Raw genomic sequence first — 72089 nt, 5'->3', positions numbered from 1 at the left:
CAATTATCTGCTGATATTCAAACCTTTTTTGAGGGCTTAAGTTCTGTTTTGGAGAAACCCCTAATCTTTACTGATGGCGTAGCAATGGCTCATTTTTAGTGTGATATCCACAAATATCTCCAAGATATTGTCAACCACACCTTGGATAGCCACACCTGAATAAAAATCACTAAGTTGGGTAAGATAGTAGATCTTCTCTATTTAGTATCTATGTAATTTTTATCATTATCACTATTACTGTGGTATTTTTAACAGTGCTTACAGAGCACTCCAATGAGTTTCAGTTGTAAAAACTGAATAAAATATCTTTTATAAAGATATGATAAAAATCTTTTAGATAAATATCTTTTAGAATATCTGATACATACATTAAACAGACTCTCAAAGGATCACTTGCACTTGACTTGCCGTTAATCATCGATTTACTCAAGTGGGCACCAGTCATGTCTTCATTTGTCCCTGTTGCGTGCTAGTGTAGCCCAATGGTATCTGTTTGTTCTAGGAACGCAAAGAGCCTCAAACCAATTGTTCAGGGTCTTGACGAAGAAGTCAAAACATCTGGTGGGCGGCCATGTCTTCATTTGATATCCAGTGGAATCCAGTCAGTAACGGCTCTAGTCCAATGGTCATCTCCAAATCTCATTACGCGTCCAGCCCATCTGATTTTCGACACCTTGGCAAACTAGACAGCGTCCCTGATTCTTGAGCATTGATGGAGCTGTTTCAATTCCTCTTTGGGAGACCTGAAGAGCATTCTCATCCTGTTTTTGTAGGGCCCAGGTCTCTGAGGCGTATTTTAATGCAGGAAGAACAGTGGAGTCGAAGAGATGTGCCTGGAACCGGAGGTTCATCATCCTTTTAGCTATTTCTTCGACGCTCTTGAAGATGTTCCAAGCCGCGCTCTTCCTCCTGTGCAACTCAGGTGCCAGGTCATTCATCATGTTGACTTCTCGACCTAGGTACACATAACTGTTGCATTCGGAGATGTTTGTCCCGTTGAGAGTGAATGGAATGTCAGGAACGAGACCACTTCTCATAAACATTGTCTTCGTGAGATTCAGCTGTAGTCCGACCTTTCAACACTCATGGTCAAAGTCGGCCAGTTTTTGTGCCGCTTGGCTAATATTTGGTGTTGTTAGAACAATGTCATCAGCAAAGAAGGGGTAGTGTAGTTGCCGACCGTCTATCTTCACTCCCATTCCTTCCCATTCCAGTCATTGCATGAGTTCTCGAGGGTGGCACTGAATAGTTTCGGTGAAATGGTCTCACCCTGCTGAACCCCTCTTTTGACATGGATGATCACTTCTTTGTAGAATGGTGAGATCGTGGTAGTGAATCTGTAATAGAGTTCACAGAGGATCCTGATATATTGAGTTTGAATGCCCTGATTGGCTAGGGTTTCAATGTCTGCTTCTGTCTCAACAGAATTAAAGGCTTTCTTTAAATCAATGAACATTAGACAGAGTGGCCTCTTGAACTCCTGAGAAACCTCAATGAGCTTTGTTATCGTGTGGATATGGTCGATGGTGCTGAATACTTTAGAGAACCTGGCTTTCTTGCTGGTTGTCCTTCATCTAGTGTTCTGCCAATCCTATTCAGGATGACTTGAGTGAATAGCTTTTAGATGACAGACAACAGGCAGATCGGGCGATAGTTGTCAATGTCGTGGATGTCTCCCTTCTTGTATAGTAGTACAGTCCTGCTGGTTTTCTATTAGTACGGAACCTTCCATTCAGACAGGTAGAGAGTGAAGAGATGAGCCAGCGTATTGATGAGTACTAATGGCAGGTTGTTTAGGTGTTCAGGTTTGACCTTGTCTGGGCCAGGTGGTGTTCGCTTCTTTTTTTTAAAATATATTTATTTTTTTAATTTTTATTAGTGAGACACCATGAAGTACAGTTGTAGACTTACAAATTTTGTGCTTGGGTTTCAATTATACAATGATGTAATACCCATTCCCCACCACTACAGATTACAGTATTTCTCCCATAACCCATCCCCCTAATCCCAACCTGCCTCTGTGCCAGGGCATTCCCCTTTGTTCTCTCTCTCCTTTTGGGCGTTGTGGTTTGCAAAAGAGGTATTGAGTGGCAATCATGTTTGGTCTATAGTCTACTTTCTGCATGCTTCTCCCATCCTAGGAGGATCCTCCCAACATCCTTTATTTGGTGTTCCCTTATCTATCTGAGCTGCCTTTTCCCCTAGCATGTGTGACTGGCCTCCAAGCCATGGAGCAAAATTCCTGGTACTAATCTCGGCCATTTTTGAGTGTTTGTTTCCTATTTTGTTACTTTATGTTCCTCAGATGAATGCAATCTTTCTATGTCTATGCCTCTCTTTCTGATTCATTTAGCTTAATATGATACTTTCCATGTAGTACAACTTGTATGTAAATTTCATGACTTCATCTTTTCTAACAGCTGCATAGTACTCCATTGCGTAAATGTACCAAAGTTTCTTTAACCAGTCATCTGTTCTCAGGCACACAAGTTTTTTCCAAAATTAGAAATTGAGCTCCCATTTGACCCTTCAATACCACTCCTCGGAAAATATCCCAGACAGGAATAAAAGTATAGTCAAAGTGACACCTATACTTGTTTGTTCATTGCAGCTGTTCGTTTCTTTACCGACAAAATGGCATGTCGGATTTCAGAACGGAGAATGTTGGAAACGACATATCCGTCCTGCAGAATTTGGTATGTGGGCAGGTGGACGTGACTATCAAAGAGATCTGAGTAGAAGTCATGAATAGTCTTCCCCATTGCCCTTCTGGAAGATGTGATATATCCATCAGGATGTCAGAGGGCAGTCATCTTGGTCTTGCAGTTGGCGAAGGACAGGTAGGCATTGGGAATGCTTTTCCCGGCTTCTGCCACATCTAACAGCACTTCTGTTCTTCTCTATTTGAGGTCTTCCTTGATTGCATCTCTGCACTGCTTTGCTACCTCGGATGTTCCCTTGAGGTTGCCTGAGGCATGTGCATTCTACTTCACACAGTGGAGAGAAAGGCCTGCAAAGTTTAAGAAGAGAACTCCCAGAATGATCACCAAATGGGAGCTCTTTGGCACTATTGCTGCAACATGGGAAGATGCTGTCGTTGACAACATTGAGGAGGAATGCAATCGACTGGTTCAACACCTCCATGATTGTGAGAGGAATGCCAAGAAAGAGATAGCTGCAAAAAAAAAAAAGTTTGTCTTCTGAAGGGATAACATGTTAAATTATTTTGCTAGTGTTAAAAAAAAATATCTCACCAGAAAATATAAATTCAACTCTCAATTCATTCTATTAATCTTCAAATAAACTCACAATCTCCCAGAACGATCACGATCATGATCACGACCATCCTTTTGTTTGTTGATTGCCTCGAGCAGGCCCTAGTAATGTCTCCTTCGTCCTAGCCCTGAGATTTTTTAAAAAGTGCCATATTCAAGGCTCTTTCAGGGTTAGGAGAATGAGACCCATCATTGTTACTGGTATTTGGCACATTGGGTACGCCACGGGAAGTTTGCCAGACTCTGCCAAGTGGACAGGTTACATTTGCTAGCCTGCCGGTTTGTCCAAAGTAGGAATGAGATAATAAGATTTCGCTTCCGGGAGCTGGGTTTTAAAGTCTCTGAGTCTTGGCCATTGATGGAATTACATGGCGCCAGGGGGCCAGTTGGTGGGTGTGACCCCTGCCTACTGGAATTTGGAGGATCTGGGTGGAGGATGCTCAGCCCCAATCAGAGCAGGCTTAGAGATCTCAGTCCCAGGACCCGCATGTCTTTGTTCCTCTGCCGGTACCTTCATGCTCTCCTAGAACAAAATTCAATATTTGCAAGTGCAAATTTTAAATTCAAGTTTATTATGAAGCATAAAATAAAAATTACAGTGTGTGTTAATTCTTTACAGTGTTTTCTTTCCTCCCTGGAGAAGCCCAACTTCTACCTTAAATGGATTTGCTTTTTTCCTTTAATTTTTTTTACATAAAATATGCTGACATGTATAAAAATATTTAAAAAGTTTGAAAAAACATAAAATGAAACAACAAGAAAACCATTTGTATAAGAAAACTGTAGGGGATAGAAACATAATACTGCACATAGGACATTTAACCTTGCATGTGGCTGACACCCCATATATATCCCTAAGCCCCACAAGGAGTGGTACCTGAGCTGAATCATGAGTAATCCATAAGAACAGTAGATGGGGACAAAAAAATAAATATATATAAAACTGTAGAGGGCAGGGATATTAGAATTATCAAAGACTTAAAATAGTTATTCAAAATGTGCTCAATTAATAAAAAAAGTAAATCAAAACTTTACAAAAGTTAAAATAATAAATATCATGGGACTGGAGTGATAGCACAGTGGGTAGAGCATTGCCTTGCATGTGGTCTGACCCGGGTTCGATTTCCAGCAACCCATATGGTTTCCCGAGCACATCTCAAGGAGTAATTCCTGAGTGCATGAGCCAGGAGTAAACCCTGTATATCGCCAGGTGTGATCCAAAAAAGAAAAAATAAAAATAATAACTGTAGGATGACATTTTTTCGTCCTTTCTCCCTTGCCACAAGGAGCTTAGGTTTATCAGATTACAACCATCACAGTGCTCCAGAGTCACTCCCATGACTTCATTTATCTGTAACTACTTCTCTATGCTCTATGCCAACCAGTTAATCAGCTTTTCCCCTAATCAGACCCTGTTAATTTGTAAGGTCGATTCTTCTAGGACACTGAAATTGTATTGTAAGTTAATATTGCCTTTCTCCTCTCCTTATGTTTTTATGAATAGTTTATTTTAAAACAATGTCCTTTTTGTATAGATAAAGAAAGGCAGTTAATATTATGCTTTTGAAACTTAGAATTTAATTCACTTAATCACTTAATCCCCGTTATTCATCAATTTACTCGAGCGGGTGCCAGTAACGTCTCCATTCATCCCGGTTGCGTGCTAGCGTAGCCCAATGGTATCTGTTCGTTCTAGGAACATGCAGAGCCTCAAACCGATCATTCAGGGTCTTGACGAAGAAGTCTGACCATCTTGTAGGTGGGCGTCCACGTGATCTTTTGATGTCCCGTGGAATCCAATCAGTAATGGCTCTAGTCCAGCGGTTGTCTGTAAACCTCATTACGTGTCCAGCCCATCTGATTTTTGAGGTTTTGACAATGAGACAGCGTCCCTGATTCTTGAGCGTTGACGAAGATCAGGACTCCGGATTCTATCTCTCATTTAAGTGAATCATGATATTCCAAGCATAGCTCTTTCGATTCCTCTTTGAGAGACCCGAATAGCGTTCTCATCCTGTTTTCGTAGGGTCCAGGTCTCTGAGGCATAAGTTAATGCAGGAAGAACAGTGGAATCAAAGAGATGTGCTTGTAGCTGGAGGTTCTTTGTCTTTTTAGTTATTTCTTCAACGCTCTTGAAGGCATTCCAAGCCACTCTCTTCCTCCTGCGCAACTCAGGTGCCAGGTCATTTATCATGTTGATTTCTCGACCTAGGTATATATAACTGTTGCATTCGGAGATGGTGGTTCCATTGAGAGCGAATGGAGCGTCAGGAACAAGGCTGTTTCTCATAAACATTGTCTTCGTAAGATTCAGCCATAGTCCGACCTTTCCACATTCACGGTCAAAGTCGTTCAGCATTTGTGCCACTTGGCTAATGTTTGGTGTTATTAGAATGATGTCATCAGCAAAGCGGAGATGGTGTAGTTGCCGACCATCTATCTTCACTCCCATGCTTTCCCATTCCAGTCGTCACATGATGTTCTCGAGGGTGGCACTGAAGAGTTTTGGTGAAATGGTATCACCCTGCAGAACCCCTCTCTTGATATGGATGATTACTTCTTTGTAGAATGGTGAGATCTTGGTATGAATCCGCAATAGAGCTCACGAAGGATCCTGATGTATTGCGTTTGTACACCCTGATTGGCTAGGGCTTCCATAACCACTTCCGTCTCAACAGAATCAAAGGCCTTCTTTAAATCAATGAACGTTAGACAGAGTGGCATCTTGAACTCCCGAGAAACCTCAATGAGCTTAGTAATCATGTGGATATGGTCGATGGTACTGAATCCTTTTTAGAATCCGGCTTGTTCACATGGTTGTCCTTCATCTAGTGTTCTGCTAATCCTATTCTGGATGACTCTAGTGAACAGTTTGTAGACGACAGACAATAGGCAGATTGGGCGATAGTTGCCAATGTTGTGGATGTTTCCCTTCTTGTATAGTAGTACAGTCCTGCTAGTTTTCCATTGGGATGGAACCTTGCATTCAGACAGGTAGTGTGTGAAGAGCTGAGCCAATGTATTGATGAGTACTGATGGTAAGTTCTTCAGGTGTTCCGGTCTGATCTTGTCTGGGCCAGGTGTTCTTTGTTTCTTTACTGACGAGATGGCATGTTGGATTTTGGAAGGGAGAACATTGGGAACGACATATCCATCATGTGGTATGTGGTATGTGGGCAAGTGGACGTGGCTATTAAAGAGATCTGAGTAGAAGTCATGAATAATCTTCTCCATTGCCCTTCTGGAAGATGTGATAGATCCATTATGATGTCGGAGGGCAGTCATCTTTGTTTTGTAGTTGGTGAAGGACAGGCGGGCATTATGAATGCTTTTCCCAGCTTCTGCCGCATCTACCAGTACTGCTGCTCTCCTGTTTTTGAGGTCATCCTTGATGGCTTCTCTGCACTGTTTTGCCAGTTCGGATGTTCACTTGTGGTTGCCTGAGGCATGTGCCAAGCCACGTTGGCGAATAAGTTCAAGAGTGTTCGAAGAAAGGCGGTTTTTTGTGGTTATCTCTCTCTTGGCATTCCTCGCACAATCATGGAGGAATGATTTAATTGGCTTTGAATATTATTCACTCCCGGGCATCTGCTTTCTCGACTTAAGCCTCAGTTGCCCTTGGTTCCTAACACCCTAAAAGCAGGGTCCCAATGAGAGACTGAATGGACCCAGGGCAAGCAGTGAGCTACCCTGGCATCAACATGGGCCAGGCCAAAGTGCCATGATTCTTGGCTATAAATTAAGAGCTTGATAATAGACAAATGTTCTCATGATACAAAAGTAATGACGAGTCTAGGACCCTGCTAGGGAAAGGAAAGACTTCCTAGCCTGAGCACTGTAGTCTGAGATCAAGATAGCCCTAGGAGAGCAATTCTATATTCTTAATGTATTTCTTACTGTATCCATACAAAATGATTTATATTATCTATGCTTATATGTTTGTTGGATAAGGAGAACAGAAACACACCCATGGGATTCCTTTCTAGGGTGGGCCGACCTGCTAATGAGAATCTGTCCTAGAAGCGACTTTCCGAGGGAAAGAACTTTACCCCTATTGATTGTGACCACACCTATGTTTAATTGTTATCCCAACCCCTCATGCTGGGGGATATAACTAGACTGTAAGAGTGAGATGGGGGTTCCAGACTCCAGAGCAAGAGGAGAAGGGGATCGAGATCCTGACTCCAGAAGGAGAAGGAGAAAGGGGGATCCAGATTCAGATTCCAGAGCCAGACGGAGGATGAAGGGGGATCAAGGAGAATGAAGTAGCATGGGGGAGGAATAAGCAGGAGGAGAATTAGAGGAGAATGGAGATGGGAATGGAATCAACTGCAACTAAAACCAACCAGACTGCCCTCGTTTTCTTCCTTTGCCTCCCCATCGCCATCGAACTCCCCGGGGTGGGGGAACTAGCTGAGACTAGAACACAAGCAGGGAGAGATAGACCACTGCTGTCTTTTTGAGTTTACACGAAAAAATAAGTATCAGTGTAAAGAGTAAATATAAAAGACCCAAATAGAACCTGTGAATTTAATATTAAAGTACGTGAATTTACGATCCAATTAATGGACCTAAATTGATTTAAATACTTCCAGACAGATGAGAAAAAGCTGAAAAAATAAACCAAGATTTGTAACTGTGGGACAGATCACCGGATCTAACACGAGGATCTAATAGACTCAGAGTATGAAAAATAAGAATCACAGGAACAATAGGAGCAATTTCAATGAGTCAGGAAAAAAAGGAACAGGGTTAGAGTTTATTCTAGTGGGCTGAGTACTGCCAAAGCAGTCCCTTTATCTTCTGAATGCAACTTGGGATGTCCCCCATCCTCCTCACTCTCTCTGCCCCGAACACATACAGAGAAGCGCACACACACACACACACACACACACACACACACACACACACAACACACACACACATGATAAACAGATTTAGCAAGAAGATTAAAATTTCACAAGGTATGTCAAAAATAACAAGATAAAAGGAAAAGAAATTCCACAAATGCTATGCAATAATTAGCCTAAACACTGACACTATGAAAGCCATAAGCACAATTATTATTGAATATGTTAGAAAAAACACGAGTTAGTATGTTCAGGAGAACAATAACAATGCAGTGCTTGGCTATTCACCAGTTAGAATAGAAGCAAAAATAAATTCAATTAATGTTATCAGGACAAGTATGGGACACTTAGGGAAATGGTACTCCAGAGCACTGTCACTATATGACTCTCATCTTGTTGATCTTCAATTTACTCGAGTGAGTGCCAGCAATGTCTCTATTTCTCCCAGCCCTGAGATTTTAGCAGCGTCTTCTTACTCATCATTTCTCAAGATTAGAGGCTCTTTCAGGGTCAGGGGAATGAGACCTGAGGTCCTTACTGTATTTGGCACATCAAATATGCCATGGGGATCTTGCCAGGCTCTTCCCATGTGGGCAGGATACTCTCAATAGCTTGCCGGGCTCTCCGAGAGGCAAAAATGGGTAGGAATTGTCTTATAATGTGTTGTGCAGCTGCAAAGCTCTGTTCTGGGTCCTGTTGAGTCTAGAGTCCAAGATCACAAAGTTCCTGGTTTCTGTGGGACTTATTCTTGTGTGAGCTTGGCCTGAGCATCCGGAAAGTGGCCTGGAGTGTGGCAGTGGTTGGGCAGTAGAAGTAGGCTGCAGGAGCAGACCTTGGACTTGTGACCTTGGACTCTGGACTCAACAGGACCTGGAACAGAGATCCTCTGCCTGCTTCCCCCAGTATCCAGTGACACAGGGATCACACCCATAAGTCACACTATCAGGTCAGATAATCTCCTCATTGATCACCCTCCTCCAGAACCCCAGGATAACTCAAGAGAAATAAGAACATGTTATACTTTGATTGGTGGTGCATTTGTCAAAGCTCATTAAAACTCTATACATTCAACCTAGTACTTTTACTATAAATAAGTTGTACTTAGAGAATTAAAAAAATAACAAGAATATATTAAACTCACAGGCACACAGCAAGTCTTTAAATAAAGTTATATCATTCAATGACAATAGAAAATTCAGTGAAATGTCTTATAGCATTCATGAGGAAAAAACCATCTAGAATCCCAATGATATTGAACAATGATATTCAATGAACTGCTTTTTTTTACCGTTTTTCTTCATGTCACATTGTCTAAGAACCTATGGATAGTATTAATGAGGGTTTATGTATGAGAATCACGTCAGTTATAAATACAGAGAGAATGCATTGTCAGATTTCAATTTCTGTTTGAGTCTGGTCCAAAACTATATTCATATTGATCCATAACAAAAGAAAATTTTTTAGTTAAGAATAATGAAAAAATAGGAATAGAGCATTTTCTTTGCACATGATTGACCAGTGTTTGATCCCTCGTACTGCATGTGGACCCTCGTGTGATGCCACTAGATCTTTGAAGGTGAGTGTGATGAGATTTACATACTTAGAGAGGACTGAATTTGCAAATCTAGATTTCCCAAATGTGGTAGTCAAAAAAAACCAATTGTAAGCTAATAAAATAAAATTTTAAAATGAATAAAGAATAGATAAATAGACAAAATACTGCCATCCTTAGAGGAAAAAAATACAAACAGGAAAAATATTAGCTGTGGGCAAATTCTTTAAATTTTATGTTCTTCTCCTATAAAATGGCAATAGATTGCATTTATTGTTAGAACCCTACAGATATAAAACTGGTAGGCTTTAAAATCAATGTAGATTTATGTGTAGTATTTAAAAATAAAATAAAAAAGTTTGATGTTTAAAAATATTCTTTTTTTAGTTACTACTATGTTCAAAAAATACTTCTATATCTTTTCAAAGAGCTATTTCCTAGAAAAAAAATATTCTTTATTTGTTTGATTGTTAGCCACACCCTGCTGTGTTCAGGGCTTCCTCAAGGCTCTCTGCTCAGAGATTACTCTTTCTGGTGTTCTTGGGATGTGTGCTGGGGATCAAACTAGATAATGACACACGTTTTAAGGTGTATCAAAAATGTGTGTGAAACAAATGTTTATCTTAATATTAGTCAAATAATTGAGAAATAGATTTTGCATGGTGAAAGAATATTCTATGCTTATAAAATGATTATTTTTATCACATAAATGTGGCAACTATTTTGAAATATAAAACTTTTGAGAATAATTTTTTAAACTATTCCTTTAATAATGCTTTCTAAGCTACCAAGAGTATCTCGCCCACACTGCAAAGCCTGGCAAGCTACCCGTGACGCATTTGATATGCCAAACACAGTAACAACAAGTCTCACAATGAGGACGTTACTGGGCCCACTCGAGCAAATCGATGAACAACGAGAGGACAGTGCTACAATGCTTTTGACTCTTGGCAAAAATACTTCCAGGCTTAATGAGTAAAATATCAGAAATCCAAAATCGGTGGCTGCTATTGCGGCCATGCAACATCATTTGTTTCTTGTCGAAAACAAATTATTTCACAATGCCTTTTCAGCAAGTCTGATTTTGGGGTGTATACTCTAAATAATAATGGCGCATCTTTTGTCGAAACAATGAACTAATCAGAGTAGATAGAGTGTTAATTAGAATTCATCTGCCTCACAGGCATTGGGAGGGGGGATATATTGGGGTTCTTGGTGGTGAAAAATAAGTACTGGTGAAGGGAAATGTGTTTGATGATTGCATGACTGAGACTTAAACCTGAAAGCTTTGTAACTTTTCCCACAGTGAATCAATTAAAAAAAAAGAATGTTTGAAAAAATACTACTTACTATTTGCAAACCTGGCTAAGTAATAGTTTTTTTTTGGGGGGGGGGGCATAGTAGCAGTGTTCAGCTTTCATTACTGTCTGTTCTCAAGGATCATCCTAGTTGGGTTCAAGGGACCATATGGGGTGCCAGGGTTTGAACCCAGGTTGGCTACATGCAAGACAAGTATCTTACCTGTTGTGCTATCTCTCCAGACCCTAGTCTTATAGTTTCATTAAAAAAAAACTCATTTCGTTAAATTAAATGTAGTAAAGAACAATAATGTGTTAATTGCAAATTAGACATCTCAACTTGTAATGTGCTCTGAGATGATATTAACATGGTTTTGAGTTATAGTATACTGTCATAATGTAACTTTATTATAACTGTAAGAGATTATTGTAAGTAGTTACAGTAATAATATGCCATAAATCAGTTGACAAAGAATGATAGCAATTAATTCAATTAGCAGTTATGAAGCCTTTAATTGATTTTATGCAAAATTCTTGATAACATATATATTATTGCTAATGGTTATGACCCAAATGGCTATAATCCTTAATTACTAATGTTATATTAAAATATGATTATTAAGTAATATATTAATAGAAACCAGAAGTCAGTTTGAAGAAAGTAATTTTATTACACTGCACTGATTTGATCTTTGCAGAAATCTTGATCAAGAAACTGAAAAAGTAAAAATGAAATGATTTATCAAAGAATAGAAATTGTTGAAATACATCACAAATAGACTGCTATTGCCAATTGTACTGACATTAAGTGCAGCTTCTTCTGTTTGTTTTCTTTATAAAGGGCTACCATTAACTCCACAGCCTTCGTTCAATTCTATCCACGTCTTCTCCCTTGAAAAAGTCCAGAACATAGGATCTGAAAAATGTAGTTTGTAGTCTTCTGATTCATTGTTAGAAAGAATAGTACAGTAAAACAGGTGTGGCACTTTTCAGTACCATAGAGAGAATAATAATGGCTTCTTTTTGGGGAAAATTAATTAAAAATTGAGTGCTTGAAATTTTAGCCTATCCTCAAAATGTTTATGTAATAACCAAAATAGACTTCCATAAATTACAGATGTCTTAAACCAGACAATGCTATTAACTATGTTATCTATTTTACTAGCACAATAAACACATACAGAAAAAAATAATCTACAATTTTTTCTTATCTCTTTGATCTTTTATTCTCTTTGCTAAAGTCGGGATACAAAATGATTCAGTTAAGAATGAGAAAGTTACATTGAAAGAAACTGGATAACAGTAGCTACTGGCATACGCTAAGCTTTCATCATGGGAAAAGAATAGCAGTGAAAGTGCTTTTGATGTGCATTTCCTTCTCTTTCACAATAATCCCCAAAGGATTGGCAATTAGTTAATACGTGATCCTAATCCATTAACTATTGAAAAGGACAATAGGGATTTGGAATAACAACTCTACATATTCTACTTAGAAAACATCACATTGCATTACCCCAATGCCAATGCAGAAGAGCAGAATCCAAGGTCATTCTCTTTGTTCTTTTTTACTACACTTGATCTTAGGTACACAATTGTGCTCTTCTACATATTAATACTTAGGGGATGACACTGAATTATAGATGAGCAGGAATCGTTTTCTTTCACCCTGTTATTTACTTGTACTCAATCTCCTTTACAAAGTCTTTGGATCTTTCATTCCAACTTTATTTTATTTACTATAAACAACATTATGTTTCAAAGAAACAGGGTTATTTTGTGTTTTATTTAGCAGTGATTTTCACACAGAGAAAATGTAATTAATTAATTTAATTTGTATTATAAAATATTAGGCATAGCTAGCTTTGATTAAGTCTTACCCCTTAACTCTATGCTCCAGAGGGATCACTCACTCCTGCCAAAGCTCAGTGACTGCATGTGATACTGTGGATTTAAGTCATGTTAACTGAGGGCATATGTCCTATCATTGTGCAATCTCCCCAATATCTTAAAATTACTGTTCTGTATATATTTTTTTCTTTCAGTTCTAAAAAGAAAACATATATTTTCCAAGCTACTTTTTTTAAATGTTCAAATGGAGTTTGCTTAAGTTTTTATTTGATTCAAACAAATAGGAAAACTTTGATCACCATTTTCAAAGTTCCTTGAGGAGCTAAAACTTTTTTCTTTCTTTCTTTTCATTCTGTTGCATTAGACTTTTTCTTGAGTCAACTTCAGATGTTAAGAACAACAAAAAGCTCTGGTTTCTGGAAAAACAAAATTGAAAATGGCCATCTGTTCAACCTGCTGTTATCGGAGCAGTCTCTTAGTTGTGCATCTATAGAATATTTTCAGAACTGCAGGGGAAAAAGTGACTAATAGAAAAATGTGTCTGTTCGTGTAACCCATGACAATTTAAAAATAAATAAAACCAAAATAAAAATAATTGCCAATTAGAAGAAATTTTAGTTGAAGAAACTTTTACAGAAGTTTATATTCTTTATCTTCAAGTGAATATTTCAAAATTTGCTTTTAATATCAAGCCAGCATCTGTAATATTCTCCCCAATGCTATTCACCCTTCCAAAATGAGAAACCCCTTAGAACTTATGAATAAATTCAGAAACACAAAGCTTTCATGATAGAGCTAGATTTCAAAAAGTTAACTTTTGAAATTTGTGACTGGTGAAATATATTTTTATGCAGTCTCTTCTTAATACTATTTTATAATTCTAGTGCATAATTAAAAAAAACGAACCCTATCTTCTTTAACACAAAAATTTTTCAATTTTTTTTACAAATTTTATACACAAAAAGATTATAAATTTAAATAAAAGGATGATTATTGTGTTGTTAAATTAATAAGTTAAGCAAAAAATTATGTTAATTAAATATAACTGTAAGTCAAAATAAAATTATAACATTGGTTAGAAAAACATGCAGACTTATATCATTTATCACCCAAGTGTTATATATATATACATATATATAATTATTGCTGTGTACATACCATGTTATTTTTGACAATGTGATTATCAAGAATCATCTTTTAAACTCTTTTTGTTATGGTAATTTAATGCAATAATTTATTAGAAAACCTGTATAATTAGCATCTGTAGAATATTTTTCAAATATCAATGTAATTTATTATCCAAAGTAGAAAAATGATCTAAAAGGGATGTGGATAAAATAAAGTAGTAACTCAGATTGACAATTCCACAATAAAATTTTAGTATTGGTATTGACACAACTTTCTCTTACATGTGTGGATTCTAAAATTATAATATATACAAAAATATTAGGTATTTATAAATAAACTTAGGGAAGGAGGTAAAATGTCCGCATAATAGAATTATAAAATATTAAATAGAAAACAAAAATGTGAAATGTTTTTGCTCATGAACTGGAAGAAATCCTGGTTAATGTGGTTTTTATTCCTAAAAAATATGTAGACTCAGTGAAATTCCCTCTCAAAATTTTAATAAAATCATTTTAAAAAATGAATTCAAGATATGTGTAGAATTATGTCGACTCCAAATAGTAAAAGCAGCATCTGAGGAAAAAACAGAGTAGAGGTAGGTGCCTACAAATTCTACTGAAAAGAGATAGCAAACACAATGGGAGAATAGGGCGTTTGCCTTGCACATGGCCAACACTGGGTTTGATTCCTCCGTCCTTCTTGGAGGTCCCGGCAAGCTAAGCGGAGCCTTGCTAGCTCCCCGTGGCGTATCCGATATACCAAAAAGAGCCTCACAATGGAGACATTACTGGTGACCACTCGAGCAAATCAATGAACAATGGGACGACTGTGCTACAGTGAATAAAAATAGGCCAACAAAACAATAGACTAAGTTTGAGAGCCCAAAACCGAACCCACACATACATGGGCCAGCAAATTTGAGTTAAGAACCAATCGAAAATTAAAAACTTAGTATAAATGATGGAGAGAGTAATAGACAGTTTCTTGAAAAACTGAAATTAGGTGAAACACATACCATATGCAAAAAAACCTCAAAATATACTTAAGATTTGCATGTAGTGTCCAGGGCTATAGAATCCATAAACAAAATATCCAGGTGATACACTTAGTGATTGCTTTTACAGAGATACCTTTGGACTCTTTTCCCAAACGGAGAGCAAACAAAAGCAAAAATCAACAGTGGGATCGCCTTAAACTGAAAAGCTTCTGCACAGTTAAATAAAATTTGTTTTAAATAAAATTGGATATTTTTACATAATACTACTGGAAAGGAATCAATATCTAATGTATAAAGAACTATTAAACTGCATAATAGCAACACTTCCCTCATAACACAATAAAAATAGGAAGGGAATTAAATAAATATTTCTCAAGAAGGCATACAGATGGCTGACACATAACAATATGCTCATTACCATGTATTATCAAAAAATGTAATTCAAAATTACAGTGTGTCCTTGCACTTCTAACAGTGGCCTTTATTTAATTTATTTTAGTTATTATTATGATTTTTAGGCAGAGGGAGGTTTTTGTTTTGTAGATTTTCCTTTTGACATATTTTTTTCTTTTCAGTATTTTGTCTAGAAAAGAAGACTGGAAAGCATAAAAGTCCCTCTGTTTTTTGTTTGTTTGTTTGTTTGTTTTAGGAGAGGGGATGTTGGAGCCACACTCAATAGTATTCAGGTGCCTTTCCTGGGTCTGTGCTCAGAAGTGACCATATGTGGTGCCAAGGATTTGGATAAGGCCACTGGTATGTAAAGCAAATGCCTTGCCTCTCTCGACACTTTCTCTCAGGCATTGCAAGTCCCATTTCCCCTTTACTTATTTAAACAGTGAGATTTTCAAAGTTGCTCATGATGATTTATTACAAGCATTCAATATTCTAACTCCCATCTCAATACTGCTGTCACCTTCTCTTCACCGTTGTCTCCAAGTTCCCAATCACCCCTCATGCCTGTTCCCATTTTATTTTATACTGCTCATTACCACTAACTGGCTGATGGGATGATCAAAAAATACTTCAGGAAAAGAAAATTTGTGAAAATTGTTGTATCTCACCGTAGGAACATTTAGTCCTTTTCTTAGTGTTTACTAAGCTGCTGTTGCCAGTTAAGCCTTCTGTGTTAATGTTTTTGTTAGTCCAGGTCAGTTTGCTTCTAGATTATATTCCCATACAATCTGGTGTGCTCCTATTGAGATGTTAGGACTGTCGAGTTTGGAGATGTTTGAGAAAATCTGTAGATTTAACTGTGAAGGCCAGGCCTGGTGGTAGCTGTTGAACTGTGAAAGCAGATGCTGGGGCTTTGGTTGGGTGGAACATGCCCCCCCCCCCCACCACCCTTCTGAGGATGCCCTAGAGGTTTCAGCCAGGACTGGGTGTTGGGTACTTTTTTATGGCTATTTTATCCCTTTCAAGTTTTGTTTATGGTTCTTGGCACAGGTATGGTAGATGAGATTACATGGAGGTCATGGTGGAATATGGGTGTATCTGTCAGGGTTTACAGAAGCATGAGGATGAGGATAGCCTTTATCAGAAAGTTTAAAAACTAAAACTTTGGAAGCAACTGTAGAGAAAACCAATTCAGGCCAAACTGTTGAGTATGATGGTTACTCATAAAATTGGAAACTGATATGCCTTAATTCTAGGTATCCATGATTCTAGATACCTATCCAAAGTCTATTAATTTAGAAAGATCCATGACCCTTTATTTTGACTTTATTATTATTTGCAGTAAATGACAAAAAAACAACTCCTAAAAGTCCATGAGTATACAACTTCATAAAGAAGCTATGAAATGCATACAACACTATTTGGCATAAAAAGGTATAATTTGGCTATCAGTGACAATCCAGGTGGAACTAGAAAAGATAAAGAAAAATAACTGGGTAATATACTTACAGTAAAAGCAAAAGAATAGATAAAACAAAATCTAACATCAGTAGCAAAGCCGAAATTTAAGAGATAGGATTATGGGGGATGTTTGTTGGTATATAAGCAAAACAAGTGATGCAAAATTATTTCTTTGAAGAGATGCTTAGCTACTGAAAGATATTTATTTATGGTCTCATAAACTAATTTATTTTAACAAAAGTACTTGTAAATGTATGGATATTGGGATTCTACTATTTCATAACTTCTTGTAGTGCTAGATGATCTATTTGCTTCTTCATTTCATTCTTCTCTCTCATTTCCAGAAAAGAAAAAAAATCATGATGCAATTTCTAATTTTCTATACTGATACTTCATTGCTTTATTAGCATTTTTTGGATTCTTTCATTTTTCCCAAAATAATTTGAGAGAGAAAAAAGTCATTAGCTGGTTAAATATGAAATTCTCTTCGATTGTAATTTTAACATAAAAGTTTATACATTGCACAAAATTTCTGAAGAACTAGTCAAATTAATGTGGTGGGTACCTTGAATGGTACCTCAGTCCTTAGTCATAAAATTTTGTAATTTAAAAAATAAAACTCGTGTCTTCTCTTGCATTATATGTATTATATTAATCTTGTATTATATGCTAATGAATAAGATCAGAAAATATTTTTAAGGACAGATTGCAGTTTTCAGAAGGAAATTGTTTAAGGGTAGTTTACATAGATCTGTACCTAACATCCTCAAAATGTGATGTGGAATGTAGAACAGATGACACAGATGATTTTGGTAGTAGAAGTTGAATCTGTGAGACGTGCTTTGATCTAAGATGTAGAGATAAAACTAAGGGCTGGAGAAATAGAATAGCAGGTTTGGCACTAGCTTTGCACAATACCAGCTTAGGTTGTATCCTCAGCATCCTCTATGGTCCCCTGAGCCCGTAAGAAGTTATCCTCTGAAAGAGTCAGGAGTGAGCTGTGAGCACAGACAGGTGTGGCCAAAAGCTACAAACAACAGCAAAACAAACAACAACAACAAAAGAAACCTTAAAGGACTGCTAACAGTTTTCATGGCTAGTCAAATATCTCTCAGACTTCATTTTTAATTACTGTATGTAATGCAGACGATTGCTAACTTCCATGGAGTTTCTATTTAAATCTTTTACTGAAACTCTATGTTACTTTCTATAGCAAGTACATCATATTATTATCTCACCAGTATTACATAAGCGTTCGACACTATTTTCTACCTTTAATAGTGATTGTCCAAATACTTATTAAGTAATATTGTGCCGTTTGTTTCCATTTCTCATTTCTAGAGTTATCCAGTTGTATATCTTCTTAGAAGAAAGATTATTTCACTCCTTCTATTGTTATTTTATGTTTTAGTTTTGGGTTCATACCTGGCATTTTACAAGACTTAATCTTGGCTCTTTGTTTAGGGATCACTTCTAACAGGAATTTAAAACCACATTAGTTTTTCTTCAACTGACATATTCTATTTAAATGACACTCGAGTCTCCTCTATGTTAAATCAAAGGGCAAAATTTCATCTTTTCTCATATCCAAATAGTATTTTATTGTATATAATATATATATATACCTAAACTTCATCTATTCCTACATAACTGAACAATTGCATTGCTTCCTAATCTTGACTATTGTTATTAGAAGTGCATATATCTTTCTGGATTCATAATTTAGTCATGAAAGAAATATATACCTAGAAAATAAATAGATCATATGATAATTTCATTTTTTATTCTTTTTTTGGGGGGGGAATATTAAAGTTTTGCATGAAGGCTGGAACAATTAGCATATGAGGATTTTGTTCTCAGTCATGCTGAAGTAGAATTTGTTTTTTCTACACATTTATGTCAAAAGATTTTTGTCGCATTTTTATAGATCATACACACAGGTATAATATCACATTACCTTTATTTCCATTTTTTTGATAAGTACTAGTGATCATGGTAATAAATTAGCATTTTTTGTGTGCCTCTTGACTCTCCATAAGTCTTTTTTAATGGAGTATCTGTTCTTTACATGCAGTATTTTTATGATGTGAATTTCTACATAGTGCCCAGACCCTGAGTTCACTCTTTCCAAAGTGCTGATTTGGTTGTGTGCTCTGTCATCTATGAATTATAGTGACTTTAAGGAATTCCTTTTTATTATCTTTGTTGCCTAATCTATAAACACTCTGCCTGAGATGCCATCAGGTTCAATTGTTAGCTTCCAGTAAGTAACTTGCTGGTTGATTGCTTCATTACTTTTGACAAATTCCTTGGGGCATTGATTATTCTACAATAATTCATTTAAATAAGGCTCCTTTATAGGTGACATTTTGCTGATGAGATCTCAATTTTAATGGCCTTACCTCGCTCCTGAATAAAATCTCTGACCCATTTATATAGAGTTTATAATGGTAACAGTGGCCTGCTTTCCATGGTGAGATCGCTGTATATCAACAGGATTCAAGGTGGGGAAGGCATCTCTCTTCTTGCTTTACTTCTTTTAACATGTAACCTCCATCCAGTAAACAAGGTGAGGCAAAGACAATTGAGACCAATTATTCTTGGTCTTCGATTTAGGGAATAGAACCTTTCTAAGTCATAAATTATGTTTTCAAACTAACCCTTGCCCTTTTATCTACTCTTTCCTGAAATTTAGACTTTGTATCAAAGAGATTCTGAGAATTGAGAAACAATGGAAATCTTTCCTTGAAAAATGCTGTAACACTGAACAGAATCAGAGGGGGAAAGGAGATACAACTGCTGGAATATACTTCTATGAGTGGAGTGAAATTGTGTAGCCTAGCTACAGCAACCCTCAATTACTATTATAAGAGATACTCATAAAAACCTTAGTTGCTCGTCTTATTTCAAGACAAATTATTTTTATAATGTTTCTTGAATAAATATCAAGTACAAATTTATATTATGCATTTACTAAGATCAATATTAATCATGTAAAATAAAATAAAATAAAATACAAGAAGGGAGACATCCACGACATTGGCAACTATCGCCCAATCTGCCTATTGTCTGTCATGCTGAATAGGATCAGCAGAACACTAGATGAAGGACAATCATGTGAACAAGCCGGATTCCGAAAAGGATTCAGTACCATCGACCATATCCACATGATTCCTAAGATCATTGAGGTTTCTCGGGAGTTCAAGATGCCACTCTGTCTAATGTTCATTGATTTAAAGAAGGCCTTTGATTCTGTTGAGACGGAAGTGGTTATGGAAGCCCTAGCCAATCAGGGCGTACAAACGCAATACATCAGGATCCTTCGTGAGCTCTATTGCGGATTCATACCAAGATCTCACTATTCTACAAAGAAGTAATCATCCATATCAAGAGAGGGGTTTGGCAGGGTGATACCATTTCACCAAAACTCTTCAGTGCCACCCTCGAGAACATCACGTGACGACTGGAATGGGAAAGCATGGGAGTGAAGATAGATGGTCGGCAACTACACCACCTCTGCTTTGCTGATGACATCATTCTAATAACATCAAACATTAGCCAAGTGGCACAAATGCTGAACGACTTTGACCGTGAATGTGGAAATGTCGGACTACGGCTGAATCTTACGAAGACAATGTTTATGAGAAACAGCCTTGTTCCTGACGCTCCATTCGCTCTCAATGGAACCACCATCTCCGAATGCAACAGTTATATATACCTAGGTCGAGAAATCAACATGATAAATGACCTGGCACCTGAGTTGCGCAGGAGGAAGAGAGCAGCTTGGAATGCCTTCAAGAGCGTTGAAGAAATAACTAAAAGGACAAAGAACCTCCAGCTACAAGCACATCTCTTTGATTCCACTGTTCTTCCTGCATTAACATATGCCTCAGAGACCTGGACCCTACGAAAATAGGATGAGAACACTATTCGGGTCTCTCAAAGAGGAATCAAAAGAGTTATGCTTAGAATATCACGATTCACTCAAATGAGAGATAGAATCCAGAGTTCTGATCTTCGTCAATGCTCAAGAATCAGGAACGCTGTCTCATTTGCCAAGACATCAAAAATCAGATGGCTGGACACGTAATGAGGTTTACAGACAACCGCTGGACTAGAGCCATTACTGATTGGATTCCACGGGACATCAAAAGATCACGTGGACGCCCACCTACAAGATGGTCAGACTTCTTCGTCAAGACCCTGAATGATCGATTTGAGGCTCTGCATGTTCCTAGAACGAACAGATACCATTGGGCTACGCTAGCATGCAACCAGGATGAATGGAGACGTTACTGGCACCCGCTCAAGTAAATCGATGAATAACGGGGATTAAGTGATTAAGTGATTAAGTGAAAATAACTGTAAAATGCTCTTTAGAACTTACCAGGTAGAAGAGTTTCCAGAAAATTTCTGATTTATTAGTACATGTTAATACAATAATTCTGTGAGGTAACAGCTATTACTGTTCCTTGTGATAAAATGGACTGAACTTGTTGGAGAACATTGTGTTGTCCTTCCTCCTCCTGCAGGGAGCTTAGGATTATTGAGTTATTCTCATAACAGTGCCTCTGAGGCACACCCAATTCCACTAAGCACTAATAGTCCTATATTGCTTTCCTCTTTCCTTTATGTCTTGTGCATGGTTTAGCAGTGTTCTTTTTGTATAGACACAGGATGACAGTTGATTCTATGCTTTTGTAACATAGGAGTTAACTGACTCCAAATAATACTTACTCCAGGCATCCATCATATTCACCTGACTTAAGTCTCAGGTGCCTTACTTCGTAACACCTCCAAAAGGAAGGTCTCAATGAAAGGACTGGATGAACCCAGAGCAAGCTGTATGCTACCCTGGCATCAAAAGGGGACAAGCTAAGCACCATAAGTATAGTAAGTTAAGAGCGTGATCATGGAACAAACTCTGGCATGATCCAAATACTAGTAACTGATTAAGGACCCCGCTGGGGTTAGGAAAGATTAACCTGGCCTGAAGAATGTGGTCTGGAATGTATAATGAGATATCCCCAGAAGGAGCCAATCTTTAAGCTTAATATACCTCATAATGTGTTCATACACAGTGACCAGAAATATTATAAGAAGTGAATTCTTTATGATTGTTTAAATAGATTACTACCTGAGGAAGAAGAAAGCAATAGATGGAATTTGCTCTTGAACTGATCTCCTAGTAATCTAGAGTGCTAAATACTCAGATAAGATTTTGTTCTTGAGTTAAATTCCTAGAACTTCGCCTGAAGGAGTGGCTTTACCTCTCTTTGTTGTAATGACAATGTTCACCCCCACCTATGTGTACCCCAACCCTTCATGATTTCTACATAACTATGCTTAAGGGAAGAGTGACAATTAGAATGAAGAAAAAGACTAGACGAGAACTAGGAGGACTATAAAGAGACAAGGATGATGAAACTATGGTGACTGAGACTATGACCAAAACTACGACTACAGTTGCACTGTAAGGGAGAGATGGGACAACGCTGGGAAGGAGAGAAATAAACTGTCTACCAACCAGCCTGGGTCCCAGGCCCTGTTTCTCCATTCTTCTGGTCCTTCATACGTCTATTACTGTGTGCAAGCAAGGGGAGCAGTTTTCAGCCACCGAATGCTCAAGTTCCATGCGTGCCCACTCACCTCCACAATTGTTCTTGAAACTCAGAGAAACAGCATGGTTTTGAGTTACTTTATCATGGCCTCTAAAAGCTTCATTAGAACAAGAATTTTCCTTATGCTTTCTGTCCTCAAAACATATGATAGTGACTATCACCACGTAATATCTGTGATAATACATGCTTAATGAACATTAACTCTATTATGTAGTATCCTAGGTGCTCTATTGATATAAATAATTTAGATATCCTAGTCTCCTAAAAACTGGATGTTTTTACCTTCACATAGACATAACAAGGACTATTTAAAAGCTTATAATATGGTTAGTACATGGTTGGCAATTTTATTAAGCAAGCTAATGAACTTTAGCTCTGGTTTATTAAGATGTTTTGTGGTAGATAGAACCATGCTTTAGTTTTGAATATTTTATATAGAAAAAGACAGAAATAAACAAATGAATTGTGCTAGGTTTAGGGAATTATAGTCTGGAGTCTTGTAAGGATCCTTTAAGAATAAATATAAAACGTTTAATATGATACACATAAAGTGGAGTGTTGGGTAAAATTAAATGACTTTTTTCACCCCCCAAAAATAATATTATTAAAAGAACCATGATTGCATCTCAAAAACAATTGTGGCAGCCAGTGTCATTCATACAAAAAGTAGATCACTGTTAATATACCTGAGGGGAGCTCTGATAGAAGTTTGGACTAAGGTAAAATAAAAACAGAATCAAGAGAAATAAACTGATTCAGGATAGAGCACCAATACGTTCTAGTGAAATTTCTATTTGTAGGTGTGGAGAATGAACAAGAACAAAGTGTGAAGACTGTAATATTAAAAACATGGCTGCTTTTGTAAGTTTTTGTTTTATTTTGTTTTCTCCTGAAAATAAAAGCAATAGGTCTGCTAGTTTGAAGGAAAGATAAAAAATTATATGAAGAATGTTGCACACACTAGTCATCATAGAAATTAATTTCTTCTCATGGTCTCACATAAGATTTTTTAATGTAGTGCTATTTGAAAGAAAACAAAACAAATATTTCTTCTTAAAGTCTTAAAGGAAATTTTAACTTATGTAATAGGAAAAAGCAATTTCATAGGTTGCCTCACAAAATGTATCATAAAGAAGATTTATGTCGCTTTAATATTTTACATTATACTTTGGATGTCTTTGTTTTATAAACAAAATGTCTTATGACAACAAAAACATTTGTTATTTATTTGTTTTTTCATTTCATGATTTCTGTTGTACTATGGCTGATAAAAGAGCTATGACATATTCTATTTGGCCACATTTTTGACAATTCCAAGATTCATACTTTACAAATCACGTCATCAAAATATACTTATTTTCATTTAGATACAAAATATTTTCATTTAGGTATAAAATTATTTCTTATACTTGATATATCACATCTATTTGAGTTTAGAGATTCAGTAATCATTATAAGTAATAATTATTTCATTAAATTATACTAAATGTATAATCTATATCTATAGTGAGATGATTATGCTGTATCAAAGGTTAATTTTATAAACCTAGACCTATTTGATTACCTATTACTGCCATGCTTTTAATTCTCATACCTTTAATCTCTTTTCATCACATATATCACCAAGAATTATTTATATACAAGAACATCTCAGTAAATAAATAAATGGTACTTCTAGGGATACATTTTTAATAAGTTGAAATGTAAAAAAAAAGTTTATAGATAAATACACACACACACACATGTACATACACACACATATATTCCCTATCTGGAATAAATCTAATCTACTGGAGTCTGGAAATTATCTAAGAAGCATGTTGTTCTGGATATGGAGAAAGAGTACAGCAGGAAGGTGCTTATCTTGCAAACAGCTAATCCAAATTCTAGTCCTAACACTACATATGGTCCACAGAACACTGCTAGATATCATCTCTAAGCATAGAAATAGAAGTTAGCCCTGAACACCACAGGGTGAGACCCAACCTCCCCTAAAAAAAAAGTATATTGTAAATGTTGAATGACTTATACGGTAACTGAGAATATATAAAATACTTTAATTCATACAAGTAAGCAAATTAGCAGGAATGTGATACTGAACTTGGAATTCTAAAATAATGTTAACTCATATCATGTCATATTTTCCTGAATCCACTCTTATCCCTTGCATTCCCTGAATTCACTTGTTTTCCTAGACTCTTTTTCAAATGAAGTGGGTCCTGGAGGGAGAAGATTCAGCACACAGATCTATGCAATAACATAGGAAAAGAACATTAATCACTAATCAATGGAGATAAAGGTTAGGGGCTCATTGCCTCCTTTCAAATACCAATTCTGAGAATCAATTTCGATAATCCTTGCATTGTCTCAGGAAGGATTGACCCTTTATTTTTCAATGCCCCAGAAAATATACTTAATCTACAACTAATATCAATTTTGCATTATTCCCTTTCATGGATATGTTGTTCCACATGACTATCTTCCATGCACATACGTGTAATTCCTCTTCTTGGGGTTTGATTTGGGGGGAAGTCCAAGGTAAAACTATCAATTTTAGGAGATTATATATTCCAATCAGTAAATAATTTATAATTTAAAAAAGTGTGAAATGTCAAAGATGGAACAAACTGTGTGGGCCAAGCTCTGGACTTTGTGTTTAAAGAAGTGTCTTGGGGTGAGTGCAGATGGGGAAACCACCCCTCAGGTTGTTAAGCAAGTACAAACCCCGGAAATGTACAATGTTCTCCAATACTCTGGTAGCTTGTCTTAGCATCTACTTATAACCAATAGGCTGCAAATATTTCATAAAAATGGTCTCCAATTTGGTTTTGCAAAATATAAACTAGAAAATTTTGCAAGTTTCATTTAAAGTCTTTTTGATATCAGGGCCCTTTTGATGTCTCATTTCATTGTTTCAACCCATTTTGAGGGGGCCTTCCAGCAGCCCTTTGAGCTATTTTCCCAGAACTGTCTCATTTCCCAAATGAATTCTTTCCTGGAATTCATTCAGTAAAGGTAAATAAGGTAAAAGAGTGGCAATATTATATAAAAAATAACTTCCCAAACAATACAAGTAATGACATCTTCCTAATTACCTCACTGGGAGTATTATAAAGTGCCCCCAAAAAGATCTCTTATCCATACTTTAGTTTCCAAAAGTTGAAGCTATTAGAAAAAACTTAACTTGTTGCGAACTCCATATATATACAATACTTTTAAAAAGTAAATAACCATGATATTAACAAGCAAGCAGAACCCTTATGTATATCAGAATTAAACCTACAACTTCTTTGCTACAAGGAACAAACAGAACACGGCAAGAAAGTTGTTATTATGTTCCTAGGAGAGACAGTTGTAAATCTTACATTGTAGTGTTTACTCCGGACCATGCCCGGGATCAAACTGAAGGCATAGGAGGCAAATGCCTAAACTATTGTATGATCTATCTAGCCCAAGAGCTATGAATCTTTGTCGCTGGGTCAGTCTATAGCAAACTTAAGTATAAGTGGCATTCGAGTGAATATAGGAAGATATATAAACAGAAATTTGTATGTTTCCATGAATATAAAAGCAGAAGTAAGTATATCATGTCCACAGTGTGACAGAATATAGAAATTCTCAAAAAAAAAAAAAAAAAAGAAGGGAGATTCTAAGCACACAATAATGTTTGACAACAGATATCCACAATAGTGGCTTGCCTAGGGCAGACATATGGCAGATTTTTTTAAAGATACAGGGGAGACGACTTGAAAATTCAAATAGTGCCCTTGGATAGGTAATATGTCTGGAAAATATAATGAAGCTCTAGAAAAAAATGGGGTATATCTTAATGGATGAGTTGAGAACTTGTTCATCCTCTGCCACCCAGGAGGATTAGAACTGGAAAGCATTCAAATCAATTCTAGAAAAAATGCAAATAGGATTATTTTTGCCCCATCACCTTGTGTTCATAGAATCAAAGCTAGTGGAACTTAAGCAAGTGAAGTGTGATTATTCACTTCTGCCAAGTAAATAGTTTTCTATAATACTCTACCTTGCTAGAGAAAGTAAAGGTAAACTAATTTTAATGAAATAGAACTTGTGTTGCAGAAATAAAGAGTAATATTAATATCTCATTAAATTATAATAAAATGTTTTTAAAATAGTCTTTCTTATTTTATTCTGTACACTAACCCCAAGTTAGAAAATTAAATCCACTTGATATATTATGCAGCTATATTTTTTGGAAAAAAAATATTTTGTTAGAGATTGGTTAAATCATCTCTGCTATTTTATACATATATCATACTATTTTATACAATTTTATAAATCATTTCTAAATAAAAAATTACTAATGCATAGTTTATAGTAAAAATTAAGGAAAGTAGAAAAGAGAGGATAAATTTACTAAAATGGGTTGGTGAACTTATTGTGATACATAGAGATACTTATATTTAATAATGCATAAATGGAACTGTATTCTGCTCTAAGAAAGTGCTACTTAAATAATATATATCTTATTAATTGAGCAGAGAATTTTATAAACAAATAATATAAATTATGATAAATCAAAAATATATTTCCAACGAATGTTTCAAATAGTAGATTTTGATAAAGAATTATTAAACTGGAAATGAGATAAAAATGCTTATAGATATAAATAAATTTACTAACTCTCAATTCTGTCCGTTTAAAAATCATTAAATTATAATGCTTTTAATTAAATGAATGAGACTGACTCCAGCAAGCAAATAGTAATCATTTATGTGAGAACGTTACTATTTGCTGACAACTTATGATTCAAAATAATTTAATAACATTCAATAAAACATTACCAAGAGAAAATTATATCATTTAATAATGAATATAGATAAATAAAGAACCAAGAAGTCATCAAGTCAGAATTATAAAGACCTATTTCTGCATAATTGAGAAATCACTCACCAACTAAAGAAAAAGTAGAGAGCATATTTTTTCTTATAGTAAAACAAATATACTGACCACTATAGTTTATGAAGTAGAAGTGTGAATATGTGGCCACTATGAAGAAGACAAAGATATTAAATAGACATTTTAAATTCATTGCAATGTGAATTCAAAGTATAAAATTGTTTTACTGCTTCCAGAGAGAAGTTTACCACCACTTGCTTACACTGATGGATCTGTTTCAGAGTTCATGAAATATTTGGAATGCAGTTCAACATAGCACATAATGCAAAAAGTTAGAAGGCATGACTTGTCATAACAGAATAACAATTTATGACAAAAATTGTGAGTTTGCTTTGTGATATTTTATCAGAATTTATGTTTGAAAAATGACCTGCGGAGGTAGATGAAGTCTTTTATCCATCAAATAACAGGTGCATTGTACTTGCTTGTAGTAGCACAGTTGTTTGCTGGAAACAAGATATTAAATATGCAAACTGCAAGAACAAAAGTAAATCTATCAGAGAGAAAAATGTGACATCATAATTACCACATTTTTGAAACTTAAAAACATAATAATGGCTATAACCAGTGATGGTCACAGGAGCCCCAGAACCACTCAAAGGACATTCAAATTCTACCCAAACTTCACTCACGGTCTAGTAAAAGTGTGTGTTCTCCACCACTTAGTCTATCTTTTTTGTTGCAGATCTTATTTATTTATTTTTCAGAAAGGCTGAGAACAAGAAATAATAGCCCCCAAATTGGGTAAAATTGCAGTTGACCTAGTGTAAAAAACTATGCACGCAGAAGGTCGTGTGTTCGCGGGCTCTCTGGACGACTGATGGCCAAGGGCAGACAAAGGAAGAGACGAGGGCCAGGCCGGTTGATCTTAGTGGCAGTTTATTACAAGGAAGTTTATCACATAGAAGAACCTTATGTTATGAAGGGCCTAGGTTCTCTCAAGCACACATTCCCCTTGCTAGTCTCTCAGTAGTCCATCTTTCAGCCCTGCTCTCTCCTCCTCAGCTCCCTTCTAGTCTGGCTGACACTCCACCCAGTCAGGTAGCCAAATCAACATAAGAAAGCCCTTCCTGAATGCTCAAGGGCAAGATACCTCTTAAGGTGTTTTTCTCTTTTCCTCAGTCCAATAAACTATCAACTATTTCTGAGGTTATGCAGGAAGGACAGAACAGTGTTATCCTACATCTCCCCCTTTTTCTTTTTACAAAAAACACAAAATTTGAAACAGGAAAAATTACTAGCTATTTTTGTGTGGACACAGTAAGAGATAACATTGAGACTTGTAGGGCAGCTCTCCTGGGAACATCTTGCCATAGACTCAGAGTACAGTGCTCAGGTCAGATTAATCATTCCTAGCCCTAGCAGGGTCCAAATCTAGTTATTACTTTTTGGATCATGACAGCATTTGTCCATGACCAAGCTCTTAACTTATAGTTAAGCATTATGGCACTTTGGCCAGGCCCATCTCGATGCCAGGGTAGCACATAGCTTACAGCTTGCCCTGGGTCCATCCAGTCCCTTGTCGGGACCCTGCCTTTAGGGGTGCTAGGAAGTGAGGGCAACTGAGGCTTAAGTTGAGAAAGCAGATACCCAGGAATGAAATATCACTGAGAGTCACATTACAAAAGCATGTCTTCTTGTGTCCATACAAAAAGAACACTGATCTGAATAAACTATGCAAAGGACTTAGGGAAAAGAGAAAAACAATAATTTACAAGTCAACAGAACACAAAGTTACAAATAAACACAGAGAAATGGGAGCACTCTGATGGGAGCAACCCAATAAATCTAAAATACCTGAGTTTGCAGGAAGATTCCCCCCCCCCTTTTTTTTTTACAAAAAACACAAAATTTAAAACAGAGAAACAATTCCAAATACAAGACAGTCTCCTTAGTTGTAGTAAGATTTCAGTCCAACCCTGGACCCAGAGTAGTGCTTGTAGTAAGCGTCCAATTGTCCTGCACTGTACAGGGGTGATGAAAGTCACCAATGATGAGAGTCATTTAGTCCCATTCTGAAGAAACAAAGTGTCTGGATCAAAACTGAAGAGTTGTTCCTGTAACAGCATCAGGAGTGGTTGCAGCAATGAATCCAAGGGTAGCAGCTATGAGGAGTCCGATAAATTTCAGGAAGCACTGGATCAGCCGGGGAGCACTGGAACAGGAGCATCACAACTTCTGGCAGGAGTACTTCAGTAGGGGAATGCAGCCATTCTCCCGTCAGGTTCATCAGCAGTCATAGATGTACAACCTAGCTTATGTTTGAGAAAAACACTTTTTTAAAGTTATCAGAGGCTTTAACCATCAGTGTTTGGCCTCCGTGCCTATGAGTAGAGAGAAAGACAGAGGGAAGTTCCAATACAAATGGATATCCTAGAGAGAAATAAAAAGGTGTTCCTGTTTAAAAGCCATTCCTTTCTCCTTCAGGAATCTGTGAATTCCAAGAAAAGGGTAAAAGTAAAGTATCGTTAATTCAAAATATGGAAGCCGGGCGTTGTCTAATCCTCAACCTGTAAAGAGAAAGGCATAAAAAATGCCTTAATGTGAACTCATGATGTGTTAAAGGAGCTAGAGGCCTTGCTGGAGGTCCTCTGATGCAGGTTCCTCTTCTTTCCTTTGTGAATTCTAGCTGAAATCAGTTTGGAGATAGTTTGGGGCTGGAATTTGAAGGGTTGTGAGTCTCTGCTGGTCTGAGCTCCAACTCAGGAAGATGAATTCGACTTCTGATGAGACGTAATGGGATCCAAAGTTTCTCAGTGGGGTTATCATCTGTTGAAACAAAAGCATAGCCTTTTCCTCGAATGAGGAGTTTCCCTGCTACATTCAGTTGAGAAAATACCTCCTTTTTCGTTTTTTATTAAGCATGCCATATGTCCACTGAATATGGAGAGGTGGTGTGCTTAAAGCCGCAGCATTCTCTTAAAAGTCAAACTGTTTCTCCCCAAAAGTAGTGCCTACAGTGCCTTGTGGGATTGGTCCCTTTATACCAGAATTTAATTGTAGTAAAACTGGGTAGGGGTTATAGTAACCATATCAGGGTAGGGAATATCCAGGGCTGCGCTTCCTGCCATTATTGGCTGCAGGGATTATACTGATTGGAGCTCTGAAACTCCACACTGGGGAGAGGGGCTGCAGCTGGGAACATCCCCTGATATTGCGGGACCTGGGGCTGGTGCCCTTGCAGGTTTCCCGAATTGGGGTCAACAGCTGCATCAAAATTGAAGCGACAATCTCTGACCCAATGATTTCCTCTCTTACACCTGGGACAGGGCCCGGGAGGTGCATGTCTGGCTCTGCAGTCTCTGGCCCAGTAGTTTCCCCTTCTTATTCCCGGGAAAGGGCCCTGGAGGCGCTCTCACAGTAGTATGTTTGGGAGGTGCCCTGCAGTCCTTACGAAAGTGGCCTGGTTTTCCACAATTAAAACATCTTTTCTGAGCTTGCCTCTGTACAGTATAGGCCTCAAAAGCCTTCATCTGCACCTTATATTTAACAGAACCAACATTTCTGCATGCTTTCAAATACCCCATTATATCTTCCTTCTCTTTGATAGGGCTCAGAATGGCCTGGCAATCTTCATTAGCATTTTCAAAGGCCAATTGTTTAGTCAACAGCTCCTGAGCTTCCTTACACTTAACCTGCATTTCAATAGCTTCCATCAACCTCCCTATGAAATCTGCATAGGGTTCTGAGGCCCTCTGGACAATCTTAGTAAAACTTCCCTTAAATTCTGCATCTGTATCAATCTTCTCCCATGCACGCAGGGCTATGTCACGGATATGAGCAAAAACAGCACGAGGCAAGGTGACTTGCCTTTTTGGGTCGTGCCATTTCCCTTCACCTATTAACATCTCATAAGTCAGCTTAATATCTGAAAATTTCCGTCCAGCATGGCCTAGGCTCTGAAGCTTTGCCTTGGCCTCATCACTGAACCACATCCTCCACTGTAGGTACTGAGAAGGGTTTAAGCACGTTTTAGCAACCATGCAAAAATCTTGAGGTACCCAGTAAGCCTTTTTACTCCAGTCTGTAAGATACTCCCTACAGTACGGAGATGTAGGCCCGTATGAGGTACAGGCCTTTTTGAAACGACCGAGAGAATCCATTCTTAACCTGCGATAAGATGGAAGCTGCTTCTTCTCAGCCTGTACTGGGTGATTGGGAGCATGTCCCGAGCGGTCTGGAGGCCGCTTTGCTGAGCTACTCTCGGACTCATAATCCGAGTAAGTGCTAGCGGACTCATAATCCACATCACTTTCATCTGATGCATTGGAAGTGAAGCTATATTCACCAGCCTGAGAAATATTTTCACTATGAAAACCCTTTCGAGACTTAGGTAGGGGAGGAGCTGAGGCCGTATTATTGCTAATATTCTCCTCCTCCTCAACTGTGCTTTTCCAAAACAAGAGAATAGAATCAACAATCTCCCAGGTATTCCAGAATTCTAGGGGAATCTTAGTCCCTTCCTTAGATGCCTTATAGACATTTTTCTTAACTTTTTCCCAAATCTTGGTTTCTAGAGTCCCTTCATCTGGGAACCATGGGTTAACTTCATAAACTACCTTAAGGCAGGACCGGAGCTGGTCTCTGGAAATGTAGAATTCTGGGTTCCCTATCTTGCGGGAGAGACGCTGAATCAAATCCATAAATGTCTTGGCCTGTTCAGTCTGGCTCGAGACACTATGAAAGATCTTGGGAAGGCCCAGAATCTGTCCCATCTTAGTGGGGGATTGCTGTTAGGATTCTAACTCCCAGCAAACTAAAAAATCCTATTCTCCCATTCACTTTCTACAGTGGGGGTGCACCAAACGCAATTCTTACCTTTAGTTGGTAGCTCGAGCCCGCCCAAGGGACGCCAGCTGTAAAAAACTATGCACGCAGAAGGTTGTGTGTTCGCGGGCTCTCTGGACGACTGATGGCCAAGGGCAGACAAAGGAAGAGACGAGGGCCAGGCCGGTTGATCTTAGTGGCAGTTTATTACAAGGAAGTTTATCACATAGAAGAACCTTATGTTATGAAGGGCCTAGGTTCTCTCAAGCACACGTTCCCCTTGCTGGTCTCTCCGTGGTCCCTCTTGCAGTCCTGCTCTCTCCTTCTCCAGCTCCCTTCTAGTTTGGCTGACACTCCACCCAGTCAGGTAGCCAAATCAACATAAGAAAGCCCTTCCTGAATGCTCAAGGGCAAGATACCTCTTAAGGTGTTTTTCTCTTTTCCTCAGTCCAATAAACTATCAACTATTTCTGAGGTTATGCAGGAAGGACAGAACAGTGTTATCCTACAACCTAGAAAATCTTTTTATACATTATGGAATGACAACAGCATCAAAATGATTGGCTTTAACTCATGAAGTATCAAGAAACCAAACGGAGGATATAAAATCACAATGTAATGAGGGTACTTTCTTGAGGAGAGATAAATAATGTGTGATCTGGCATATCTGATGTTATCTGAATGTTCTTCTGCAGCTTTATTTAAGCACTGATTACTGTTAAGTATGTTAAAAAACAGCATTTGGGGGCAAAGATGTATTTTAGATAAATATTACTTAATTAAATTGATCACCTAAAATTCTATTTTTTTAATAACATGAGCATCTCAAACACCTGATACTAAGTAAATAATTTATCATTTTATTTTCTTCTGCTAAATTCACTTTCAATATACCTCATTTTCACCTTAAACTATTTTTTCTAAATTGTTTAACCCATGCTTCAGGGTTTTTGCTAGCAAGTGTCATGTTGTTATTACTTACATTATTTAATTTTACCATCTCTAATTTCTTATGTACTTCTGCTTAGAGGAATAAACACTAAACTAAGTGGAAAATGTATAAAGATATAGGTTTTATAGCTAACTAATAGTATTCATATCACTGGGGGGAAAACAGCATAATTTTTGAGATCAAGACTAAAATTTGTGATGTCAGAATTAAATACAGATAGAACATAATTTACTATGTATCCAAACACTTTATCAGTATCACCAACATGATAATTTCAGCTTATTCCAATATTTACAATCTAATTTTGATAAATATTTTTAGTCTATGATCAGATGACTTCTGATATGTAAATATATGTATTTGTATATATTTTTATATGTATGCATACAACACACTATAATAATAATAATACTAAGAAGAGACACTTTTTTGAGGGAATGGAAGGAATCCTGCAAATTAAAGTTAACAATTAATAATCAGCTTGTTCTTTGAGCCCATGTTCTCTATTGAACATGTATCTCATTTGCTCATCTCTATGTTTCTTACCTTGCTTATTTTCACTCTAAAAAGGATATTGCTTCACCAAAAAAACAAGCAAATAGACAACAATAACAACAAATCAACAAATTATGCCTTAAGCTCATTAAGAAAATGATTTTGGTTTAGAATCTGTAGCTTGGGGAGGCAAAATAATTGCTAGATTTGGTGTGTATCACATTAAAAAATGAGAGAGGCTCATTGCACTGAATTTTTCCACGGAGTGTACTCTTTCTCACATTAAGGGAAAGAAAAGCATTCTGGGCCAAAAACTCATTGAGAAGTAGCTAGATCAGCAAATACTTGAGACCAGAGATTTCAATTTGCCGTTATCATTAATTTAATGATTGTGACTGTGTGGGCATAGTTTACGTTGAAAACTGGCTAAATTCGGTTGGCAGAAAAAATCTGGTATCACTTGTAAAGAATGAATACACTCTCATCACTCCCCAGGAAGAGATTGAATTTATCTCAAATCCTCATTTTACCACTACTTTTTTCTTACCGTGCTTATACACTTATGTTTGTTGGAAAATACAAGAAATAGGCATCATTGTGATATTAAATAATTAAGAAATAGGAGAAATTTATTCAAATAAATATTTGTAAGGAGGGGAAGGGAATATATTATCATGGCTAAGACATTTCCTTTGCATGCATTCACCTTGCACTCTGAATGCAGTCAGTAGTAACCCTGAGAAAAAAGCCAAGTGTGCCCCCCCGCAACACACACACACACACACACACTACTTTTATACAAATATATATATGTATGTATGTATATATATATATATATATATATATATATATAAAAGGCAAAGAGACATAAAATATATTTGGAAGAAGTTTCAAACTTCAATGAACAGCTTATCTCGTTTAGAAGGATAAAAGAAAGAAGGCTTATACATTTCTATGAAGTATTAAAAGAAAAATCATCTAGGTATATATATAGCCTTTGAGAAAAAGATTTATAAGAGGACTCTCTCGGTGCACAGAAATTAGGCTGGCTTTCCATGCTATGCTTGGACATTGGTTGGAATAGATATGGAAAGCAAATTCTCAGCATCACCACAGAGAGCATTCAAGTTGCAAAAGTTGATCTTGTTGTTCAATTATACTCCCTAACAGAGGATCCATCAGTCTGCACTGGATGGCCTCATTTGAGGCGAATAGAAATTTTGATGGCAATCAGAAATGACCAAACCAGTTTTAAAAGAAGTCTGTCAGAAAGAATAGTAATCAAGCAAAACAAAGAAAACTAAGTTTTTATTTCTCTAAACCCAATTGTCTAATAATCTAACTCTATTACCTACTATTCTAAACACTGATCATGGAGTTTTTAAAGAGTATCTAATATTAATGGAAGCCTTTTAAAATTGAGTTCCCAGGAAATGACATTGTTCCAAATAACGCTTGAACATTTAAGTTCAAAGAATGAAACAAAGAACTTTTTTATAAAACTACATCAAATGTCAGAAAAGGGTGATGTATATAAATATAAATACATACATATGAAAACATATATGCCTATATATAATGGAGATAAGTGAGTTTACATCTTAGGTCGTCTAAATATTTTATGTCCCATGAAGGGAATATAAACATTTTATAGTTTTACTGAAAGCAGGTGGTTAATTAATGATGACAAGATTCTGAGGTAAAGTCTGTAGTAGAAATATAATTCTCACAGGGCTTTGATATTTTTCCAAATTTTATTGTTTCAAATCTTTTAAAGAACATTTTCATTACATGGTATAATAAAAACACATAAAATTTAATTGTTCTATGTTTGAATTCTTCAAGAACAAAACAAGTTACCACCAATTCTGAGTAAAAATATATTATGAATTTTGATTTTGCTTCCAATGCAAGAAATGTCCTGTTCTTTTCCACATAAACAATTAAATTTATTATACATTACTTAATCACAATGGTTTATGCACCAAACTATACATTATCAACTACTGAAAAAATTTCCAAGTAACTATAACTATCATCATTATTTTAGTGTTTTACCTCTTACTAATAAATACATGATAAATTCATTCCATCAGTGATTTTCATTCTTCTGACAAATGTACTATTTTGTTTCATTAAGATGTCAAATCCTGCAGGACATCCTATGAAGATGGAAAGATCAAAAAAAGGAGATGACTTGAATGAATACAGCGTTGTAGTTCCATTGTTCTTATACATCTTTTATTTGTCAATTCTGTGTATAAGGACTTAGCATTTTACAAAGAATATAAACTGTCTTTTTGAATAAGATAAAGAAGGACTGTAAAGTTTACATAACAATGATATTATGAAATGCCCTCAGTCGAATTCCTAAACATGTTAAACCTGAAAGTGAATATTTTGTGCCTTCTGTGCTCTTAAGGAGGTAAATATATATACATATTTATGTATATATACATATGTGAATGATCATATACACACGTGTGTATATATGTGCATATAAAATACACACACATATATACATATTTATTCAAGGGATCTCATAGAAAATATAACCTGTAGTGTTCTTGCTTTACATGAAGTTGATCAAGATTTGTTCTCCAGCATTCAATTTGGCTCCCAGATCTCTGCCACAAATAAGCCCTGAACACTGCAGAGTGTGACCTAAAGACAAACAATTATTTTCTCCAAAAAAAAACCAGATACTGAGTAAATTCAGAATAATATTGAAATATTACCTTTGCATGGAATAAACCATTTTATCTGGTAAAGAGAAAAAGTAGACAAAAGAATTAAGAGCACAGTATACTCTTGGGTATGCAACATTTAAGAAAAGTGAAAACTTAATAGTACCACAGAGAAAATTAAATATTCTAGAAATAAGACCATAAATACATAGTCATTAATTTATCATGAATAAGCCAAGAACATACAATGGGGAATGGATGATCATTTTAATTAATAGTTTTGTGAAAACTAGACAGACAAATGCAAAAGAATTAACCTAAACCATTATTTTATGCATGTTGGAGTACAAAGATCTCAGATTTATCAGGTTGTACCCATCACAGTGCTCCCGAGTCATTCCTATTACTTTGTCTGTAACTACTTCTTTGTGCTCTCTTCCCAATTCAATTTATAAGGTCGGATCCTTCTAGGACACTGAACTTGTACTGTAAGTTAATATTGCCTTTCTCCTCTCCTTATGTCTTTTGAATAGTTTAATGCAATGTCCTTTTTGAATAGATACAGGAAGACAATTAATATTATCCTTTATAACTTAGGAGTTAATTGGCTTTGAATATTATTCACTCACGAGCATCTGCTTTCTCAACTTACGCCTCAGTGCCCTCCTTTCTAGTGCCCCCAAAAGCAGGGTCCCCAAGAGGGACTGGAAGGAACATTGGCAAGCCAGTAAGTTATGTGCTATCCTGGCATCGAGATGGGCCTGGCCAAGGTGCCACGATTCTTAACTATAGGTTAGGAGTTTGATCATAGGCAAATGCTGTCATGATCCAAAAGTAACATTGAGACTAGGACCCTGCTAGGCATAGAAAAGACTATCTGGCTGAGCGCTGCAGTCTGAGGTCGAGATGACCCTAGGAGAGCAATTCTATTAGCTTAAGGTATTTCTTACTGTGTCCATACAAAATGATTTATATTATGTATACTTAAATGTTTGTTGGACAAGGAGAGGAAAAACACACCCAGGGGATTTCATTCTAGGGTAAGTTGGTCTGCTAAATGAGAATCTGCCCTAGAAGTGGCTTCCCTGTGTGTTCTGACTAGTTTGCATGAGGCTGAACATTTCTCCCCTTCAAACTACCTTCAGTAAATAATTTCAGTATATTTTAAGAGGCAGTTTCCCTTTTCTCACAGATTTCAGGCCTGATCTTTGGGATGTAGATTCCAGGCTCTGGCAGACTGGTCTTTGATATGCAAATCCAAGTGCTTGTAGCTTGTGAAAGTGCTTGTGAAAGGCTTCAGTCTTGGTTTTGCATCTTCTTTCTGGAGGCCAAAATTACTGGCCTGCAGATGTAAAGAAACAACATATTTTTTGAAGCCTCAGTCTCAATGTTCTTTCTGTAACTCTTTTGATGACATCACTGTACTGTGCCCTTTAGAGGTGCCGTGATCTATATAAGAAGATTTCCAGGTCTCTCTGGAGAAATACGTGCCTGAGAGAAAGGGGGTGATGTGCTGAGAGAACCGAAGAGACAGGTCTTAGAGAATGGGGACAGAGAACAAAGAAGCACATGCTTGAGAGATCCTGGGGCCCCCATGACATACATTTCTTCCATGTAATAAATTGCTACTAAGACCAACCAGCTTGGCCCTTGTTTCCTTCCTTCACCTGCCCATCATCATCGACCTCCCTGGAGTGGGAAAACAGCCTGAGACTACTGAACATGGGCAGTTGGAGAGATAGGTTGCTGCCGTCGCTTTTGTGTTTACATGTCCTTTTTTGTGTTTACACAATGCACTTCATCACTTGATCACTTGACTTCCAGTTAATAGTCAATTTGATCAAGCAGACGCCAGTAATGTCTCCATTTGTCCCTGTCGCGTGCTAATGTAGCCCAATGGCATCTGTTCATTCTAGGAACACGAAGAGCCTCAAACCAATCATTCCTGATCTTGATGAAGAAGTCTGACCATCTGGTAGGTGGGCAGCCACGTGGTCTTTTGATGTCCAGTGGAATCCAGTCGGTAATGGCTCTAGTCCAGCAGTCATATCCAAATTTCATTACGTGTCTAGCCCATCTGATTTTCAACGCCTTGGCAAACGAGACAGTGTCCCTGATTCTTGAACATTGATGGAGGTCGAAACTCCAGATTCTTTCTCAAATTTGAGTGAAACGTTATACTCCAAGCATAGTTGTTTCAATTCCTCTTTGGGAGACCTGAATAGAATTCTCATCCTGATTTCATAGGGCCCAGGTATCTGAGGCATATGTTAATGCAGAAAGAACAGTGAAATTGAAGAGATGTCCCCAGAGCCAAAGGTTCTTCATTTTCTTCGACGCTCTTGAAGGCATTCCAAGCCACTCTCTTCCTCCTGCGCAACTCAGGTGCCAGGTCATTCGTCATGTTGACTTCTCAACCTAGGTACACATAACTGTTGCATTCAGAGATGGTCGTTCCATTGAGAGTGAATGGAACGTCAGGAATGAGACCGTTTCTCATAAATATTGTCTTCATGAGATTCAGCTGTAATCCGACCTTTCCACACTCATGGTCGAAGTTGGCCAGCATTTGTGCAGCTTGGCTGATGTTTGGTGTTATTAGAATGATGTCATCAGCAAAGCAAATTGCTGTAGTTGTTGACCGTCTATCTGCAATCCCATTTGTTCCCATTCTAGTCATCACATAATATTCTCGAAGATGCCACTGAAGAGTTTTGGTGAAATGGTATCACTCTGCTGAACCCCTCTCTTGACATTGATGATTATTTCTTTGTAGAATGGTGAGATTGCAGTAGTGAATCCGTAATAGAGCTCACGGAGGATCCTGATGTATTGAGTTTGAATGCCTTACTGGCTAGGGCTTCAATGACCGCTTCTGTCTCAACAGAATCAAAGGTTTTCTGTAAATCAATGAATGTTAGACAGAGCGGCATCTTGAACTCACGAGAAGCCTCAATGAGCTTGGTTATTATGTGGATATGGTCGATGGTGCTGAATCCTTTGTGGAACCTGGCTTGCTCGCATGGTTGTCCTTCAACTAGTGTTCTGCCAATCCTATTCAGGATGACTTGAGTGAACGAGCAGCTTGTAGATGACAGACAATAGGCAGATTGGGCGATAGTTGCCAATGTCGTGGATATCTCCCTTCTTGTACAGTTGTACAGTCCTGCTGGTTTTCCATTGGGATGGAACCTTGCATTCAGACAGGTAGCATGTGAAGAGCCGAGCCAGCGTATTAATGAGTACTGATGGCAGGTTCTTCAGGTGTTCAGGTCTAACCTTGTCTGGGCTGGGTGCTGTTCGTTTCTTTACTGACAAAATGGCGTGTTGGATTTCGGAAGGGAGAACATCCTGTGGAATTTGGTAAGTGGGCAGGTGGACATGGCTATCGAAGAGATCTGAGTAGAAGTCATGGGTAATCTTCTCCATTGCCATTCTGGAAGATGTGATAGGTCCATCATGATGTCAGACGACAGTCATCTTGGTCTTGTAGTTGGCGAAGGTCAGGAGGGCATTATGAATGCTTTTCCCAGCTTCTTCTGTATCTATCAGCTCTTCTGCTCTTCTCTCTTTGAGGTCTTCCTTGATTGCATCTCTGCACTGCTTTGTGAGCACAGATGTTTGCTTGTGGTTGCCTGAGGCATGCGCCAATCCACATTGGCGAATAAGCTCAAGAGTTTTCGAAAACAGGCGTTTCTTTATGACTTTCTCTCTCTTGGCATTCCTCGCACAATCATGGAGGTGCTGAACCAGTCGATCATATTCCTCGTCAATGTTTTCAACAATGGCATCATTCCATGATGCAGCAATAGTGTCAAAGAGCTCCCAGTTGGTGGTCATTCTGGGAGTTCTCTTCTTAAACTTTGCAGCCCTTTCTCCCCGCTCCATGAAGTAGAATTTTTCACAAAGGAGACCATGGTCCAATCCTATTTGGAATTTTGGTACAGCAGCAACATTAGTCAGGCAAAACCGTCGATTGAATATAATGTGGTCTATTTTGTTGTGGAACCATCCACTGCAAGACTCCCATGTCCAACGTTTAGATTCAGCATTCTGGAACTGTGAGGTACCATGGATGGTCTTGGTTGACATGACGAACTCAGACAGTCTCTCAACCTGTTCATTCCATTCTAGGCAATGAGTCCTGATGTGGAGTTATTTGGCTGATCTTCTTGGTCCTATCTTGGCATTAAAATCACCCACAATGATCTTGTAGAAGGTGTGGTCTTCTTTATAGAACTTCTCCAGCTCCATGTAGAACTTCTCGATTTCTCCTTCATCATAATAGGATGATGGTGCGTAGACAACAAAGATAGAAACTGCCGACACTGAGCCACATCTATTCAAGTGTAAACGTCTGATTCGGGTTGTTAGACATTTGAATGAATCAATGCTCATGGTCAAGTTTGTGTTGACAAGGATACCGACACCTCTGAAGCCTCCTTTATTGCATGTTCTGAGGAATAATTCTTCTCCAGTGTCGAAAACAGCATGATGTGATTGGTGCCTTCTTGTCTTGGTCAGACCAATGATGTTGTATTTGATCTTTCATGCTTGTACCATCAGGTTCTCGATGGATGCATCTGTTGTTAGCGTTGCAAGTATAGATGATCATTTTTGTCTTCCTTCATTTGGGCAGCCTAGATCTGCCTTGAGATTTTATCAACCTCTCCTTTCTCATTCTTCTCAATGCTGCCATATTGGTGACACCTTCAGGGTCAGAAGAATAAGAACCTTTGTAATTACTGGTTTTGGCATATCGATTACACAACGGATAGCTTGTGAGGCTCTGCTGTGTGGGTGAAATACTCTCAGTAGCTTGCCAGGCTCTCCAAGAGGGTCAGAGGCTTTTGGAGCGGTCTCTAATAGCCCTTGTAGATGTTCCCATGGTTCAAACCATATTTGAACCCTATCAAATAAAGTATGGCAATTCTGGAGGATGGATATTAAGTGTCTTATAATGTGTTGTGTGGCCGCTTTGTAGCCGCACGGTCCAGAAAGCGTCCTGGAGCATTGCAGCGGCTGGGTAGTGGAGGTAGTGGAGGTCTTCCGGTGAGGTATTTATCTGGTACTGATAAGGGTAGGGTGGGTCTTCTGTGCACAATCCAATTCCTGGGTCTCTGGCGGTTGGTGGAAGCAGACAGGGCAGGGTAGGTTGGGGCTCCTGATTTTAATCCCTTCGTCACCTGTGGTTGGTGGGAGCAAGCAGAGAATCTCCATTGAGCCTGGAGTCCAAGGTCTCAATGTTTCGCTTATCTTGTTCTGTGGGGTTTCAGTTGTGCGTGAGTCTCGGCTGGAGTGTCCGGAAAGCGTCCTGGAGTGTTGCGGCAGCTGGGTAGTGGAGGCAGTGGAGGTCACAATGCATATATAAAAATTAATTTAAAATGGATTTAAAACTGGAGCAAAAGAGATAGTACACTAGGTAGAGAATTTGCCTTTTTTTGGCTATCTTGAGTTTAGTCTCCAGCATGGTACCCCCAAACCCTACCAGGGCCTAAGCACAAAGTCAGAATTAACTTCTGAGCACTACTGAGCATTGTCCCCAAGCAAAGTCAAAGGAAAAGATAAAAAAGAACAACCCGCCTGAATGTAAGGTCCCAGACTATAAACCTCCCAGAATAAATTGTAATTAATTAGATTCTTATCATTGGTCTTGCTGATGACTTCTAATATACACAAAAAGAAAGGGCAACTAAAGAAAAAGTAGGAAAGTGGAACTATGTAAACTGAAATATTTCTTTATTAGAAATCAAACAACAATAAGAAAATGCAGCTAATCAAATTGGAGATATTTGTGAAATACATATTCTGAGATGAGGTCCATATCCAAAACAAGTAAATTATAATATTTAAATGGCTAATTTGCCACTTAAACAAGTGAAGATGATGCCAGAAATATAGTGCAGTGAGTCAGGTGTATGATTAAAGTGCATGAGTAAGGTACATACGGTTGACTTAGGTTCAATATTCAGGAACACTTGATCCCTTGAGCATCATTAGAAGTAATTTCTGAGCACTTCCAGGAGTGGTAAATGAAGACAGCATCATGAATAAACCCCGCACTTCATGTCGTGCCAAATAATCTTTCATTATGCATCTTACTTTCACCAAATTTTCATTTTCTGGTTAGTAATTTTTCATACATTTTAAACAACATTTTGATTATAAAAAGTTCTAGCATTTAAAATGGTGGTCAGTTATTTTATTATTATTATTGTATTATTTTTATTTTATTATTACACAAAATAATGAAGGATGCTGGATTTTCTACACTGAGAACAATCTGGATATTATGGACAGATTATTGGACAGAAGTTAAAAGGGACATCAAGTACCTTCTTCTTTCTTTGATGTACTTTAGTCTTCCTAGGGTAAAGTCTGAGTTTGCCAGGAAATGTCCTTGGATTGGTTTTATCTCAATTCCAATCCATCTGCTTTTTAATTAGTGTCAATTCCTCCCAGATTTTGGTATTAGTTGCTATGAATTTTATCTTCCAGTGCTATTGAGAATTTTTGGCTTTATCTGTAATTGTGTAGTTACTTGTTTCCCTTTTTTAACAACTAGCAGTTGGAGGTGAATTAGATCCTTTTGGAAAACTGAGCAAAGAATGAGGGCTATGATCCTGTTGGTAAACCACAGGGTCCTAGATTTGCTACCTCTTCTGAGGAATTGTGGGTGTGGTTTCCACAATATTGGGAACAAAAAGAACCCAACAGATGTCTGATATCTGTAATATATTGATAACTTCACCTATTCAAAATTCAAATTCATAGTTTAAAATCACTGCTATGTGCTTACTCATTTTTTTTGTTTGTTCATTTCTTTGGTTTGGTTTGGTTTGGTTTGGGGGGGCACACTTGGCAGAGCTCAGTGATTATTCTTGACACATCATTCAGGGATCTCTCTTGTTTGGGCTCGGGAGTTCATATAAGTTGCCGGGTATGGAGAGATAGAAATGCAGGTAGGATTGTTGCCCTGCATGCAAGCTCCTAAAGGTTGATTCCTGACACCTCATATGATTTCCAAATCCCCAGAAGTGATCCCTGACTCCAGAGCCAGCACTAAGCCCTGAGCACAGCTATGTGTGGTCCCCACATGAAACAAAAAAAAGAAGGATCTTTGTCTTTCTGATTCCATCCATCTATTTTATTGTATCTTTCTCATTAAACGGCTACACTAGAACAACATATGCTGATGTGCACATCACCTTTCATATAACTTCTGATTCTGATCACTTCATGCGAAGATTCCATCATTTGGGAAAGTAAAGAACTGAAAAATCACTCAATTATGTGAACTTGAATAAATCATTCAATGAGATAAATATGGTACAAGAGATATTTGAGCTTCACTGCCTTACATTTAACTATCTACTCAGAATATATAACCAAGTGGCTACCTAACTTGAAGCCAAAACTACTGAAATAATATCTCATTTCCAAAATAAATGGAATGGTCTGTAGCAGGATAATGTTCTTTCTTTTTTCCGCAGAGTCTTGCATCTGATAACAATCTTAAATTTACATTTATAAAAAGTAATCTGTCCAACATTTTCTATATTTACCCATAATTTTTGCTTGTATTGCTTGTCCATCACAGTTATGTCAGTTAATTCTGACAGCAAACATACCTAGCAAAAAATATGCATCTTATTGCATTCATCTGGGTGACATAAAGTAACAAAATAGGAGACTAACACCGAAGAATACCTGAGATAAGTACCGGAGGTTTACTCTATGGCTTGGAGGCCAGCCTCACACTCTAGGGGTAAAGGAAGCTCAGATAGAGAAGGGAGCACCAAGTAAAGGGTGTTGGGAAGATCTGCCCAGGATGGGAGATGCATGCTGAAAGTAGACTATAGACCAAACATGATTACCACTCAATTCCTCTTTTGCAAACCACAGCATCCAAAAGGAGAGAGAGAACAAAAAGGAATGCCCTGCCACAGAGGCAGGGTGGGATGGGGGTTGGGGGGTGGGAGGGATACTGGGATTAGTGATGGTGGAGAATGGGCACTGGTGGAAGGATGGGTACTCAATCATTGTATACGTGAAACCCAAGCACAAAAATTTGTAAGTCTATAACTTTACCTCATGGTGTTTCACTAATAAAATTTTAAAAAAATTACAAATCTTATTTAGAGATAGGCAAATGTGTGTTTTTAAAGCCAATTGTCTTTTTTAAAGGGCTGGAGCAATAGCACAGCGGTAGGGCGTTTGCCTTACACGCAGCCAACATGGCCGACCCGAGTTCGATTCCTCCGCCCCTCTCGGAGAGCCCGGCAAGCTACCGAGAGTATTCGATATACCAGACACAGTAACAACAAAGTCTCCAACGGCCCCAGACGTTACTGGGCCCGCTCGAGCAAATCGAAGATCAACGGGAGGGCCTTTTATTTAAAAGTCCAGTAAGAAGAAGTCTTTTCATTCCATCGTTATACATTTAAATTTTAATGTGCAACATTTTACTGCTTTTATCAGTTTTAATTCAGGCTTTATTATTATATATGTTATAAATTTTATAGTGCAGGGCTGGAGCGATAGCACAGTGGTAGGGCGTTCGCCTTACAAGCGACCAACATGGCCGACCCAGGTTCGATTCCTCCGCCCCTCTCGGAGAGCCCGGCAAGCTACCGAGAGTATTCGATATGCCAAACACAGTAACAACAAAGTCTCCAATGGAGACGTTACTGGGCCTGCTCGAGCAAATCGACGATCAACGGGAGGGCCTTTACCTTTACCTTTTAGTGCAGGTCCACATATATGATAATGTTTGTTTCTATTTTAATGCTTGGAAGTAATTTCTCTGCTCCTTTCTTTTCAGTCTACACAGTTGTTTTTATCATGTATCTTCTTGACCTTGATGCACATATTCAAGGCATGTCATATCATTATCCTGTGAAATCCTCATTAAAGCAATTGAACACATCACGGACATTAAGTTTCTACAGGTTATTTGTGTAGTTTTCCATGATTAAAACATTTTTACTCTAAAGAATATGCAAATGCCCAAGCAATATAACAATTAAACTAAACATGGTAAAGTGAAGTGAATATGAAAATATCAAAATTATGCCACATTTTACATATTATGTTACTATATTTTCTCATTAATACTTTTACTCTTTGTACCAGATTTCAAAAGGCATTGATGTCTTAATTAAAATGGGAAGTTTTAAAATATTTAGATCATCTGAATGATTGTTTTAAGTTATAATAGTATAAACACATCTTTCACGAAAATATGAATGAAAGAGCAGCTGCTATAGACAGAGTCTTCGAAAAGCCATGGAATTTATAGAAGAGGGAACTTTTCAACAGTCTATCAGAATACAGCTGCAGTTGGGATTTTCAAGATGACCCCCATCTGGACATCACACTTCTGAACCTTTCTCCACTGAGCCTCAGGACATCTGAGTAGGCACAGCAGAAGGACAATTAGTAAGGAAGTGAATAAGGTCGACCATTTACAATTAGAAAAATGAAATATTATGCTCTTTGTTTCCTAAAAAATATTCTAGCATCTGAATTCTGTCCCCTCTTCCACTTAAAAAAATCACTCAGCATTCAAGGAAAAGGGAACTAAATATTAATTCAAGTGTTGGAAAGTGGTTCATAATATTTCATACTTTTCTCTTTGTCCCATACTTTGGAATCTGATTTAGATCCAAGAAAATGTTTTAGTTTTTGTATGCAATTAAAATGTCTTTTTAAAATAATTACAGAATAGATGCATCATATATTAGCTACTTCATAGGTTTCAGTATAAAATGTGCAAAGTTTATTCCAAGATTGTGAAATTGTCTTACGCAAATTCAATTCATGGTCCTCCTGTTGTTCATCGATTTGCTCGAGCGGGCCCAGTAAGGTCTCCATCGTGAGACTTGTTGTTATGTGTTTGGCATGTTGAATACGTCACGGGTAGCTTGCCAGGCTCTGCCGTGCAGGCTAGATACTCTCGGTAGCTTGCCGGGCTCTCCGAGAGAGGCGGAGGAATCGAATTCGGGTAGGTCATATTGGCTGCGTGCAAGGCAAACACCCTACCGCTGTGCTATCGCTCCAGCCCCACGCAAATCCAATATTTTTCAAAATTATAGATATGAAAGATTGAGTGATAAAGCATTATTTACAAATGCAATATTGCTTATCAATATAATATAGTATCACTATATTATAAAACACCTTGGTGATTATGTGTATTATATATATAATTTTCTCTACTACTCCTACAAGAAATAAAATTATATTTTTGTCTTTATATAATATCAAGTGTAAGCTTTCTTTGGTTAGTATGAACCAGAACTGACCAAGAAAATTGTAGTTTTTAAGGTCAGCATAATTCAACATGTAAAAAATTAATCCATGTATAATATAATGTTCTTTAGATTAGAGAGATAGTAATCAGGTTGTGAATGCTTCAAACTCTGGTTAGATTCCAGCAACTCCATTCCCTGAATCCAGATCACCACAGGGGCAGACCCAACTAAAGGCTGTTTTTTGACACACATTTATATGTAAATCACTATATAATTTGCAAATGGAAAATATCAGAATTTCTAAAACAATTGTCACTAATTTTTGATAATTGTACAGATTATAATTTAATGTTTGTACACATTGTAAATCTATAGATCATGAAGTTTTATTGTATTCATTAAGTCTGTAAATCAAATATCTGTGTAATATTTTGAGTCTAAGGACAAAATAATTTTTTGTATTTAGGTGAATTTATAATAAGCTAGCACAGCGGGTAGGGCGTTTGCCTTGCATGCGGCTGACCTGGGTTCGATTCCTCCGTCCCTTTAGGAGAGCCTGGCCAGAGCTACTGAAAGTATCCTGCCCACACAGCAAAACCTGGCAAGCTACCCATGATGTATTCAATATGCCAAAAACAGTAACAAAAAGTCTCCCAATGGAGATGTTACTGGTGCCCACTCAAGCAAATCAAGGAACAGCAGGAGGACAGTGCTACATAATAAACTACAAAATATCTCATCTATAAGCTACTAAGGAAAGGAAAATGTAATAGCCATTGTGTTAAAAAGATGAATAAGTGAAATTTGTGGACTTTTTGATTTTTGGGCTTTGAACCATACCAGGTGGTTCTCAGGGATTCATCCTGATAAACGTGCCTGAAGAGTCCTAGAGCACCATATGGGGTGCCTGTCATTGAACCCAGGTAAAGCATACAGAAAGTGAGATCCTTAACCAGTGTGCTATCTCTCTGGTTCCTATGAAAAATTTTGATATTTAGTAAATTATGTCACTTGACACCAGATGACATAAAATATTTATTTGGTTTTATTTTTTTAATTGACATTTTCACTGATAGCTGAGAGAAAACATTTACTTCAGCAATTTTCACATTCTCAGTGTCTCTGGCCCATGTTAAAGACCAATCAAAACTATCAGAACTTCCATGCCATTTACTGACTACCGTTTCTCCACTCAGTTTTTACTGATACAACAAATCTCTATCAAGTTAAGAAACTTACTTAACATTTTTCTGCATATAGCAAACACTTTACCTCACTACTTCTCTCCTTAATCTCAAATTACATGGCATGTGTAGCATTACTTTGTGAGCTAGCCTTTTCTTTCTCGTCTTTGCAGCTTCCTTTTTTTTTCAGCACCTAACTATTGCCACTTCCCAAATATAATAGCTCTTACTATTTACTTAGTTTAGCGCTTTAGATCATACTCCTTAATAGGCTGGGCTTTTTGCCTTGTTTTACATTAACTAGTTAAGCTAAGTAGGTGTCTGTGCATGTGTGTGTATGTGTGTGTGTGTGTGTGTGTGTGCGCGCGCGCGCGTGCGCGCACACCAGTCTTTTAGGGGAGGAAGTTCCAAGCAAGGCTTAGTGAAGCCGAGGCTTCTCCCAGCAATAACTTGTCAACTGGACAGCAGATAAATGCAAGAGTCAGAGAACGCAGTCCTAGTCATACCTTTTTGTGCTGGCGACTAATTAGGCCACTCTACCTGGGTACATCAGTTTCCCGTTCCATGATGCTTTAGAGACCATCTGGTGCCAGCGATCAAAACTGTGCCTGTCTTAATTCCTGCATTATATCTCTGGTCCCTAACGATAAGTCAAAATGTATTAAAAAAAGAAAATGAAACTTCTATGGCCTCACAGGTCTGACTTGCAAGCACTCTTGTACTCCTATATAACTGAGCACATCCTTTTCTAAAATGCCCCTTGTTTCCCCATACTCTGCAGTTTAAAAAGTATTATCTACAAAGCTGCTTATAATTTTTGACAATTATGTTGTTTATTGTTTTGCTTTTGTAGTCACACCCAGTGGTGCACAGGGGTTAGTCCTGGTTCTGTACTCAGGAATTACTCCTGGTGGTGCTCACAGGACCATATGGGATGCTGGGAATAGAACCCAGATCGTCCCCATGCAAGGCAAATGCCCTACCCGCTGCGCTATTGCTCCAACACCCATTTTTTGACAATTATTAAATACTATTTTAAAATGCATAGGGCAATATTATAGCAGTTTAAGTGCTTGCCTTGTATGCAGTCAACTCTGGTTTGAAACGCCACACATTTCCCTAGTATGACCAGTAGTGACCTGGAGCACAGAGTAAGGAATGAACACTGAGCACTTCTGAGAGTAGCCAATAAAATAAAACAAAACATATATTTATGATAAAGGTCTGCCCCATGCTAAATTTATTAAAGTATCTTGATTCAAAGGAATTGAACATAAAGTGAAAGTGAAATGTAAAGTGAAAGAAGTGATTAATTTGATTAGCAAAGAAATACATGCCAAAAACTTTGGTTACTAATATTTATACCCAGCAATTCCATTTCTGGAATACACCCCAAAGTTCCTAAAATACTATGAAGATGTTTTGCCTTCTATGTTCCTTGCATCAGTATTCACAATACCCAAAATCTGGAAACAACCCAAGTGTCCAATAACAGATAACTGGATAAAGAAACTATGGTGCCTATACACAATGGAATATTACTTGGCCATAATAAAAGACTGTGGATGGATCTGGATAGTATCATGCTGAATGAAGTTGATCAGAAGGAGGATTTCCACATGTAAAGAAGCAAAATGGTGAAATAACAAATGGGAAAAATACATGAGAGAGAACTGGTTTTCAGTAGGAAGCATATTACTTGAGAGTGTGGGAGGGATTGGACAGAGGAGGGAGCACTACAACAACACTAAGAAGAAAGTGTTCAACAGGGAGTTGAAGGGGGAACTTAAATGTGGCAAAGAGTTATGCATGAGCTCCTATCAGTGATGGTACATTAAACCATAATGTCAAGGTTATAACAAGGACCTCTCAAGGAGACAAACTGGTGGCTGTGAGAGAAAGAGTGAGGTGAAGGACACTAGACACTAGAGAAGGGATTAGTATAGAAACACTGTATGCCTGAATCCCAATCATGAATAACTTAGTAATTCATGGTGACTAAATACAATTAATAAAAATAATTATAGATTTTATCTTTTTCTGCATGTGTGTTTCTCAGTAAAAAGGAATCTATTATATTGTAAACTAATAGTTGCTTTTTGAGTAACTGCAAGATTGGTACTTATTTTCTGAATGTGCCATTTTGTAATAAGATTATAGATTGTTATTTAAATTAGCTAGAAAATATTGTATCTGAAATTCTTGATTGATATTGATAATTTTTATTATTTAATAATTGTTAATAGATAATTCTAAGATTGATAATGCTTAACCACACAAATGAAATTTAAGTAAAAGTTAATATTTGCAGGTTTTCTCAAAATGATCAAAGTCACTTTTCCATTTAAATATACTCTATCATAAAAACATAAGTACAATCTATATGAATACTATGGATTCTTGTGTTGAACAAGAACTCATAAAATACATTCCATTATATTTACTATATTGATGGTCAGAAACTAGTACACAGAATTCCCTAGAACATAAATGCTCTATGAAATGTTCCGCACCTGCTAAGAAAAAATAAAAATCAGTCAAGTGATCAGTAGATTTGTTCATGTCATATTTGAAAGATACTGTTAGGATTCTTCAAATCTGTAAACACATTAAGATCTTAATGTGTGTGTTTTTTTCCGCTATTATTCGTGTTACTAATAAATAATTGCCTTTTGTTGGCAACATTGTTTTTAAGTTTCATAAAATTTTTCAGAATACAGTAATCATATTATAGTTTTCTAGTAAGTAGGTAGACTGTTAATACATATTTTTCTCCTTGAAACAAACAGAACAGAAAAAAATTACTAAAAACATATTAAGTTATTCAATTTTGTGAATATGATTCCAAATGATATAGTTTATACAAGTGGACTTAGAAATCATTCTAACATAATTTTAAAACATACCACATAAGCACTTTTGTCATCCTAAAACGCAATACTTCCCAATATGCTGACTATTGTTTATTGGAAGAAAAGAAATATTCACATAGAATGACTTACCTAATTTCAAATGAAATTTATAGCATAATGATGAATAAAAAACTACTTTTTCCAAGTTTAAATTACAAGTTATTTATTTAAAAATATACATTATAAAATGTGTTTTGTGATTTTTATTTATTGTGAGATCGAGCATTACAAAATTATTCATGATTTCAGTCACACAATGTTCCAATACTTATCAGTTCACCAGTGTTTTTTCCCAGCACTGGTGTCCCCAGTTTCCCTACTACCCCTTCAAGCCACCCCCAACCCCAGCCTACCTCTATGGCAGGCACCTGTCTTCTCTCTCTTTCTCTTCCTCTCTCATTCTAGGCATTGGGGGTTGTGATACAGATGCTGAAAGGTTATCATGTATATCCTTCTACCTGCTTTCAACACTCAGTTCTTGTCCAGAGTGTTCATTTCCAACTGATATTGTCATAATGGCTCCTCCTCTATCTTAAGTTTAAATTACAAGTTATGACCAACCATTAACCAGTCCTACTGGTCCATTTTCCCTGGCCTTGGATATTAGCTTTACACTGTTTTTGTTTTTTTTATCCCACAAATAAATGCAGTCATTCTATATATGTTTGATTCCGTCTGACTCATTTCATTCAGCATGCTACTCTCCAAATATATCTATTTACAGTCAGATTTTATGACTGTGTTTTTTCCTAACAGCTGTGTAGTATTCCATTGAGTCGATGTACAATACTTTCCTTATCCATATTTCTGTTTTTAGACACTGGAATTGTTTCCAGATTCCAGCTATTGGGCATAGTGCTGGAATGAACATGGAAGTGCAGATGGTGTTTCTGCTGTGTGTTTTTGGAGCCCCAAGGTTTTGTGACTTTTAGCTGTGGAATATTTAAAGTAGAATTAGGAATTGTTAAATCACTCACAACTATACATTAAAATGTTTGCTTTCTTTTATACATAGGAAGTTACTCTAGTCAAAAACTGTGACAATCAAATTCTCTTCAATGTCAAATACACATAAGTAAGTTTTTACTTAATTTAAAATAGTTTTTAAAAAGACAAATTCATTGTATGCAAGTTTGGAATTGACTTTTGACAATGCAAATTTAAAAGTGTTATTTTATCCTAAAGATCTAAAACTAATTAGCTTAAGAAAGTCAACACATTTTTTTATGAATTCCTAAAGTTGGCTTTAATTTGATGAGCCACCACAGAAAACATTTTGATTTAATTATAAACCTTAGGGAACTACCCGGTTCCACCTTCCCTTTCAAGACTGTTTCAAGAAATTATATATCTTGAGATAATTATAATTTATGCATATACTTAATTTCAATACATGAATAATGAATTACTAGACACATAATTATGCAATAGAGGAAGCATCACTATTTTATTAGTTATAGAAAATTATTTACACCACTTAGAGATTTTGGTGATTGTAATTTTATGCATTTTATGTCTTCATTCTATTCTTGACTCTGTCTTTTCTATGATGTTCTATGGTACTTGATGGGAATGAAAAATTACTTAGAATTAAGCTCTATTTTCTCTAGAACCAGAAAGTAACTGATAAGTAATAGAGAACAATGAGATTTAAAATAAAAATATCTGAAGATTCAAAAGTACAAAAACCAGATGTAGAGAGAAAATAATACATAAATATTATTAAACATATATTTTCCTATCATAGCCTACTAATTTCCGGACAGGATGTGCAAGGCCCGTTTCCACAAAAACACATGACATGTTGCTATCTTGATATTAATAACTTCCTGGGATCATCTACCTCCAAATAATTCCTAAGTGGTGTGATAATTTAATTTGAATCACTGTTTCAATGGAATGGATATTCTTCAAATCTCTTAAATTTGAAGTTGAGTTATACCCATCATGAACCCTCTTCTACCTCACTTCCTTTCAAAGTACTTTATTTTGCTAAATTAAGATTTTAGTTGCTGTATTTATTATAGCACTGCACTGTAGCACTGTTGTCTTGTTGTCCATCAATTTTGCTTGAGCAGGCACCAGTAACATCTCGACTCTTGCCTGTCGTGTGCTAGTGTAGCTCAATGGCGTCTGTTCGCTCCAGGATCACGAAGTGAGATTTGTTACTGTTCATGGTATGTCAAATACACCACAGGTTTCTTGCCAGTCTTTGCCATGTGGGTGGGATACTCTCAGTAGCTTGCTGGACTCTCTGAGAGGGATGGAGGAATCGAAGCCAGGTTGGCCATGTGCAAGGCAAAAATCCTACCCGCTGTGCTATCGCTCCAGCCACTTTGTCATTATTTCTTATGTCCCAAACAGTCAAAGATAAGCTTTAGAAATAAAAGCATAATTGTATATTTATTTATTTATGACTGTGCCTCCTCCACGCAGATCCCCCATCTTCCAGTAGCTAGACAGTTATACCCACTAACTGCCTTCTAATCCCACCAACAGCCAAGATCCTATAAAGCCAAGCTCCTGGAAGACCTCTTATTGTCTAGTTCTCGCTCTTAGAGAGTATTCTGCCCACTTATATGCCTGATTGGAAATACCTGTAAAGGTAATTAGAGGCTGCTTCAAAAGCCTTCATCCCTCTTGGAGAGCCCGGCTGGCTACTGAGAGTACCCCATCTGCACAGCAGAGCCTGGCAAACTACCCGTGGCACACTCTATATGCCAAAAACAGTAACAATGATGGTCCTCATTCCCCTGACCCTGAAAGAGCCCCCAATATGTCACTGGACTCCACTAGCACATGACAGGGACAAATAGAGACGTTACTGGTGCCTGGTTGAGCAAATCGATGAACAATGGGATAACAATGATACAGTGATTATTTATGACAACCTGTTCAAACAGTAATGACATGATGAATTATGTCATGAAATTTTATACTCATTTAAGTGTACATACCTCTGACTCATTTATAAAAATATTTACTAAGAATATAATCAGTTGGAATGGTAAGATGGTGGTTTTTGCCATTATTTTATATTTTTATTTATTATTAGTGAAACACCATTAAGTACAGTTGTAGATTTACATTTTTTTGTCCTTGGGTTTAGATTACACAATGATCAAATACCCATCCCTCCACCAGTGCCCATTTTCCACCACCATGGATAATATCCCTCCCACCCCCATCCCTCCCATCCCACCCTGCCTCTGTGGCAGGGCGATCCCTTGTGTTCTCTCTCTCCTTTTGGGTGTTGTGGTCTGCAAAAGAGGCTTTTGCCATTATTAAGAGCTTTATTAAAGACTTGTACTGCATATACTTTCTTGACTCATTCTAGCTATAATGTGTCATTTAAAAATTCTAGATCTTAGTTTCATTGAAGAAAAATTAAAAATATAATCTATAATTAAAACATTTATGTGGAAAGAATATATTCAATAGAATACCCAAAGCATCTGTGATTATAAATATGGCAATACTGTAGATGTTTCTTTGGAGGTTATTTATTAACCTCATATGTAAGTCATATTAAATATCAAACACAGGAGAATATAGCCTATAAAAAGTCAGAAAACGTCAAAGCATCACACATGCAATTAAAACAGAAATTAATTAAATATCTTATTTTCTCCAAAGTTTGAAAATTCTTGTTCATTTTGCATTATTGAACCCAATAAGTTTTTTCTCACAATTTCTCCAGAGAATTCAGTGCATGTTTTTAAATAAACGTTTGATTTTTTAAAAATTTATAAAATAATCTTAAGGTAAAATACTTATGTGTATGTTAGCTCATCAAATAAATATTTTTGATCATCCTAATATGATCTCATACTTTTAAAATGTTTTTTAAAAAATATGTAAGGTATTTTATATATGCCAAAAATACATCAAGCTATATTTAATGAAATTTTATATTCATATAGCTATATGTAACAATCTTTTCCAAGGCTAAAGTATGTGGCCATAGTTTTAGCCAGAGCATTTTTAAATCCTCTTTATTATAATATACATAAAACCAATAAAGCAGATAAAATTTACTTTTTGGAAAGATTAATATCTTTCTCCAAGTAAAAATAACAGAGAATTATATATTAAGATTGAGACATTTAGAATCATTTTAAAAAAGTAAATATTTTTATATTCTATAGTCATTGTGCCATAAAAATATTTTAAGTTACAGGTCAATGGTACTATGTGTATTATGTTCTTAGGCACTTTTCAAGTCTGAAATAGCTGCATTTTTAAATCATTTCTTCCTTATGTGTATGAAAAAATTGTTTCAATAGTGGTGTGTCTTTTTTATATTGAATACATAATATATAGTCCATTATATTATATAGTAGAATTAGAAATTTACACTATATTTAATGTAAATATGTTTTATTATATTTTAAATATTAGAAATATAGTAGACTAAAAAATTCACAAATATATAAAGATTTAAATTATTGAAACCTATCAACTTTTTGTTTTCCAGGACAGAGGCAATTTTGAATATGGGATTAAGATAGGTTTCTCTTCAGATCATATAAAGTAAAGTAAAGTAAAGGCCCTCCCGTTGATCATCGATTTGCTCGAGCGGGCCCAGTAACATCTCCATTGGAGACTTTGTTGTTACTGTGTCTGGCATATCGAATACTCTCGGTAGCTTGCCGGGCTCTCCGAGAGGGGCGGAGGAATCGAACTCGGGTCGGCCATGTTGGCTGCGTGCAAGGCAGACGCCCTACCCGCTGTGCTATCGCTCCAGCCCTATCAGATCATATAACACAGAGATTATCTCTCATTATCCAGTAGCCTTAAATTTAATTAGATAAGTCTTTATAGCTGAAAAAAACTGGGCTGGAGAAGAGTAGAAATGTAACTGATCACAGAAGCAAAAGAAGAAATAGGGAAATGAAGATGATATAAAGTGAATTTTAAAATTAAGAAAGAGATTGTGAGCAATGGTTGCAGATCTCACAGGTGGAAACAGCAATAAGATAAATTCTTAAGGGATTTCAAAGTCAAGTCAGTCCAGCCAATGCTTTGCATTTAGACAAGTGAATACCACTTAGAATTTTGACATTCACGATTATGTATTTCAATGATTTTAAAGCATTTCATTCATGGGGCTGGAGAGATAGCACAGCGGGTAGGGTGTTTGCCTTGCACACGGCCGACCCGGGTTCGATTCCCAGCAACCCATATGGTCCCCTGAGGACTGCCAGGAGTAACTCCTGAGCACAGAGCCAGGAGTAACCCCTGGGCATCGCCAGGTGTGACCCCCCCAAAAAAAAACCAAAAAAAATTAAATTAAAAAAATTAAAAAAAATAAAACAAAGCATTGCATTCATTAAAGCTACAAGAGAAAACAAATAAACATGAAAAAATATGCAACTTTCATACTATGTTATTTTTGCCTTTGCCTTTAATTGTTTTTTATTTATTTATTTATTTATTTATTGAATCACTGTGGGAAAGGTTACAAAGCTTTCAGGTTTAGGTCTCAGTCATGCAAATATCAAACACATTTCCCTTTACCAATACTTATTTTTTACCATGAAGAACCCCAATAAAACCCCACCCCCCACCCCTCCCCGTCCCTGTGAGGCAGATGAATTCTAGTTAACACTCTATCTGCTTTGATTAGATTCATTGTTTCAATAAAAGATTCACCACTATTATTTAGAGTTTACCCACCCCCCCAAATCAGACATGCTGAAAAAGCATTGTGAAGTGATTTGCTTTCTACAGCTGGGTTCAATAATTAAATGTTGGTTTTGGATTTCTGCTATTTTACCTATTGACCCTGGAAGTATTTCTACTGAAAGTCAGATAGTTAAGAAATTGGTTTCTGTGTTCTGGAGTTGTGGCCGTGCTGGAGAGCCGCTCGTGGGGGCAACTGGTGGCCTCGGTAGGGCATGAAGGGCGGACCGAAACGCCCCCCTTCCCATGAGGTTTTAGTTGCCCCCACACTCCCGGCTCATACCTGCTGTCCACAAGGCTCCCATGTGGCCGCCATCTTTCTTTCCAGAGAGGAGAGGGCGAATGGGGCAACACCCTTTCCCCTCTGGGCAGAAATGATTGCCTGGATTAACGCATAGTCCTTTCACTTTTCTGCTCCAAGCTGCTGGGTTCTGCATTAAGTCCTTGTGCTTCTGGGGCTGTGGCCGTTCTGGAGAGCCGCTCGCGGGGGGCGACTGGTGACCTCAGTAGGGCGTGAAGGATGGACCGGAACGCCCCCCTTCCCATGAGGTTTTAGTCACCTCCACACCCCCAGCCCATACCTGCTGTCCACAAGGCTCCCATGCGGCCGCCATCTTTCTTTCCAGAAAGGAGAGGGCAAATGGGGCAACATCCTTCCCCCTCCGGCAGACTTGATGGCCTGGATTAACGCATAGTCCTTTCACTTTTCTGCTCCAAGCTTCTGGGTTCTGCATTAAGTCCTTGTGCTTCTGGGGCTGTGGCCATGCTGGAGAGCCGCTCGTAGGGGGCAACTGGTGACCTCGGTAGGGCGTGAAGGACGGACCGGAATGCCCCCCTTCCCATGAGGTTTTAGTCGCCCCCACACCCCTGGCTCATACCTGCTGTCCACAAGGCTCCCATGCGGCCGCCATCCTTCTTTCCAGAGAAGAGAGGGCGAATGGGGCAACACCCTTTCCTCTCCGAGCCTTTAATTGTTGAGATTAATCTGTTATCACAATTTTGACTTGGTGGGTCTTAATGACCTGCATTGTACACATGGTAGTATTATTCTCAATTTATTTAATTTTCCCTTCATCCTTTAACATTTCTCTGAATTTTTAGTTCTGATAGTACTCCCTTGAATTGTGTTCATTGTGTAAACTCAGCAAAAGGCATCCAACAGTTTCATTTGCTTTCCCTGATTTTCTTTCTTACCATTCTCATCCTAAGTATCTAAAACTTAGCAATGGATTTTCTCAAATATGATGGTTCTTACTGACCTTTGAAGTATCACACCAAAGGGATTTTTATCTCCCTGTGGCCTGAAATCACTGCCTGGTAGTAAGTTAAGGACTTAAGAAGATACACTAAATCTTTTCTACTCTAGAATGTCATTAATGACACTGGAGCAGTAGTGTACTAAATGTATATTATGTATTCAGAGCAACAAAAGCTTCTCAGCAGGCCTCATGATCTGTATATTTTATTCTTGCAAAATAGTATTACAGACAAAGAATGTCAAAGCAAACATCCATTGATCATGAACCTTGTATAAATTATTGCATTGTTAGTAGGAAATGTATTCAAAGTTTTTTGAAACAGGCCTAGGACTTACATAAAAGATAATTAATATCACTCATATAGATTTAATGAGTTTAACAAGGCTCTACACTAAATATTATAAATATTTATAGCCATCTCATCTCTACTCTTTTGCTTAATTTTAAACAGCTGAAAGCTTAAAATTAAACGAAACGATGTTCATGTGTATATCAAAACTATCAAATTTACTCCTACCACATTGATGACTCTGATTTACATAGTCAGGTGTTGATATACAGGAGTTCACTCTATTATGTAGGATGGGAATGTAACAATGTCAGGTTGGCTAACCAGGTGCTAACTTAAACTTTGTGTAAATCTTGAAAAAGGACAACATCAAATTTATATGTAACTTGAATTATTATTATTTTAAAACTAGGTATGCACCTATCAAAGCTTCCATTATTATCTTCTCAATTCATCTCTCATTGTCTGAATTCTTATTCTTTATTTTTTTTATTCAGAGAAAGATTTCTGGAAAAGCAGTCAATTTTTAAAGCTAATTCCTCTGCCTCAACAAAGGCATGCTGATTCAATGCGATTGCAAAAACCATCACTTAGGTTAAACAAGCTCTTCTGTTTTAAAAGGAAGTTACATTTATCTTTATTATTTTAAGTAAAAAATTATATGAATAATTCACAAAGAAAAATGCTATTGAATTATTTTGGATGTTTTAGTCCACTGTTACCCATTTGATAAATTGTCTTTTAAGCACAGTAATTGGCAATGCACCTTCAGTAGAGCTGTAATTTACATTTTCCTCCTCACAATGGAATATAACAATAGAGAAATTTTAGTAATTGAAATGAAGACTAATTTAGGTTAAAAATAAAGAGTAACTTCATGATGGGTTGAAAAAACAAATAAAACTTTTAGAACAAAATGCACTTGGGTAACTCTAAGGAGAAATCAGATTCTTTCTGCTACATAGCCAAAACCTAATATATGTACTTCCAAAGACATAGAGATTTATGGAAAATGCATTTTTGTTGTATTCACACTATCTGGCATCTGCTTGGCAAAAAATAGGTATTTTTTTAAAAGAAAATAACAAGAAGGGGGCACAGAAAGAGCACAAAGATTTAAGCAATTAGGCAGATCAGAGTTTGATCCCTGTACCCACATGTGGCTCTCCAAATAGCGCCAAGAACAATTCCTGAACACAACACTGAATATCATGGTAAGTGGCCCAAATATAAGACACAATGGAATAAATTGGTTATTCAATAGCATACCAACTAGCTAAGTACATGATCTTATGTATGGTCAGTCAGCTGGATGAATAACTGGAAGAGCTAGTTTTAAAAGACTCTAAACTGATAAGTTTCAATGTCTCTATATAGCACTGTAACACTGCTCCCCCCACCCCCCACTGTTCATAGATTTGCTCGAGCAGGCACCAGCAATGTCTCCATTGTGAGACTTCTTGTTAGTGTTTTTGGCATATCAAATATGTCACACAAGTAGCTTTCTGGGCTTTGCCATGTGGATGGAATACTCTCAGTAGCTTGCCAGGCTCTCCGAGGGGGTGAAGGAGTAGAACCTGGGTCAGCCACATGCAAAGCAAATACCCTAGCCGCTATGCTATCGCTCCGGCCCGTCTCTATATAATTTATTTATTTCCAAAGGGGTGGTAATTTGGGGAGCTCAGGAGAATGACTGAAAACAAAATAATGATGAAATTCTACAGATAAAAAATAAAATTGGTAAATATTAAATTCATCAGAAAAAAATAATGCATTGATATAAAAAGGAACAAGGACATACCTGTTGGAAAAAGATTGATATTGGCTAGAGGAACTTCATTTAGAGACACAGGGTAATTTTTTAAAAGGGTAAAACAATGACACAATTCAAATTTTTCCAAGAGAAGCCACAAAGATAAAAATACAAGACATAGACAAGTTTGCATAAAATACAACATCATCAGCTTGAGACCTGCTAACAGTAGTATGTTCTGTTCGACTCATGAAACAGGATGGTCCAGTTCCCATCGACAAAATTCAGATGCAGTAGATACCAGATGCCCACTTTCAGAGCAAATGTTTCACAGAAAATTCATCAGTAGGCTGCAAGGAGAAGGGAAAATAATACCTGTCAACAGTAGTTTTTCAGTATGGATTCCAAATTGAATTTTGTGGTGCTGATGAAGGCTGATACCTCTTCCCTCTACACACTATCTTTCCTGTCTCTTGCTGAGCATCTCTCCCTACTCCCTTACTTTTCATATGTCTGTAATACTCAGTGAATTTTTTCACAAATTCATACACCTGTAACTCTGTCCTCTAAAGGAGAAGAGCAACTCTACATGGAAAACCAGTTGATATATTAGTGGAAGGGGTGGCGTTTGGCAATGTGTAGTATTGTGGCAAAACTGTGTTCTGTTATGCTGAAAGTTAGAAAATATCTCTATCATTTTTAACCTTGATGAAACACTATTGAGTCTGAACCAAAATGAAATGCTAATGGACTGAACTATACTTTAGCTCTTTAGACAAAGATTTTTATAGAATCATAGCATATGTTGTTACTGTGTTTGGCATATCGAATACTCTCGGTAGCTTGCCGGGCTCTCCGAGAGGGGCGGAGGAATTGAACTCGGGTCGGCCATGTTGGCCGCTTGTAAGGTGAACGTCCTACCGCTGTGCTATCGCTCCAGCCCTAGCACATTTGTGGATAAGGCATGCAAATATATACACATATATATGTATATATGTATGCAGTCATTTAAAATGACTTCATCAGTGAAATATATGAGCTACTTAGCATTATCTAATTATTATTTCGTAGCAAAGATAATTTCTTTAGGATACTTTTCAAATATTAAATATAATTTCTTTCCTCAGAATGATAACAACCTAAAAAATGCATGCCCTGCATACATAGGACCTGGATTTCATATCCAGAATAATACAAGTGACAATAATAAGAAGAAATAAAGATGAAAATAAAGTTGTCCTATGATTTATTTTAAATAAGAGTTATTTACCTAAACTATGTTTTAAGTGGAGTTTTAACTGAGTTTGAAATCTAAGCAAACTACATGCAAATTTGAAATTCAGATGATTGAAAGGGAATCATAAAATCTCAATTAAAATTTAATTATTCAAATGTCTTTTATCACTTTAATAAGATCATATAAACTTTGTATATCACTATTGATTTTTTAACAAGCAAGACATTTAAGTATTGGAATGGTAGTAAGCTAAAAGTCAGATAAACTACAAATATTTATTTTTCTCTCCATTTTTTGTATGGGATTGCCTTTCTCACAAAGTCTCTTCTTTTATTAATACTTGGTCTATTCTCTAATCAAGTGTGACTTTAGCACCAGTTTGATTTATTCAGATGTATATACATTTCAACAAGGGGTATTCAGAGAAGCAAGCACAAACAATAGGACAACAATGGACAAGAATGATGAAGTCTATTAGAGACAAATGTCGTTAACTACTTCTTTTAAAACTATTCTATGAATTGCCTCATTGGAACTCCCATAAATGTTATGTGAAGTACAATAAAAATCATGACTGAACTTTTACAGATTTATACATTGAAATATAAAGATTAAATTTGACTTAGCTATCAGTAACTCCAAGTACAAATTCATGAATTATTATCTAGTAATATGTTTAATAGGATATGTTCTGAGAATTATATGCTAAATTGTAACTACAAATAAAATCAATTACAAGTTATTGAAAAATAAATATATCAAAACCAAAAAGATAGTGTAGCAGGTAGGATGCTACCTTGCATGACTGACCTGGGTTCAATCCTCAGTACCTCATTTGTTACCCAAGCACCATCACAAGTGATCCCTGAGCACAGATCCACATGTGAGCCCTAATGAAACCAAAAACAATAAAATAAGCAAAATTAGTTTTCTGTGCATCAGAGAGATGGTATGGGTTATAAGGCACTTGTTGCTTTGCAACTGTTTGAAGCCAATTTGATTCCTGGCACCAAATATGTTCCCCTAAGTGCTATCAGGTCAACTCCTAAGCACAGCAAAAGGAATATATCCTGAGCACCATTATCTGAGGCCCCCAAAACCAAATAAATAACTTTCCTCTAAATGCAAATGTATATAAAATTATGGTTCATTGTACCCCTGCGTCCAGCATCCTCTTTTGACTATTAAAGTATCTGCTATCCATTTATTATTATTTTATATTTTCTAAACTTGCTGATGTTTAGCTGGATACTTGCATACTTCCTAGACTTGCTCATATTTAGCTGTTTGTTGGAATATAATATAAAGATATACTATATATCTTTCAATTCTGTAGCACTGTAGCACTGTTCTCCCTTTGTTCATTGATTTGTTCAAGTGGGTACCAGTAAAGTCTCACAACAAGTTGTGAGATTTGTTACTGTTTTTGGTATATTGAATACATCACGGGTAGCTTGCCATGCTTTGCCGTGTGGGTGAGATACTCTTGGTAGCTTGCCAGGCTCCTTGAGAGGGGTGGAGGAATCAAACCCAGGTCAGACTTGTGCAAGGCAAATGCTCTACCCACTGTGCTATCGCTCCTGCCCTTCAATTCTGTATTCATTGAAGAAATACTTATTGATTACCTTTATGAGCACAGGGTAGGATAAAAAAGAATATACTCCATTGTAGTACTCTCCTCCTGTTATTCATTCATTTGCTCAAGGGGGCACCAGTAATGTCTCACAGCAAACTGTGAGACTTGTTAATGTTTTTTGGCATATCGAATACATCATGGGTAGCTTGCCAGGCTTTGCCGTGTGGGCAAGATACTCTTAGTAGATTGTTGGGCTCTCGCAGAGGGGTGGAGGAATCAAACCTGGGTCAGCCGCATGCGAGGCAAAAGCCCTACCCGATGTGCTATCGCTCCAGCCCACAAAAGAATATACCAGACATTACCAATCAATCCCTCCCAGAAAGTCTGTCAAGCTACCAAGGATATCCAGCCCGCACAACAGAGCCTGACAAGCCACCCATGACATACCAAATATGCCAACAACAGTATCTAAAATGGGTCTCATTTCCCTAATCCTGAAGGAGTCTCTAGCTCAGTTGGGAAGAATGAGGACATTCAGCTGGCGAGCTCCAACCTAGGAGAGAGAGCAAAAAGTTTATGATGCTAAAATCTCAGGTCTGGAAAAAGTGGAGACTCTACTGGGGCCCTCTCAAGTAATTGATGATTAACGAGATGACAGTGTCAGTGACCAATCACACAAAAATGTATATGAGACATGCATGTTTAGAATACAGAATAAAAGAAAACATTTCCTATATTTAGAGAGGAAACATGTCTAAATAATGGTTTTCTGGAACTGTATTATTGCGATGTTCAACAGACAGGACAGAATATCTGTTGAAGCCATAACATCAAAATTTATGATATGCCAAGGATATATAAAGTACTGGTTGAACTCCACAAGAAGAAAACATCCAACCCCATCAAAAAATGGGACGACGAAATGAACAGAAACTTTCTCAAAGAAGATATCCAAATGGCAAAAAGGCACATGAGAAAATGCTCTACATCATTATCATCAGGGAGATGCAGATCAAAACCACAATGAGATATCATCTCACACCACAGAGACTGCCCCCCTCCAAAAGAACAAAAGCAGCCGGTACTGGTGCAGATGTGGCAAGAAAGGGACCCTCCTTCACTGCTGGTGGGAATGCCGACTGGTTCAACCCTTTTGGAAAACAGTATGGACGATTCTCAAAAAACTAAAAATAGAGCTCCCATTTGACCCAGCAATACCACTCCTGAGAATATATCCCAGAGAGACAAAAAAGTATGGTCAAAATGACATCTGTACGTGTTTGTTCATTGCAGCACTATTTACAATAGCCAGAATCTGGAAAAAACCTGGGTGCCTGAGAACAGATAACTGGTTAAAAAAACTTTGGTACATCTACACAATGGAGTACTATGTATCTGTTAAAAAAGATGAAGTCATGAAATTTGCATACATGTGTTTCATCATGGAAAGCATCATGCTAAAGTGAAATGAGTCAGAAAGAGAGGGATAGACATAGAAAGATTGCATTCATCTGGGGAACATAAAGTAACAAAATAGGAGACTAACACCCAAGAATAGCCGAGATTAAGTACCAGGAGGTTTACTCCATGGCTTGGAGGCCAGCCGGGCATGCTAGGGGAAAAGGCAGCTCAGATAGAGAAGGGAGCACCAAATAAAGGGTGTTGGGAGGATCATTCCAGGATGGGAGAAGCATGCTGAAAGTAGACTATAGACCAAACATTATTGCCACTCAATGCCTAAAAGGAGAGAGAGAGAAAAAAAGGGAATGCCCTGCCACAGAGACAAGGTGGGATGGGGGTTGGGGGGTGGGGGTGGGAGGGATACTGGGATCCGTGGTGGTGGAAAATGAGCACTGGTTGAGGGATGAGTACTTGATCATTGTATAATTGAAACCCAAGCACAAAAATTTATAAGTCTATAACTGTACCTCATGGTGTTTCACTACTAAAAATTTTTTAAAAATATGATATGCTTATAAAATGGATTCATGTGTGTTGTGTGACTGCATGACGAACTCAATTATCAACTTTTTAAAAAATGCATATTGAGGAACAACTGCCAACATAAAAAATCCTTCTTTTACAGTTAAGTAATATTCAATAATAAATTATCACTATCGTCCCTACCCCAAATAGGTCAGCTCTATGTTTGTGTATAAAAAAGATGCTTATAGGAATAAAGCAATGAAAGCAATAAAATGTTTGTCTTTTATTGTTTAACTCCCAAACTTTCATTAGTATTCCTTGAGTACTCATTAAGCACAAAATATATTTTTTCATTTGGTCTTTGTGAGGGCTGATTATCTCTCTGGCATCAATGTTAATTTTTTGTAGTCACTCTTACAGTTTTTATTAAAATTAATAGGTGTTCTACATGCTTTAAATATGTTTTATTTGCTTGTAAATGACCATTGAAGTTCATGGCTGTGTTCCATATATTAATCCAATGTTTTATTTAAGAATAGTATGCTTATATAAATAAAAAAGATTACTGAATGAATTGTCATTGTCACTGTCCTCCCATTTTTCATAGATTTGCTCAAGTGGGCCCAGTAACGTGTCCAATGTGACACTTGTTACTATGTTTTGCATTTAGAATACATCATGGGGAGCTTTTCAGGCTTTGCTATATTGGCGAGATACTTTGGGTAACTTGCCAGGCTCTCCGAGAGGGGCAGAGGAATCGAACCCAGCTCGGCCGGGTCGCCTGCACGCAAGGTAAATGCCCTACCGCTGTGCTATTGCTCTAGTCCACTGAATGAATTAATGAAATGATTTAAAAAGTGCACATTCAGGGGCTGGAGTGATAGCACAGCAAGTAGGGCATTTGCCTTGCACGCAGCCACCCGTGTTCAGTCCCCGGCATTTCATATGGTTCCCCCAAACACTGCCAGGAGTAATTCCTGAGTGCAAAGCCAGGAGGAAACTCTGAACATTGCTGCATGTGACCCAAAAAGCAAAAAAAAAAAAAAAAAAAAAAAAAAAAAAAAACGTGAGAAGCACAGCTTAAGAGCTTGGAGAAGGACCAAAAAAAGGAGCACAACCCAAACAGGAGAAAGGAAATAAAAAAACTCAGAGCGGAGATTAACGAGATGGAAACCCAAAAAACAATTCGAAAGATCAATGAAACCAAGAGCTGGTTCTTCGAGAAAATTAACAAGATCGATAAGCTTCTAGCAAAACTCACAAAGAAAGGGAGAGAGAAAACCCTAATAAACTGAATCAGAAATGAAAAGGGGGTCATTACAACAGAAACTACAGAAATTCAAAAGATCCTCAGGGAGTACTTTGAGAAGCTTTATGCCACGGAACATCAAAAACTTGAGTAAATGGATAAACTCCTAGACTCCTACAGACTCCCAAGGCTGAAACAAGAAGACCTGGAATACCTGAACAGACCTATCACCATCAAGGAAATTGAAATGGTAATAAAAAGTCTCCCCAAGCACAAAAATCCTGGCCCGGATGGATTCACTAGTGAATTCTTCCAAATCTTTAAAGAGGACTTACTCCCAATCCTCTTTAAGCTTTTCCACGAAATTGAAATATCAAAAACACTTCCGAACAGTTTCTACGAAGCACATATCACACTGGTACCAAAAGCAGACAGAGATACCACAAAGAAAGAGAATTACAGACCGATATCCCTGATGAACACAGATGCAAAGATCCTCAACAAACTACTAGCAAATAGAATCCAACTACTCATCAAAAAGATCATACACCATGACCAAGTAGGATTCATCCCAGGGATGCAAGGATGGTTTAACATTCGGAAATCAATCAACATAATCCATCATATCAACAAAAGAAAAGATAAAAAGCATATGATTATATCAATAGATGCAGAGAAAGCATTTGACAAGATCCAGCACCCCTTTATGATGAAAACTCTAGCCAAAATGGGTATAGAGGGGACCTTCCTCAACATAATTAAAGCCATCTATCACAAGCCTACAGCAAGCATCATCCTCAATGGGGAAAAACTGAGAGCCTTCCCTCTAAGATCAGGGACGAGACAAGGAAGCCCACTATCTCCACTGCTGTTCAATATAGTACTGGAAGTATTGCAGCAGCAATTAGGCAAGAAAAACATATTAAGGGCATTCAGGTAGGAAAGGAAGAAATCAAGCTCTCACTATTCGCAGATGATATGATACTCTATTTAGAGAACCCAATAACCTCCGCCAAAAAACTCCTAGAAACAATAGACTTGTATAGTGAAGTTGCAGGCTATAAAATCAATACCCAAAAGTCCATGGATTTCCTATATGCAAACAGTGAGTGAAAAGAAAGCAACATGAAAAAAACAATCCCGTTCACAATTGTGCCCCAGAAAATCAAGTACCTAGGAATCAGCTTAACTAAGGAAGTAAAGGACCTGTACAAAGAAAACTACAAAACGCTACTTCAGCAAATAAAAGAGGACATGAGGAAATGGAAAGATATCACCTGCTCATGGGTCGGTAGACTTAACATTGTCAAAATGGCAATACTACCGAAAGCATTGTATAAATTCAATGCAATCCCTATAAGGATACCCATGACATTCTTCAAAGAAATGGAGCAAACACTCCTGAAATTTATATGGAACAATAAGCCCTCACGAATAGCTAAAGCAATTCTTGGGAAAAAGAAAATGGGAGGAATCAAACTCCCGAACTTCAAACTTTACTACAAAGCAGTAATAATCAAAACAGCATGGTACTGGAACAAAGGCAGAACTGCAGACCAATGGAACAGGGTTGAATACACTGACATCTCCCCTCAATCATCTGCTCATCTAATCTTTGATAAAGGTGCAAGTAATGTGAAGTGGAGTAAGGAAAGTCTCTTTACCAAATTGTGTTGGCATCACTGGACGGCTACATGCAAAAAAAAATGGGCTCAGAACTCTGCCTAACACCATGTACAAAAGTAAGATCAAAATGTATTAAAGACCTCAACATCAGACCAGAAACCATAAGGTACATTGAAGACAAAGTTGGCAAAACCCTCCATGACATTGAAGCTAATAGTATCTTCAAAGATGCCATGTCTCTGGCCGAGCAAGTGAAAACAGAGATAGATAAATGGGACTATCTTTTTTTTTTCTATTATAATTTATTTATTTATTTATTTTTTAATAGTTTATTTCTTTATTGAATCACTGTGGGAAAAGTTACAGAGCTTTCGGGTTTAGGTCTCAGTCATGTAAGTATCAAACACATTTCCCTTTACCAATACTTATTTTTAACGGTGAACCCCAATAGAACCCCACCTCCCACCCCTCCCAATTCCTGTGAGGCAGATGAGTTCTAGTTAATACTCTATCTACTTTGACTAGATACATTGTTTCGATAGAAGATACACAATTATTGTTTAGAGTTTATGACCCCCCCCCCAATCAGATATGCTGAAACAGTGTTGTGAAATGATTTGCTTTCTACAGCTTGGTTTAAGAATAAAATGATGTCGCGCGGCCACGGCGCGGTTTTGGATTTCTGCTGTTTCACTTATTAACCCTGGAAGTATTTCTATTCAAAGTTAGATAGTTAAGAGATTGGTTTCTGTGCTCTGGAGTCATGGCCGTGCCGGAGAGCCACTCCTGGGGGGCAGCTGGTGACCTCGGTCGGGCGTGAAGGATGGCCAAATGGGACTATCTTAAACTAAGAAGCTTCTGCACCTCCAAAGAAACTGTGACCAAAATACAAAGACAGTCTACAGAATGGGAAAGGATATTCGCCGAATACACATCTGACAAGGGGTTGATATCCAGGATATACAAGAACAAAAGCAACCGATGCTGGCGTGGATGTGGCGAGAAAGGGACACTCCTTCACTGTTGGTGGGAATGTCGACTGGTTCAGCCCTTCTGGAAAACAGTATGGACGATTCTCAAAAAATTAGAAATTGAGCTCCCATTTGACCCAGCAATACCACTCCTGGGAATATATCCCAGAGAGGCAAAAATGTATAGTCGAAGTGACATCTGCACTTGTTTGTTCATTGCAGCACTCTTTACAATAGCCAGAAACTGGAAGAAACCTGAATGCCCAAGAACAGATTACTGGTTAAAGAAACTTTGGTATATCTACACAATGGAGTACTATGTAGCTGTTAGAAAGGATGAGGTCATGAAATTTATATACAAGTGGTACAACATGGAAAGTATCATGCTAAGCGAAATGAGTCAGAAAGAGAGGGATAGACATAGAAAGATTGCATTCATCTAGGGGATATAAAGTAACAAAATATGAGATTAATATCCAAGAATAGCTGAGATCAGCACCAGGAGGATTACTCCATAGCTTAGTGGCCAGCCGAGCATTCTAGAGGAAAGGGTAGCTCAGATAAAGAAGGGAGCACCAAATAAAGGGTGTTTGGAGGATCCTCTCAGGAGGGGAGATGCATGTCGAAAGTAGACTATGGACTGAACATGTTTGCCACCCAATGCCTTTTTTGCAGACCACAACACCCAAAAGGAGAGAGAGAACACAGGGGATTGCCCTGCCACGGAGGCGGGGGGGGGGGGGGGGGATGGGGGGATGGGGGTGGGAGGGACATTATCCATGGTAGTGGAAAATGGGCACTGGTGGAGGGATGGGTATCTGATCATTGTATAATCGAAACCCAAGCACAAAAATTGTAAATTGTAAATCTACAACTGTACCTCATGGTGTTTCACTAATAAAAAATATATGTATATAAAAAAAAGTGAGCAGCACACAAAAAAGTACACATTCATGCAAACACACCAAGTGCATATTAGTTGTTTATCTTTAAGTTATATTTACTTAGTCAAATTTTTCAAAAAAATTGTTAACAAAAGCAATGTAGAAAACAAGAATGGGTGTTATAGAACCCATGGGACAATGATAAGTTGAGGAAAAATCATTTCTTAAAGAAGAATAAAAGGTATTAACATTCCTTTTTTCTAGTAAGAAATTAGACTGCCATATAGCTATTCATTAAAGAGAAATAGCATGTGAATTATACAAATGTATAAGTTAGCAGCACAAAAATTCAATAAAGTTTGGCCCAAATAAACACAAATGTACTTAATCATACATGATTCAACACAATATAGATGATTAAGAATCAATCAAGCAATTATTCTTCTTTCATTTGTGTTAGTATATAGAGAGAATATAGTTATTAAATTTATATAAAAGTAATTTCTTATATCTTGGTTAAGTTGGCTGCTGTAACAAAATACTATAAATCAAGTTTCTCAAATAACAGTTATCACAGTTCTTAGTCTGGAAATCTCAAGATCGAGGAACTGGTAGAGGAGGTTCCTCCTGAAATTCTTTTTTTTTTCTACAGGACGTCTGTTCCTGGTTAGTTCTAGGTTTGTACCTGGTGCATATTCAGACTACTTTCCTATATGATCAAGAACTCTGAATTTACTTTATAAGGGTATTAATTCTACTATGAAAGCAACGTCTATAAGAATGAATCTCCATATAATTACCACTCCAATATCACAACCTCAACCACCTTCTTGAGTTTAAGATTTAACATGCAAATTTTGTGATTCCCAAAAATTTAGTCCATAATATTTGTACAGGAAGCTCATGTACAAAATATAGTAAAAATATGTGATTACAAATAATCAATAACATTTGCTGGGCCTGGGCTCAAGCACCTCCTAATAACTCTTGATTGTGCTATTTATAATATAAGAAAATATTTTAATTTTGTTGCCTCATGATTTACACTGAATTGAAAATGTAAATTATCATATTAAGTGGTTCCAGAAAAAGCCTCTTAAAACAATGCTCCTATTAAGTCCCATTTCAAAGGCAGGTCATATCCTTCATTGCTAATAATCAATCAGAGGAGAGCAGGAGGTTCTCACCCCATCCCCACCTCCCATTCTGTACCAGTTTCCAGAACTGGCACTGACACCTTTGACTTATCATTTTAGCCCAGTAAGACATACATTGTATGTCTTTGTCACCCTGATTTCTAGTATTGGCCATATTACTCACTTCCTGAGTAGTAGTCATATTCCACATGACCTGGGGTAGGCTTAAATTATTTCATGCACATATTACTGCCCCTGCACAATTGACTCAGATCATTTCATAGTTGTTTCAAATTGCTATGTGAATCTCTTATCCTTTAAATGTGATTGACTTAAAGTATTTTACATAGAATTTATTTTCTCCTCCAAATTGGGTACGTGTCTCCTGGCCAGCCCTTCTGATGACTAATGGATCTATAGAAAGGTGAAGGTTCCAACCTAAAGCAGCCAAAAAGTTTCCATAAAAATTGCCCACTAAGAATGGCAGACCTCTTTTCTTTAAATTTTTTTCACTGTATCAGTCAAAACAGTGTACTACTCCTTAGTAAAAATGTTTTCTTCTGCTTAAATAGTCTCCCTCACCTTCTTGGTCACTGTCACTTTCCTCCCAGTGTTCATCGATTTGCTCGAACGGATTCAGTAACTTCTCCATTGTGACACCTGTTACTGTGTTTGGCATATCGAGTACGTCATAGGTAGCTTGGCAGGCTTTGCCATGCGGGCAAGATACTCTCAGTGTCTTGCCGGCTCTAAGAGAGGGGTGTAGGAATCGAAACTGGGTCGGCCAGGTTGGCTGCATGTAAGGAAAATGCCCTACCCGCTGTGCTATCGCTCCAACCCACTTTCTTGGTAATTTCTTTTATCCTTGTTGTTGTTTTGTTTGGGGGACACACCCAGCAGTGCTCAGGGCTTATTCCTGGGTCTTTACTCAGGAACTACTACTGCCCAGGAGAATACGGAATTCTGAGGATAAAACCTGGATTTAGTGGAGGCAAGTGCCCTATGTGCCCAAGGCAAGAGTACTATTGCTTGGTCCCCACCCTCACCCCCGCTACTCATGGTAATTTCTTTAACCACCTCAATGCTCAGTGCCCTACTCATAACACTTTATAACATTATTATTATTTGCATACTTTATTTTCCCTCTAAAATTTATTGCAATAAGATCATGATTATTAAAATACCAAAACATTGGTTGTGTTTCAGTTTTTTAGGGTTTTCTTTTGTCTATATTTGTTCTCTAAATTACTTTAAATGATTTGCACTTCAAGCCTGTATTCTTTGTCAAAAAAAAAATTCTTACTTGTTGCAGTGTTATTTTATTTGTCTATTAACATTCTGGAGAAGCCCATGTTGTCTCTTGAATACACACTTCTTCTCTTCCCATCACATCTTTCTAAACAAGTTTTAATAGAAACTATCTTTCTTCACACACAGAAAAGCCCTTTAATCTTTACCTAAGTGTTTATGTAGTCATGATATAATAATACAATATATAGTTTTTAAAGAATACATTTCATAATTTTCTAATTTTAATTAATAATTGCACTATAAACTTGTATAGCAAGAGCTAACCCACTTTGCTACTGTAGTAATTATACTTTAGTATCCTTATATGTTGAAAAGTTTATGATTCTTTTTTCCTGTGTGGTATGATTTTTAAATTAATTAACTTGATATTATGAAAACTTCTAACTCCACTATACTAGCAATATTAGTATTTTCACTAAACTTGATTAAACATTCAGAATCCCAAGATAACAGTAGTAGACTTAACACATGTGATTTTGGATCTAATTAACACAACTGATATCCCTTGTTGATATTTCACTTTTAATTAAATTAAAAACTGCCTATCTCAGTACGGTTGAAGAAATCCAAAAGATACTGCAT

The sequence above is a fragment of the Sorex fumeus genome, unplaced genomic scaffold, assembly GCF_029834395.1.
Source record: "Sorex fumeus unplaced genomic scaffold, SorFum_2.1 ptg000008l, whole genome shotgun sequence".
In the NCBI taxonomy this organism is placed as follows: Eukaryota; Metazoa; Chordata; class Mammalia; order Eulipotyphla; family Soricidae; genus Sorex; species Sorex fumeus.
This window is presented reverse-complemented; position numbering follows the sequence as displayed.